The 72,089-nt window shown below is 33.3% G+C and overlaps 5 protein-coding genes and 2 non-coding genes across 7 annotated transcripts; 4 read left to right on the forward strand and 3 right to left on the reverse strand.

The window, feature by feature from the left end:
• The first annotated feature begins 4,229 nt into the window (after nucleotides 1-4,229).
• On the forward strand, nucleotides 4,230-13,279 carry LOC110673765 (uncharacterized). Its single transcript, XM_058131801.1, has 4 exons — nucleotides 4,230-4,497; nucleotides 4,970-5,065; nucleotides 7,645-7,732; nucleotides 9,712-13,279. The coding sequence occupies exon 4, from the start codon at nucleotides 9,823-9,825 to the stop codon at nucleotides 12,826-12,828; it is 3,006 nt and encodes a 1,001-aa protein (XP_057987784.1). The 5' UTR covers nucleotides 4,230-4,497; nucleotides 4,970-5,065; nucleotides 7,645-7,732; nucleotides 9,712-9,822; the 3' UTR covers nucleotides 12,829-13,279.
• A 10,629-nt stretch (nucleotides 13,280-23,908) lies between these two features.
• LOC110673788 (E3 ubiquitin-protein ligase CIP8) lies at nucleotides 23,909-25,375 on the reverse strand. The gene has a single exon (XM_021836988.2). It carries the CDS (start codon nucleotides 25,209-25,211, stop codon nucleotides 24,105-24,107), a length of 1,107 nt encoding a protein of 368 aa, XP_021692680.2. The 5' UTR covers nucleotides 25,212-25,375; the 3' UTR covers nucleotides 23,909-24,104.
• A 2,427-nt stretch (nucleotides 25,376-27,802) lies between these two features.
• On the reverse strand, nucleotides 27,803-28,631 carry LOC110673834 (uncharacterized). Its single transcript, XM_021837049.2, has one exon. It carries the CDS (start codon nucleotides 28,361-28,363, stop codon nucleotides 28,028-28,030), a length of 336 nt encoding a protein of 111 aa, XP_021692741.2. The 5' UTR covers nucleotides 28,364-28,631; the 3' UTR covers nucleotides 27,803-28,027.
• Nucleotides 28,632-37,003: 8,372 nt separating this feature from the next.
• Nucleotides 37,004-42,633, forward strand: LOC110673779 (endoplasmin homolog). The gene is made up of 15 exons (XM_021836975.2): nucleotides 37,004-37,170; nucleotides 37,370-37,490; nucleotides 37,587-37,740; nucleotides 37,836-37,916; nucleotides 38,025-38,136; nucleotides 38,226-38,352; nucleotides 38,434-38,572; nucleotides 39,124-39,241; nucleotides 39,358-39,551; nucleotides 39,667-39,882; nucleotides 39,983-40,148; nucleotides 40,358-40,496; nucleotides 40,623-40,773; nucleotides 40,944-41,348; nucleotides 42,162-42,633. Exons 1-15 carry the CDS (start codon nucleotides 37,104-37,106, stop codon nucleotides 42,420-42,422), a joined length of 2,451 nt encoding a protein of 816 aa, XP_021692667.2. The 5' UTR covers nucleotides 37,004-37,103; the 3' UTR covers nucleotides 42,423-42,633.
• A 6,961-nt stretch (nucleotides 42,634-49,594) lies between these two features.
• LOC131178063 (small nucleolar RNA R71) lies at nucleotides 49,595-49,701 on the forward strand. The gene has a single exon (XR_009147193.1). It is a non-coding gene; the product is annotated as a small nucleolar RNA R71 (small nucleolar RNA).
• Nucleotides 49,702-55,972: 6,271 nt separating this feature from the next.
• Nucleotides 55,973-57,329, reverse strand: LOC110673770 (thaumatin-like protein 1). Its single transcript, XM_021836964.2, has 2 exons — nucleotides 56,449-57,329; nucleotides 55,973-56,352 (listed from the first exon to the last, which is right to left on the reverse strand). Exons 1-2 carry the CDS (start codon nucleotides 57,201-57,203, stop codon nucleotides 56,145-56,147), a joined length of 963 nt encoding a protein of 320 aa, XP_021692656.2. The 5' UTR covers nucleotides 57,204-57,329; the 3' UTR covers nucleotides 55,973-56,144.
• A 3,582-nt stretch (nucleotides 57,330-60,911) lies between these two features.
• Nucleotides 60,912-60,995, forward strand: TRNAL-CAA (transfer RNA leucine (anticodon CAA)). The gene has a single exon. It is a non-coding gene; the product is annotated as a tRNA-Leu (tRNA).
• Nucleotides 60,996-72,089: the final 11,094 nt, after the last annotated feature.

Here is a 72,089-nt window from a genome sequence, read left to right on the forward strand (position 1 = left end):
AACTTTTCATCCCTTAACTGTGCTTCTTGTATTTGCTGTAACAAACTTGGCTTTACACACAACTCAGCCAAAAGTACCCCATCCTGTGCTAAAGACAACCGAGCATTCAATGCTCTCAAAGCCATCATGGACTTCCTGCTTAGGGCATCAGCCACTAAATTTGCCTTCCCATGATGGTAGTCGATCACATAGTCATAGTCTTTAAAGAATTCAATCCATCTCCACTGTCTCAGATTGAGTTCCTTCTGAGTTGGCAAGTACTTTAGACTCTTGTGATCAGTGTAGATGTAACACTTCTCACCATATAGGTAATGCCTCTATATCTTCAATGCAAATATTTTTGCCGCCAATTCTAGATCATGAGTTGGGTAGTTCTTTTCATGTGGCATTAGCTGTTTAGAAGCATAGCCAACTACTTTCCCTTCCTGCATCAAAACACACCCAAGCCCATTGTGAGAGGCATCACTGTAGATCACATAGTCTTTCTCTGACTCTGGCTGTGTCAACACTGGAGCTTTTGTAAGCATAGCCTTCAGTTTCTTAAAGCTGGTTTGACATTTATCATTCCAGTCAAACTTTGCATTCTTATGCAGTAACTTAGTCAGTGGGGCTGCTATAAGGGAAAATCCCTTCACAAATCTCCTGTAGTATCCAGCTAACCCCAAAAAGCTTTTGACTTCTGTTACATTTCTGGGAGGCTTCCATTCAACTATTGCTTTAATCTTCTTTGGATCTACCCTGATTCCATCTGCTGATACAATGTGTCCAAGGAAGGATATCTCATCCAACCAGAAGTTACACTTGGACAACTTGGCATACAACTACTTTTCTCGCAGTGTCTGTAGTACTACTCTCAAGTGTTCATCATGCTCACAATCTCAACTCAATAGGTCAATTTCAATATTTACACCAAGTCCTTAAGCATTTACACAAACCTTAGTTTTCGAAGTTTTAAATTTTCACAAACACTACACAATCAAACACCCAAACATTTCAATTCATTACACATTCTCATGAAACCGTTTTTCATCACTTAAAAGCAACAAACTTCAAGTTCCATGGCTGTCAAAAATTCAAGGGTTCTTTCCTCAAGATTTTCTTTTTATTTCATGCACATTTTCACTTGATCTAGCATGATATTCATGCTTAAAGAAGAGATTAAAAGTTTAAAGCACTAACATTTTTAGGTGTCTTGCAAAACTTCAATTTTCTTGTTTCTTTTTTGTATCTATAGCTTCCTTAGGGTATGGGGAGTATTTTTTGTGAAGTGGGCTATGGGTTTTGATGTGTGGAAGCTTAGGAAATCAAGCTTGGAAGCTTGATAACAATAGAGGAAATGGGAGACAATGGTGGATGGCAAAGAGAGAGGGAAGAGATGGAGAAGATGACTTTAGTTGGTGAGTTTTGTCTCTTATGCTTTATATTTATATATTTATATGTGTACTCTATTTTTTTTTTAAAATTTCCCTAAGCCATTTTCTTTTCCTTTCTTTTCTTTTCTTTTCTTTTCTCTTCTCATTTTCCTAATTTATTTCATAAATTTTAATTTATGTAAATTATTTTATTCTCTAAATTAGCCGACCCCAAATTTTTGGGATAAAGGCTTAGTTGAGTTGAGTTGTATTTTATTCTCTAAATTTTAATTTGACATTTAGATCAAAATTCACCTCTGGGGGTGAAATAACCAGAATGCCATTCATATTACATATCGGGTCATTTTTATTATTTTATACAAATTAATAAATTCTCTAAATTTTTTTTCTATATTTTCTTTACATTTATTTCTTTAATTTATGCCTCCTCACAATAGTCCAGGTATAGTTTCAGACATTTTGACTATTCGAACAGACATGAGTTGTCGGAAAAGTAAAATGTACGGACTACCTATGGTGAGGGTGTTACACAGCCTATGTCTAGGTCAGAATTCGTAGGTTCAAGATCTTGATTTTCTAATATTAATATTCACCTTTCAGTCCTTCAATTAACATCTATAATCATGGCTAAGTGGGTACCAACACATAGCATGCATTAAGATCACAAGAAATTAAATCAAGAAACGAATCTCAAATTCAATAAATAAAACTTAATGTTCATCCATAATAATAATTATAAGCACTACTCTCCCAAATCTAGAATAAGAAAACTACTCACTCATGGCGAGTTCAGCAAACATCAATGATAAAAGGTAAAAACAGTAAAAAGAAAATCATGTAAAAGAAATAAAACAATAAAAATCTGTCTAGGGAGATAAAACGAAGGAACCGAAGAGAGTTTGCAGCTTTGATCTTGTGAAGCTTCAGCTGAAAAATTTATTTTGGTACTGTTGTTTCTCTCCTCGAGACGGCTGGAGAGTGTGCAGAGTGTGGATTTCTCTCCTTTAAATTGCTGTCAAAAGATAAAAGAGAGAGCGAGCCGGCCAGCAGCAGCCTGTCTGATCGTCTATCCATTCCCTCTTAGTCTGATGTTTTCTCTTCTATTTATAGTGGTTGCTCTAGAATTAGGTCATTTTTGAGTTCAAAAGACTTTAGGAGTCTCATTAGAATCAGAAAACAGGAGGGGAATTCGAGTTATAAAACTGGCTGCCACATAGTACACAGCCTGTGTGTCACTACACGGGTCCCGGCATGTAGGGCCGTGTAACTTGCTGAAGGAGAATTGCGGAATCTTGCATTGGCACTGAGAGTTACACGGGTCTGCGCCAACTACACGGGCCTAGTTACACGGGCTGTGTACTATTGTTCCTATAATGTTTTTCAAGCTTGTCCCCGGCAGAGACTTACACGGGTCCCTGCAGATTACACGGGTCTACTTACACGACCTGTGTACTTGTGTTTCTCCATTGATTCTCTTGGTTTTCTTTTGGCAGAGAGTTACACGGGTCTGGGGCTTGGTTTACACGACCCGTGTACTTTGAATCAGCAGCAATTCTCTGTCTCTTGACTTCTCCAAGCTTTTCTTTGCACTCCCATACTCTGGGACTTTACCCAAACACCTGAAATGATGCAGAAAATATGAAATTAAGGGCTTGACAATAAAAATTACAAAAATTAATGAAATCAACTACTATGTATGAAAATGCTTGCCTAATGCTATGAAATAGTATACAAATGTGCTTAAAAATATCTATACAATTCAAGTGTATCAATGGTCACCTATCGCTGTGATCCCGGCTCATTTAACCGAGTTGCACTTTGCTTGTTTTATTTTTCCTTGATTTTTCTTAGTCTTTATTCAGTCAATTTATGCCTCCTCACTCTGGTTTGAGTGTAATTCCACACATCCTAACTGTCCAAACAAATATTAGTCATCAAAATAGTAGAATGTACGGACTATCTAAAGTGAGGGCGTTACACTTAAAACACGTGTCAACATCTCGTATAACTATCGACCCTTAAGTTATCACTAGACAATGGCCAATCTAAGGTTATGGAATGCTATATATGTTATTCTCATAGGCATTCACCTCTCCATCACCTGTCTATTTTGGAGTATAAAATGTTAGCTTCCAAACTTCAGCTTACATGGTACATACCGCTAGAGTACATGGAACTGGCAAGGTCCTCTACCCTATTTCACCGTACTCGCAAAAACAAAGACAATGTGATGATCAGCGGTGCATAAAAAAACTCAAGGCAACAAAGTGATACGATCCCACATTACTAAAAGAAAAGTTTAATAAAAACTTAATAAGTCTTAAATACTCTACATTTGTAAATTAATTTTTCAGAGTGAATTCTATTCAAATAGCCTATCTTTACCTAATTCAATCTTAGCGACCTAAATACTACACAATTCATATGACAAAAAGTGAAGCCAGTGTTACTAACTAAAAAAATTAAATGATGAATATATAAATGATTTTTAAATAAAATAAAATCCGACATAAGACATGTGCAGCGCGCGTGTCTTTACAAAGGGAAAGGGATTGAAAGCAAAGGACTAGGAAAACGATGTGCTCCTATCCTTTTCAGGTTGGACCTTGTCCATCCTCTCCTGTCAGCGAAGCTCATTATGCAAAGACCCACATCAAAAGCATACCCGAAATTGACACTTTTCTTTGTTTTTACTTGTTAAAATTTTTAAATATCCATTGTTACCGATTCACCGGACAAGCAGGTCTCTCTTCTAAGCCGGCTTCAAGCCAACGGCTCTTGCACGCGTGGCACGTGCTTTTACCCAATTGCGAACTAAATCACACCAGAAAATTGAAATATAAAAATTCAAAATTAGAAAAAAAATTAAAAAAAAAAAAAATTGCACGAAGATGAAACGTTGCTCTCTCTCTCTCTCTGTGGTTCCTAAAAAAAGGCTTCACAGAGAACAAAGCGAGGGTTTTGAGAACTGAGAGAAAAGTAAACACTGAGGAGAGAATTTCTCTAGAGATTGAAAGTTCTTGATTGAGATAATCACGCAGAAACTGGAGTCTTCTTCTCTGTTTTAGCTGTGTCGCTTATCTGCTAGGGTTTCATTTGATTTTTTGTGTATTAATTTATCAAGGTAAATTCAATTACACGCTTTCAGTTACGCCTTTTCCATATATTTTTTATTTATTTATTTCCCTGTTAATTTATTTCCATTTCTGGTGTTTAGAGCTGTTAATTATATGTCTCTGCATTAATTGTGATAATCTAAATTAAGTTCTCAAATCTCCTTTAATTTACATTACACACCCATAAAGCTAGGGTTCCTCTGGTTTTATTTTCATGGCTTTTGAATTCTAGGGTTCGATCTTCTCTGCTTCTGGTAATTGCTATTATTTTGTCTGGTGTGGTTTTCTCTTTCGTTTTTTTAGAGGAAATTAAAGGAGCCACAACCTTTTTTTTTGTTCTCTATTTTAAGCTGATTGGTTTTGTAATTTTCATGTGAACGTGTGGTTTCAATTCACTTATGTTTTTTATTCAATTTAGTCTTTGTGTGCTTTGATTTTATTGTTATTTTCCCTAATCACGACTCTTGTGTGCATTTTCAGGATTGAAATGGTATTTAATTGGTGAAACTAATAATTTTGATCTTTGGATTATTGCTGCTCTGCAAAACTGAGATTTATCCTTCACTCCTGCAAGTGGTAACTGTCATAATCTTTGTTCATTGGATTTTCTCTTGGGTGTTCAATCTTTATAACTATTATGTTTGTGTGATTAGATTTGTTTGATGGTTGCCTCATTGAATAAGTTGTTGGACTGGTTTCTATATTCAGAACTGAAGCTTAATTTAAGTATATGGGTTGGTGAAGGGTTTTTGAAATCTGTTGAATAAATGTTGCCTGTGTGGTTTATGAATGTGAGGAGAAGTGTGCATTTTTTTCCCTATATATGTGTGGCAGCATGGCAGCAGTGTTTGTGGTTCTAAGACTTTAAAATGCCATAGTTATGCATTATCAAATGCTTATATAGAGTTTATGTAGTAGTCAAGTTCATGGTGCCATGCATGATTTATACAATGCAACATGTGCCATTATGCATGCTAGTAAGATATCTATTTAGAATTTATTAAGCTTTGGATTTTGTAGTATATTTTCCTTCTGTTTTAATTGATGCTTTATTTAGCCTTCAATTAAATTTTTTTTCTTTTTTTTTCTTCATCAGTTATGCACAATGATTCTGTTATTTTCTAGTGCAAATCCTTGTCCAAAATCCAAATTGTGCTTACTATACTGAAAACAATTCAATTAGGGCTTGAACTCTAAAATTAAATGATGAATATATAAATAACTTTTAAATAATATATCATCCGACATCACACGTGCACCACGCATGAGTCGTGACTTTACAAAGGAAAAGGTAATTGATATTCACTGATATGGGGGGTATCGTAGATGAGCGACACGTTGAAGGTGTCTAGGAAGGGTATGAATACGGTGATGGAGGTGATTATTTAGGTTCAGCATGGTTGTCCAAGTGGTAAGGACCTTGGTCCAACCGGGTGAGATTGATAGGAGATGATCTGTACTTGCTCCTGCAAGATCACAAGGTGTTGGAGAACCAAAGGGAGCTGTTCCCAGGTGGCACTCTAATGATTAAGTTAGTGAAGGTTTGAAAAGATAATGGACATTTGTGAAGAGAATAAGAGAGCTAAGTATGGGTTCGAATGTTTTACCTTGATGCCATAAAGCTTACTGGTTGTTGGATTAATGGTTGAGTGCCAGATGTTATTACAGGATGTAGACTAGGTAGTAGTATTCAGCTTTAACGGCGTGGAATGCAGAATTTGTCTAATGTGTTAGGAGCTTGCTATCATTGAGCGCTGATTATACTGTCAGTGATAGTGACATTGATCGTGCTTTACGATGTTTTATGGTGCGGCTCATTAATGCACTTTTTAGGTTTTCACTCTTCGATTTCTTGTTCAGTCCTTATTTAGGAGCTACCTTAAGTGATCGGTCTTAATAGGATTCGGGTAATCTTTTCGAGTGATCTAACGACCGGTTGATAAAATGGAGTCCGACGAACTCCATATCCACTCGGGTAAGAATCACTATCTTTCATATACAAGCATGGCATTCTGTATATACGAAAGTGGCAGTTACCATAGGCCCATGTGTCATCAATCCATCTGGTGAATATTTTTATATGTATCATCAATCAAGCTATTGACATGGAATAGAAGCAAAGGACAAGGAAAACAATGTGCTTCTTTCCTTTTCAACTTGGACCTTTTCCATCTACTTTTAGTGAAACTCATTATATAAAGACCCACATCAAAAGGATACCCAAAATTGACTCTTTTTTTTTTTTATCTATTTAATAATTTAAAATTTTGAATATCCATCATTACTGATTCACCTGACAAGCAGGTCTCTTCCTAGCTGGCTTCAAGCAATGGCTCTTGCACGCGTGGCACGTGCTTCTACCCAATTGCTAACTAAAACACACCAGAAAATCGAAATATAAAAATTCAAAATTAGGAAAAAAATTATATATATATATATTTTTGCACAAAGATGAAACATCTCTCTCTCTCTCTCTCTCTCTCTCTCTCTCTCTCTCTCTCTGGTTCCCAAGAAAGGTTCACAGAGAAACAAAGCGAGGGTTTTGTGAACTGAGAGAAAAGAAGAAAACACCGAAGAGAGAATTTCTTCAGGGATAGAAAGTTCTAGATTGAGATAATCACGCAGAAACTGGAGTCTTCTCTGTTGCTGTATCGCTTCTCTGCTAGGGTTTCATTTGATTTTTTGTGTATTAATTTATCAAGGTAAATTTCATGCCACGCTAGCAATTACTCTTTTTTTCCATTTTTTTGATTTATTTTTTTTCCCTGTTAATTCATTTCCATTTCTGGTGTTTAGAGCTTTTAATTTTATCTAATTTAAATTCTCAATTCTCCTTTAATTTTCAATACACAACCATAAAGCTAGGGCTTCCTCGGGTTTCATCTTCACGGCTTTTGAATTCTAGGGTTCGATCTTCTCTGCTTCTGTTAATTGCTATTATTTTGTCTAGGGTGGTTTTCTATTTCCTTTTTTAAGAGGAAACTGGAGGAGCAACAGTCTTTTAATTTTGTTATCTGTTTTAAGCAGATTGGTTTTGTAATTTTTGTGTGATCGTGTGGTTTCAAATCACTTATATTTTTTATTCAATTTAGTCTTTATATGATTTGATTTTGTTGTTATTTTTCCCTAATCATGTCTCTTGTGTGCACTTTCAGGATTGAAACGGTCTTTAATTGGTGAAACTATCAATAATTGTGATCTTGGGATAATTGCTGCTCCATGAAACTGAGATTTATGTGCCTGGTAATTCTTATAGTATACCTTTAGCCTTAGATTCTACCATTTCATTCACTCCTGCAAGTAGTAACTGTCACTCCTGTGTGATTTGTGAATATGATGAAAAGTGTGCATTTTTTTTAGCCCTATATATGTATGGAAGCAGTGTTTCTGGATCTAAGACTTTAAAATTGCCAAAGTTATGCTTTATCAAATTCTTATATAGAGTTTACATAGCAGTCAAGTTCATAGTGCCATGCATGATTTAAATATTGTAACATGTGCCATTATGCATTCTAGTAAGTTAATGTATTTAGAATTTTGTAGGATCCTCCTTTCCTTTCCTTGGTAAAAGTTCCAGATCTTCTGTTGGAGATTCCCATGAATTTCACAAATTTTAGCCTCATACAAATAGAAATCACTTGATTAGTCCAAGTTGAGAATCTCAAATTGATTGTATCAGTTAGCCATTTATTTAAGCACTGCTTAGGAGACTGTTTACTCCCTTTTAAGTGTTTTGCCCAAGTTACCATAGTACCATACTTGGTCCAGAAATCTGAGAACAATAAGTGGGAAAAATTTATCTTGAGAAAAAGTTGTCCCATCTTCTTGTTAGGGTGCATCTGAAAAGAAAACGACAAAAGCACAGAAGAATATCAATGGGGAGCTAGTTTAGTTCCTCAAATACTAGGCATTTGTCCTTCCTTTCTGTTTGTAATTTTCATAAAAGGCATATTCATAGAAAAAGGGTTTAAGATTCAGAAGCCAAAGAACAATATAAAATGTCCGGCAGAAGGATATGATTAAGTTTGCAACTTTTACTGAAAATTTTAATTCTCCTCAGAAAGTCCATAAGAGCGACATGTAGAAAACTGTCATCAGGCCCCATTGCACTAGAAATAACAGAATCATTGTGCATAACTGATTGAAAAAAAAAAAGCCATAAAATTTAAGTGAAGGCTCAATAGAGCATCATTTAAAATACAACATGCATGATCTAGTTACCTTGTGATCAGCGGAAAGGAGAGGATCCCTCATGAAGTCTGAATAAAGAAATTAATCTGAAAGTTTGTCTTGCTGCTGCAAATTTTGTTTTGCATAGTTTGTTTGTTATTAAAGAGCACCAGCTTTCATGAGCGTTATGGTCCTTTAATTGGAAAAAATAATAAATGAGGCTAGATTGGCAATTGTTATAGTTTAATGAAAATTCATAAATGATCATTACTTATTCCTCTTTGAGTTTTGTCTTCCTTTTTTTTTTTTTGGTCCAAGTTTAAATATATGCTGATGAATGTTCTTATACATAAGTACTGTAACAAAACCATGGACTTTGTGACATCAATAGAAGTGTTGTAGAATATGTGCCTCCACTTTCTTTGTATTGTAAAAACCTGACACCAAGGGAGAAACCATTCCTTAATTTTTGAGGTGGTTCAACTTGTGCCACATGTAATGGCATATATTATGTGGATGTAGTTGCCTAGTTGGTGATAGTTAAGTATACGAGTAAATTTTTGTGATATTTTAAATATATAATATTTATTCTACTGCATTTTCAGTGTTTGGTGAATTTGGGTTCACCTTTCGAAAGTCTTTAGTTGCAGTTTTCAGCTGCATGGCAAGTGTTTCATCTGCTTGTTGGTCCATAAATCACTAGGAAGTATGATCATTTGATGTGCTTTTCTAGATGATTACATTTGCGATTTCTATGGCATTGTGCCGGCCCAATACCACCCACCACACCCCTCTCCCCACCACCCAAAAAAAAAAAAAAAAAAAGAGGAGTCGTATCCTGCTGGGCTTTTATTGTCAGCTAGAACCCCCCCCACCCCCCCCCCCCCCACCAATGCAATTTCTTTGACAACAGCATGTACTTGGTCAAAGTTTTGTTCAATTTGCTGCTTTTTCTTATTATTTTTTCGCATAGCTGAATTTTTTAGGCATCAACCAGCTACTGCATACATTCTGGAGCTGTTTCTTAGAATTTTTTTTTGTTCCATTTGCAGGTTAGCCTGTAATAATATTGCTGACGAAGGTAACTGTTCTCAATGGAAAAAATGGGATCAGTATACCACAAGGACTTATTTAATACTTGGAGTTGTGGAATGTGAAGCACTATGACACTTGAAGATTTCTTTACCTTGACTGAGATGAAAGATGGGCTCACAGCCCTTTCTCGTGTGCACGAGCTGGTTGCTGTAATGCAGAAAGAGAAAGATTGTATTGTGAAGAACATTGGTGATGCAACCAGGCAGTGGGCTGCTGTTGCAAGCACAATTGCTGCTACAGAGAATAAAGAATGTCTTGATCTTTTTATTCAATTAGATGGGCTTTGGTTTATAGATAGATGGTTAAAGGATGCTCTAAGGTTTGTTAGTGACACAGCTGATGGCTTTGTAGAAGAGTCTATTACTGCACTGTTAAGAGCACTGGAAAAACTGAAAATAGACAAGGAGAGGTGTGTTTCTTCTGGTATCTGGATCACTATCAATAATCTTCTTGACCACAGTAGCTCTCGTGTTCAGGATAGAGCAAGAGCACTGTTTGATAGCTGGAATCAAGGTAGGGTAACTGATGCAATTCATCATGATAACAAGAGTGCGGGGGCATTTTGTGATGCCATTGTGCTCACCAGTGAGAACAAGGGAGCAGAATATGCTGCTGTTCTTCCAAAAGGAAATGCTGATGTGGAAAATAATGCAGCTGAACCTGTTGCGGATGAAAATTTGCAATCAAGAAGTCCAAATCGTCTTCAATCAGAAAGGGTTGAAGATGTACAGATTCAAACTCATGGAAACTTGGAAGATAGACCCCCAGATCCTCTTAGCACGCCTATAATGTCAAATTCTGTTCAGGAGAGTCCTCAATTAAAGGATAAGTCCTTGGGTAATGGTGAAGGAACTACTGCAACTGAGACTCATAGTTTTGCAATTCCAAAGGAACAAAATACTGAACTGGAGTTAGATGCTTCAAAGAAGCTTGGCAGTTTCACTGACAACTCGGGTATGGTAGCTTCTCCCTCTGTTAAGGTGGAACCTGGAGCTAGTTCTTCTAGTGCTGATGCCACCTGTGCTAAAGAGGTATTGGCAGAACCTGCATATCAAAACAATGTTGATGCCAAAGAGGATGATTCTGCTCCAAACAGTACTGCAATTGTTGATGCAGGAACATCTGTATCTCCACCAAAAGCTGGGACAGAAGATGTGTTCAAGTCTATGGCTAAAGATGATTGTTCTCCTGACAATCTGCAGGATTCATCTGACAGTGACAGAAAATTAGTAAAAACTGAGTATTTAGGGACTCCTTTTTCGCGGATGGCAGACATTGGAGCAGTGGATGATGATCGGCAGCATAGCAGTGATGGAGCTGAAGATTTAAGAGATGATTCTGATTTTTCTAAGGCAGACGTGGACACCCAGAGCCCCGATCCAATTGACAGGAGGAGATCTGATATTGAACTTGAATATGGAATAGTTGATGCTCTCGAAGTTGCTCGACAAGTTGCACAAGAAGTGGAAAGAGAGGTGGTAGATTACAGAGAACCATCTTGCAGCTCATCTTCAGAGAAAATAATGGAAAGTGGTGTTAGGAAGCCAGGTAGCCCAGATTCTATAAATGCGAAGCAGGACTCACGTGTGGAGGTCCCTCTAGAAGACATTCCAACCGGACAAAATCAGCCTGCTGAGGCATATCCTGGGGAAGAGGGGCACTTAATTAGTTCCAATAATATGGAAACTGAAGCAAAAAATGGCACACATGATTTGGAGTCCTCGCAGGTGACTGAAGTGGCTCCAGAGCCAGAAGTTAAAACAGAGAAAGAGTTATGTACGTTTGATCTGAATCTAGAAGTCTGTTCTGATGATATGGATCGTCCAGTGAATCCCATCTCAACTCCAATTTCAGTTGTTTCAGCTTCAAGGCCAGCAGCAGCATCTGGATGTCCTTCAGCACCTTTGCAGTTTGAGGGCATTCTTGGATGGAAAGGATCTGCAGCTACTAGTGCTTTTCGACCAGCTTCACCACGCAAGACTTTTGATGGTGACAAGAATCTAGAGGCTGGGGGAACCAGCAGTAGTTCAAAACAGAGACAGGACAGCCTTGATATTGATCTCAATGTGGCTGAAGATGGTGATGAGAAGGTGATGGACTTTATTTCAGGAAGACAAATTCCAGTCTCATCTGGCCTGCATTCTGGGGAATCTTCACTAGAAGTGGGTCTAAGAAGGTCAGAAAGGCCCAACTTGGATTTAAATTGTATTAGCAATGATGCTGATGGTCCGCCTTCAGGTTTGAGGATGGAGGGACAGCTGTTCTACCCCCGGAATGGCCATCGCAGCCCATCTCCTGCATCTTCGTCATCGTCTATGCAGCCTTCACTGAGGAATTTTGATTTGAATGATAGGCCTCTTTTCCACAATGATTCTTTGGATCAAGGTCTCCATCTTGGCAACCAAAATGTAAGTGCTTTTGGAGGTTCTAAATTGGGTGATCCTGTTATTTCTATCATGGGTACCAGAGTTGAAGTGGGTAGTAGAGCGGAAGCCAGGAGAGCAGATTTTGTTCCTCAAAATCCATCCTTGCCAAATGGCAAGCCTCTGGATCCTACAGTGGAAGCAAATGTGTCCAGAATGGGGGGTGTTCTTGGGATTCCAACAGCTTCATACACACATTCTCCTATTTTTGGGTACAATGGACTGACCACAGCGCCTTCCATGTCCATCTCCTCGGCGGTGTATGGATCTGGTGCCTCCATACCTTACATGGTAGATTCAAGGGGAACCCCTGTGGTGCCTCAAATTTTGGGTTCTACATCTGCTGTTCCTCCTGCTTATTCCCAACCCTCTTTCATGATGAGTATGACCAGTGCACTACCTCTAAGTTTAAATGGTGCAGGGCCCTCACGGCCTAACTTTGATCTAAATTCTGGTTTTGCAATTGAAGGAGGTCCTGGGGGTTTGAGGCAACTTTTCATGACTGGTCAAAGCAGATCAATGGAGGAGCATCTGAGGGGCAACTTGCAACCCTCCTCGAGCTCTGGAGTGGGTGGGAAAAGGAGGGAACCAGATGGTGGTTGGGAGCCTTTCTCGTTACAATATAAACATCCACAGCCTCCATGGAGATAGACACATCCAAATAGCCGAAGTTCCTCTCTTGGTATAAAGTTCATAAATCCAATCGAGCTGATTGAAGTTTGGATTGCCAAGATAATTTTAACGAGTATGCAAGCCCATTGGCTTCAGCGAGGTGGAGGAACTGAATAAAAATGGGGGAATTTATGAATGTAATATGATTCATGAGATTAATTGCCGAAGAAAAAAAATTTTAGGTTTTATTTGTTTTAGTTTCTTATTTTCATTTCTGTGTTTCATAGATCATCGCAGTTATAGAAGCTTGGTACATGTAGCTGTAATATGTTTTTTCTCATATAGCACAGAAAATTAAAGGAACTAATAGCCTCTATGGCCTAGTTTTTGCAACATTTCTAGGATTGAAGGTAGTCGGCTAATTCTGATCGCTTCTTTTTCATTGTAGTTCTCTTGAATGCAATCGAGTGATCCAATACGTTTTTTTTCCCCTTCTCTCTCTCCTTTTAGGTTAGAAATGGGAAGTCAAAGCTCGAGAAAAAATTATTTTATTATTTTAATATTTATATAATTAAAATTTATTAAATTTAATTTTAAATTATTTTTAATACTTTTAAAAAGTGTAGCTTTTACGGACATATGAGTTTGAATTTCAATTATATATATATATATATATATAGAGCAGTTTTAACAATTATGCTAAACATGCCATACAAGACATCACTTGTGTCATGAAGCAACCGATAGAGAAGAGCCCGAAGAGGATTCAACTAGCAAGCAGATCTGGCAGAACTTGCACGTTTAGAGATGGTGCTTTTGTTGTCTTGATGGAGAATCTGTACTGGAATCAATTCTCACTCTTAACTATTAGCAAAATTTAATGATAATACAACGGAATGAGGTCACTAGAGCTTAGAGTATTCACTAGTTTCTTACCTATTTTGTGAAGATTGCAGAGAGCAAAATGGGAGAAACTAAGTTGAGTAATAAAGAACTGAACAAGGCCATTACAGTATGGTAGAGAAAGAGAAGAATTAGTAGAAGTAAACATTAAAAAAGAAAATAATTAGTAAATATTTTCTTGTTGCTTATATTAAGAACTTGAAGACCGCTTGACGAAGAAAGTATAACATAAAGTGCAAAATAGTGCATTTTATTTATATTCACAAAATTTTATTGTTCTTTAACATAAATAAAGCAATGTGAAATATGGCTGGTGGGTCAAAGCTTTGTGGGCCAAGCAAACCACCGAAAAAATGAAATGAACTGTGTTAGTGTCGAGCCCCCATTTGGTCAAGACTCGAGAGAGCCACTATAGCATAGAAACCAGCCTAGTGGGCCCCAAGGCTTTTGAATCTATCATTATCAACTACTATAATAAAATCGTTATATGAATTTATCATTATAAACGATTATAATAAAATCGTTATATAACATCAATCTCATTAAATAAAAATTTCTCTTAGTGGGATTATCAGTAACTAAGCCATAGGCATTTCGATTGATATAATTACGTTAAGAAATTGATTCAACCATATTCTATAAGAAATTACATGTGTAATTGTTTGATACAGCACCAGATGGTGATAGCACCTCCTTATCCTTGAGGTATTATCTATCATCTGCCTTTGGATCTCTCTGCAGTAACTGCCTCTTCCTCTTTAGATATGGAATCATGGTATGGAGCTTGCATGTACAAACTGAGGTAGATAAAAATTTGTCAAGCCGAGACTTCACAGTGGACAGTGCAACCTGCGCTTATAGTTAACAATATTGACATAGATGATAAAAGGAAAGGAACAAAGATAAGCATCTCGTCTTAATCTTTATAGGAAAGTAATCTATGACATTTATCATGATAGTAAAGCTAAGGTAGCTACTTGTGACAAAAATAGAGATACAAACATCTTCTCACTCGCATCAAAAATTGGCGTACTACCTCCAATATCCAGTTAATCTGGAGACTGCTATCATATGATAGTGTGGATATCAACTATAACAACAATCATCATTTTTTATGCTTAAAATATCCGCAAACCAGGTTCGACCATGAGTAATTAGCAGATCCTGGCACAAGAAGTGAATTAGAAAATAAAGAACCTTCCAATGTTATCTTACACTTCCCAGTGAGCTTATATTTGAGGTTTGGGGGTTTGAAGATAATCTTAGCCATGGGGACTGAAGACTAACTAGGGCAGGTTTAACTGCATTAATGAAGTTCTGGTTTTCTATATTTTTCGGAAACTCGTTATATCAAAAACCATATTTCCATCTGAACCCCATGATCATGAACATCACATAATAAATTGTTCGTGGAGATTTAAGTAATAGCTTAACTATCAAACTTGGTTTTTTTAACCTATTCTTCAAGAAACAGCATAGAATAACTTGGAACGCAACATCATAACCAGAAAGGGAGAAATTTTAGTTTTGATTCATACCGAGATTTGCTCTTAAATGAATTCTTGGACTTTTTGCCTCCCATTCCACCATTGCTCTCTTCCTCTTTTTATCAGTGACGTCACTTTGGAATCTTTCCCGCAACTCTTCAGTCCTTGATTGGGTTCTTTCAGGACGCTTTGATTTCTTGCCAGCAATTTGCACAATCTTGCCGGCATCTAGTGCCCTCATCACAATCACAGCCTTCGCTACTTTAGCCCGTCAGTAACCCAGGTCAACCACTGACATCCCTGTCTTCTCTTTCTTATTTTTTCCACTATCCTGCAGTATTTTATATGTAAGTACGAAATGTCACAAGGCAAAGAAGTGAACCTGAACATTGAAAAAAGCTGTTTAAGGCATTTAGCTTGATGATCTATGAAAAGTTGAAAGAACACATGCGAAGACAACCGTGCACCAGTTCTTTTATCAATATGGATATACACTTTTATCTATAATTTGATATATTCCATTAATAATGATGATGATGAACAGTGGTAACAGAAGACTCACAAATTATGTGCACGGAAGCAGAGAACACATACTTCTGATTTCTCAATTTGATCTTCATTCTCCAGTACTATGGAAAGTGCAGGGCAACTGTGCTGATGTCTTATTGATACAGATAGGCAGCAACCTGAACCGAAGGGGAGAACAAAAAGGAGCTGGATCACTTATTCTAGAAGGCACTAGAAAGGTTCTAGAAGGTTCCCAAGCAGCTATGAGTGTTCCAGAAGGTTCTCCGGAAGTTATCCTGCTAAAAGCACATCAGGTGGAGCCAAATCCAGAAGCCCATGTGACCACATCAACTGTTCATATAAAGAGAGAATACAAACAGGAAGAGGATGGGAATTGGTATTGAGTACGTAATTTCCAGCTAGTATAGCTTGGGGGCAGTAGGTTTTTACTGCTGGGGTGTGAGGGAGATAATTTTATCTTGTTCCACTGGACCCTTTTCGGGTTTTGTTGGATTTGATGAGCTTTTGGGAATATTTGGTGGAAAATTATGTGTGCAAGGAAAGGAAATATTTTGATGCGACGTGTTTTTGTTGAAAAGGAGAGGTTCTCCATATTTGGAGCATCTTTGCCTATAAAATGGAGAGTGATGTGTAGAGAAAGTGAGGGAGTAGAGCGTGTGGAGTGTTGAGAGAAAATGAAGAAGAAAACAAAATCTGTGTTTGAAGTTCATGTTTTCTCTCCATCTTTAATCTCTATTTTGTTATAGTTGTTTATCTTTGATGAAAAATATTTTGTGCTCTCCCTCTTTGATTTTCAACATGGCATTGAGCCTCCATTTTCCAACAGTTTTGCTGAATAAAATTCTCTTCTTCTCTTGCTGCCATTTCTGCTCTGTTTTCCTTTGTTTTCTTACTTTAATTGCTGCACTGTGAATTGTGATTCCATACTCTATCATCCACCATCTAATCTGGCTGCTTGTCTTTTCCTTTTCTTCAGCCTGTTGGGCACTCAACCTCATTCCCAAAACCTTTTTCTCTGTCACATTAATTAGTTGGTGAAGTTAATATCATATTCCAATTACTAAATTTAACCATCTTCAAAACTGAATCAGAGTTAATTCAACAGTTGAAATAACATGGGTATGTGCTCCAACCAAGAATAATGACAGACTAGCATGCCACTTAGAAAGATTTCTTCCCATAGAATGAAGCACCACCTTCACTATAACTCCACTCCTCTAGTTGAAAAACCGCTTTCAACCAGAAAATAAACCTTATTTGCCATACAAGATTCTCTGCCATAAAATTATACAATGGATTAAATAGAATAAATATTTCAGTTGCAATTTTCACAGAATAAAAAGTCATCCTTTTATGTTCAGAATATTTTTAGATTATTGTTTCCACTTCGATCAAATAACAACCTATCAATCAGATTGAAATTTGTATTACAGTATCAGCAGAAAAATCAGAAATATATCATCCCCAAAAACCTAAATGATTTCCAAATGGCTAAGTTTATTAATTTTAATTATCATAAATAATCATCACTAGCATCCCTGATAATCAAATATAAGCCAAAACCAAAAACAGAAAAGAACGGAAAAATCAGAAATATATCACCCCCAATAACCTAAATGATTTGCAAATGGCTAAGTTTAACTTAAATTTTAATGGTCTGAAATAATCAACATTTAGCATTTTCATTCCAAATTGTTTACTTTGGGGACTGCCTGATAATCGAATATAAACCAAAAACGAAAACAGAAGTGCTTTTGCTACAAGTTTCTTCTCTTTCTCCGTTACAAAACACGTTCTTTTGGGGCGGGCAAAAATTTCATCCTTATGTGTAATAATATTTTCTGCCTGTGCAAGTGCATTATGTTCACTGCTTTTTACTAATAACAGTGTTCATGGCTGCAAAATACTTAAACTAGGCAGCAGAGACGATCTACAGATACTAGTGATCCCTCACACAATGCCAATGCAGGAAAAACTTAATATTTTAAAAATAATAATAATAAAGCCATGACCATTGAATATGAGCATTATATTATGGAAGACATCACAAGTAAAAGCAGTCCAGACAGAAGAGCATGGGCAAGTACCTTTGTTGCTTCCATTTCAGCTTTTCTAAAAGCTATCTCTTCCCTGCAGCAATTCAACATCTATAACTTCAGTCCAAATAAAGAATATCAATGTTTGGCTTAAAGAGCTTTGATAATGAATCCCAATCAAAACCTCTCCTCTTGAAGAACGCCAGCTACTTGATCTTCCATTTGCTCAATTATCTGAGACCACTTAGCAATTGATTGCTATGCAACAATACGGCTCTTCAACTTTGAACCAGCTTTCTTTGCCTAATACACTGATAGAGCCTCCAAGTGAGTCATATCAGGCTCAATTGATGATGCAGATGAAAGGAAAGAAAATTTGGAAATTGTTTCTATTCAGTCATCCTTTCATAATTTCTATGTTAAAATCTTCAGCTAATTTCTAATATGGGATCTGCATTTAGACTATTAACATAGCTGAACCCAGAAATCCATACAAGCTAAAAAAAGAAGTTTAAATTTGTAAACTTCACCATTGACAGATTGGTCATGGTCCACGGTAACAAAATCAATTAAATGAAGAAGTAGAAGAAGAACAATATGTGTCATTGCCAAAATCAGATAACAGTATCCTAGGGAGATCCAGATCCTTATGCAGCTAGAAAGCTACAAAGAAAAGTACAAATTCAATGAATTTCTCAAAAGCTAATAATACGCCTAGCTTTTATTAGCTTCTTCTTCTTCAGGATGTGATAATTCGGGCTCCTTGTCGCTAGGAGTTTCGAATATGAAGCTTTTAGCCATGGCAGGGATTTTTAAAAAGAAGAAGAAGAAGACGAAAAAGTGGTGTTTTATGCTCTTACGATAAAAGGCACTGAGCGAGAGTTTAGTCAGAGTTCAAGCGGAGGAGATGGATGTTACGACGTCGTTTGTGAATCATTTAAGGTTTGTCCGTTACAATTTTTTTTTTTAACAGTTGTCCGTTACAAATTGACAAACATTATGCGATTTTTTTTTCTATTTTATTAAGCTGTTGATTAAAATGAATCCCACCGGTTGGCTTTGTTATTAATAGAACAAAATGGAACTTAATTTATTTTCAAAGATTGAAAAAATTTTATTTAAATTATATATTAAATATTTTTTTAATGTCTAACCAACTCCCTCACACTTAACGTATAATAAAATGATATTTGCAACATAAAATGTGAAATTTACAAAATTGAAACGGCCAATACAAGATTAAAACCTAATCTTTTAGGGTTGAGAGTGGACAACCAATTCATTAATAGCTTCTGGCTTTATTGTTTTTATTACATATATAGAGAGGACATACACATGATTATTACATTACAGTTTAACGATGAAACATTTACCTCGAGATGTAAGAGTTTGGATTCAAACACTCGCATTCCCTTTTGTAGGATGCCCTGGTTATGTCATTCATCGATATTGATTTCAAAGTTCATAACAGACTACAACGCGCCCTCCCATGGTGCTGCCAACACTGCAGTGTTGAAGGACCTGAAGATCCAGATACGAAGCTTCGATGGTTTGACTTCTTCAAATTCTTCACTTGATTCATCGGGGTTGATTCAAATTTGTGATTGTGATTGTGATTGTGTGAAATTTCTTTGATTTGTCCTCAGTTCACTACCGCCATCCAAATGTAGCACTACCGTCATGCGTTGGAGCAAGTGAGCTCGCTATTAAGCACCCTGTAATCCCTACTCTTCATCCAAACCATTTCATATATAGACGCTAGACGGGAATAGATGATGTGCCTTTGAACTCTTCAGGAATAATGAATTACAGGCATACTCAAAATGAAGGCATTTGCCAGGTTCCTTCTCCCTCGATTAGATGAATGTTGACCGGAAGTTGTGGCACAATTATATAACTGGCAGGCTGTATACATTTTTACTAAGGAGAAAACCAAGTACCCCAACCAACTTAGTCGAGACAATAAAATAACCAGAGTGAATGAGACACCACCATAAGGAAGCATTGGCAGCGTGCAGTGCATGGATATTGAAAGCCCTAACAAGTCCAGTTGAAAAAGCAACAGCTTTCAAATCCATTTCACTTTCACAGTATAAGATCAACCGAAAACATTAAGGGTTTAGTTTTTGCTGGTGCCATAATATTGAAAACACAAGTAGGTTCCTACAGCGCTATACCCGGGCCTGGACAGGCAGTGAAAACTTCCCACACAAAGCACGGTAGGGGCAGAGGGAATGAGCTGCTCAATGCAGGAGGAAGCCATATAGATTAAAGTGTAGTTGAATGGAACATCAACAAAAAGTAGTTCAAATTCAGTAGGATGGAACAACTAATTTGCTGGTTTCATTCCCTGAAAAATCTTATTCACAACTCAAATTCTCACTTTAAAAACAAAACTCAAATCGATATCTTCCATAAGAGCACCTTTGGGAAGACTACTCTCAATTTGAAGCAAATGAACAATATGCAATAGAATCCTCTGCAGCAAAAGGGAATATTTTGCTTGATTGCTTGAAGCAAATAGCAGCAGCAGAACTAGAAAATAGAGCCCGAGATTACTCAGGAACCCAACCGTGCTTATCTTTGCCCCAATCATGGAGTTGTTTTTAACTTTTCAATTCACTCGCTTCAATCCAATCCAAAAAGAGAAGAGGACAAAGAAATAGGAAACCAACAGTCCAGATAAAATTTAAAATATTAATATAGGCGAGCACATATGCACTTGCAAACAATCCAAAAACCAAGACAGATGAGAACCAGCGGTCATATTTTATTTTTACACAAATCTGTACAGTGAAAATCAGAATTTGCCACATTTCATGACACATAAAAATAGAAACACCACATTTTTACTTCCAAACACAACATGGTTTAATATATGATTAACTACTCACTTGAGTAATGATACCGAATTTCAGATGCATCCAGCTAACCCCTAAATAATAATCCAATTTTAGGAGATTAGGGCCAAATAGATTATGAGGACATGATTTCTATCAAAAGAAGGCAAAGTACATTGGGAAAATAACAACAAAATATACATGAAATTGAGACCAATGAAGCACTTCTATACAAGAAACTGGGTTCACCAATGAAAGCCACAAGTTGCAGCCATATGAATCAGATCATAAGTCCCAAAAAAAACATGAAACAATTGGTTCTATTGTCTTTTGCTTCAAGTCCAGGTGCAAAAAGATAACTGGGGAAAAAATAAATGACATGCTCTGATTCCCTCCATAAACCATTCAATTAATAAAATTCAATGTCAAAATAAGAAAATTTTCTTTTGCATGAGCTTAAAAATAATCAAATGCCGGATATGCCATGCTAACTAATAACTCACGTTTAGGTGGGCTTATAATATGTTGACACGTGTTTGGGTCAATGAAGACGACCAATTAAGTTGGACTTAACTTGGCTACTCATCCGTCACATGACATGTGGTGGGTTTTGGGGATGATTCTATTGAAGCATAGCCTGGTCTCAAAAAGGGATGATCTCCCAGTGAAAAGTCAATCTCTATTAATAGAACAAGGGAACCAATGCTCACCCGACACGTGTTAGGTTCCCGTAAGTGGGCCGTCTAAATCATTGATATTCGCTTCAACATCAAATCAGGTGTCTCCGTAATACTAACAACCTTGGCAGACTTGGTCGATGGTGTCTAGGTAATCCGTCTGGTCAGCGTATTGGTCTATCCGGCCTATCCATGCAATAGGCATATCCGATGACTCATCATTATTATTGAGGCCCCAAACTGATCGGAGGGTCGGTGAATTAGGTACTAGGTTACTCTCTGCTTCCAGTTATATCTTTGGGGTCATTATTAGTCATCGGGGACTTGATGATTTAGGGAGTCATACGGCATAAAGTTCAAGCAGAATGATATTTCGACCTCTTCGCATCCTACAACCTTGTTCAAGCCTATCTCAGGCACATTTTCAGTGTTCCCGACCTCTTTAGCTAAGGCCTAGACTCTTCTACTCCCTTTTCTCCTATACCGGGTTCCTCTTTTAATTTATCATTTAGGACACATGCGTGTCATCCAATTACAGGCTCTTTATATTTTAGTGTATCACTAACAGTGTTATAGTAAGCAGGGATGTTTAAAGTTTGGATAAATCCGACCAATTCAACCAAACCAATTCAATCCAACCCATATTTTCAGTTTACATCACATTATTGGATCGAGTTGACTTATTTAATTTAAATATCTTTTTTTTTGGGTATTCAGTGATTACCTGAAATACTTGCCTTTCGCCATGGCCAACACTGAAATGAAATACTCCAAAACTGTCAACTCCTCTAGGCACTGAATCTCCACACAATCTTCTTCTAATAGACCATCATCCACAACACCCATATGCTCCCTTCTACATATGATCCTTTCTATTTGCTAGAAAGTAATATTCTTTCATCTTGCTACTATTCAGTCTCTCGACTTGAATTGAACCCCAAAACGAACAGATTCAGCAATCTTGATCCTGTTATTGATAACAAACTTGGAAAATCCCAGCCCAAGATCGAAGTTGTAAAGAATTAAAGAGATACCATTAGGAAGAAGCTTACAGTTAGGACCAAAGAGGGGACTATCGATATTGTAAGGTTCCGACGCGAGTGAGGTGGAGGCAGGGCCAGCTTGTTTGATGAGGTCAGACATTGTCCGTATACTGTTGATGATGATGCAAGGTTAATTGGTCATCGCAAAAGAAATTTGATCTTTTGGCTTCCTTCACCAATTTACATTTTAGATGTTTTTGTAAGAAATGAAGGTAGAAGAGCTGATGAAGAGAGGAGCGTGGGTATGGCTTGGCATCACGGGATGCTGCGACGTTGACCAAAGCAATCTTTTTTTTTTTATTGTTCACCAATATGAACTTTAATTATAAAATAAACATATTCTAGATACCAAAGCAAAGTGGCAGTCAGTTGGTTGTTTTGACCAATTAATTCATCAAATGCTTTTGTATCGGGTTGGTTGGTTCTAAGTTGGTTTGCATTGTAAGCTTATATAATTGTGGGTTGGGTTGGATTGGATTGGATATAAAATATACTCAAACCGACTTATGAACACTCCTAACAGTAAAGCCAGTCTTAAACCTTACAACCAAAGTTTTCCAACTCACAAGACGGGTCAAACATTCACTTCAATGCCCAATCTTTAATCCACAACCAACCACCAGAACCTTATAACAGTATCATTTTGCAACATAAAAGTCCACCCTCCACCATCACATAATAATAAATGAGGTAAAATGCAAAATGTGTTCCCAAACCCCACATATCCTGTCATCTACAACTGCAATGACACAAACTACTGAAGAAAAAGGTAGAATAGGGTGGAAACTGCTGCCAATTCCACATAAACAATTAATGAAGTCGGCAGATTCTTATCTAGAGGAACTCTCATCAAAACAATATTGAATTTTCCTTAGTCTAGAATTTGTTAAGCAAAACCAAGCTAAAGAGAACATATACATGGATCTCTTTGGAAGATGAGTAAATGACATATGGTGATGTTTTTACCCTTCCGAACTACATTGCAAATCACTAATGGGTTCAAACAATACCTAATTCAGACGCCTTTGGTTGCAGTCTGACTACCCTAGCATGCAACAAAGAATTGGATGGCACACAAACTGGCAACATCCACAAATTGAGTCATAATATTACCATTCAAATAAAACTTACAAATCTATCTTCGTTTATTTGACAAGCAGCAAGAAACAAAGTTAAATAGCATGCACAACACGCATGATGAAAGAAAAGAGAAAAATAGAACATAACAATTAATGATCACTTTTCACCTTCTACTCTCTCCAAGGACTGTAATTTTGATAATGGTTCCATCACAACCAACTGTTGGCATGGAACTTAGAAAGAAGTGGGAGGGGGAAAACTCCTTGATACCTCTAACTTTTTCCATCTCAAGTGTATAGATATAAAAATAGGTGCATAAACCAACAATAGCTATGTCATAGCCTCGTAGGTGTCATAGCTGTTTCATTTGTCTGAAACTATATTCAGAAAATTAATATATCCTACCCTACCAACTAAACTGCAGAAGAACTCTTAAGAGACAATCTCTAAAGTCCAATCCATAGAAAGCAACAAACCTCACCTATCTATTCACTAAAATGTAAACGCTTTCAGCTCACGTGCCTGTTTCAACTGAAAAAGATTGGATTATACATGACAGAAAAGAAAACCAAACTGAGTAAATATTATTTACATTCAGATGCAAATGAAAGCAAATCCAGCTTTATCTACTCCACAAAAGTAAATAAACAACCAAAGGTTCATGAAACATTTAAACTACACGAGAGTAAAACTTTTAAATTGACTTGCATACCAGTTCCAATCAAGTGGAACCCAAACTACCATCGCCAGAACTTGAAGCTCCGCCTGCAGTGCCTGCCGCTTCCTTCTTTCTGTCCTCCTCATACTCTGAATCATCCGTTGGCAACTCAAACCTACAAACAGGACAAGAATTCCTAGAACCCAACCACGGCACAATGCAGTCCCTATGGTACCCATGTCCACAAGGCAATTTCGTCTCCGTTTCACCAACATTAACCATATCCTTGCATATGGCACATACCAGAGTCTCCGCCTCTGACGTGATCTCAATCGTTGGCAACGCTGACACTGCAGATTTTGCCGCAGGTGGAGCCCCTCTCCTTCCACCATCACTCTCAGCCAAGTTCTGCAGCAGCGCCTCGTATCCAGCGGCATCCACGTAATCCTCCGGATTGCCTATGTATCTATCGGTTTCCGGGACTTCAAGGCGAAATTCAATCGAGTTGTCTTCCAGTCCCATCAGAATCTCAGCCCAGTCAAGGATCCGGTTACGCCCACTCCTCGCTCGGGTGGCAAAGTCCCGGATCCGGAGACGGAGAATATCGCGCTGCCTTGACCTCAGATCTTCAAAATCTTCCTCTCTGTTCTCTTCATTCTCGTTATCAGATCGATCCTCCCCTTCTTCATCGTCATGCTCTCCTTCATCTCTGTTCCCTTCGTTTTCGTTTTCGTTTTCGTTTTCGTTCTCGTTCTCGTTCTCGTTCTCGTTCGCATCATCGTCATCCTCGTCTTCATCTTCGTCATTGTCCCATTCATTAAGCTCGATCCTGAGAAAATCGTCCTCGGATTGGTGGTCCTGCGGGAGAGGAGGAGGCGCGTCCTCATCACGCGCCGCCTGCGCAATTATGCGAAGCATTTGAAGGAACTGGGATCCGAAAGTCGAATCATCGGCCTGGTCTGAGATTAAGGAAGGCGTGGCGGAGGGCGAAGTTGACGGGGCGGGAATTGATTCAACGAAACCATTCTTGCACTCAAGGCAGATAACATCTGGTCGATTGGCTAGGGTTTCGATGGAGACACGTTTGTTGCAGTTGTAGCACCAATAGTGAGATGTATCGGTTTCCGATACGGAGGCGGGTGTCGGGGACTGAGACGGGCTTTCAGCCATAACGTTTCGGTGTTGATACGGCCGAGGAAATGCCCGCTGAAGACTTGGGTGATGAGAGGAAGGTGCGGAGAAAGTGAGAGGGGAGAGAGTCGAATGATACGCTTAGTGTCCTTATGTAATAAAAAGATTTTTTGTAACGTTGATATGGTTGTATGCCCTTGGATCATAGCCGCCAGATGAGATTAACAGTTTGACAGACGTGATTTGTAGGACAATCCAACGGTCGATGGATAATTGTAATCGTTCTGTGCACCTAACCACAGTAGAGACTAGATTTTTTTTTTTTTTAAAACAAGAGTAGATTTGTTTTAATCCATGCGATGCGACCAGCTACTCCCTTTTTTTTTTTTTATATTGGAAAGAAAAGCGACCTATTACTTTAGGACGACTTATAACCTATACTAACAAGCCATTTGAAGGTTACTGACCATGTCCTGCAACTGTGCCGCTACTGCTAGTCTGCTGAAGTAAATACTTAATAAACAAATAAAAAAAAAAAAAAATATATATATATATATATATATATATATATATATATATATATATTAGCAGTTTGCTTAGTTTATTTATTTAATTTTAATTAAAATTTAAAATTTAAACGATTCTAATATGATGAAACTTTATTGAAACGTTCAGGATCTTAACGAAACGGCTTGGATATCTGAACGCTTGGCCCAATAAAAATTGGCAGTAAGATCCAGCAAGTTTATGAAAATAAGTTCAGATTTTTCTTAGAGTTGATTTTTGGTGCCACAAAGCCCAGAACTCATTAGTGAGAAGTTTCCTCATTCGATACTGATAATGCCTATCGTGAAATCATTTGGTGTGACTGAAGCAGGCTTTCTAGTTCTGCCATGGCATTCCATCAACCAACCTAAGCGAATTGAAGTGGATAGCAATGTTTCATCTGAACTCCAAACACAGCTATCTTCCGAATGCACCTTATTAAGCACAAAGTTGCCTTCTCGGGTAAGAAGTAACTGTCAATATTAACTGATTTAGTGGACCTGTTCCTTAACTGAGTGGTTTACCACATTTTTATATGATTTTTAAGGTCAAGCCAAATATGAAAGCAATGGAATGGATTGGACATGACCAAGAAACAGCAATGCATTTTCATCCATTATAATAAGGTTCATTTGAAAGTTGAGAGTCTAAAAAGTTGATTTCTAAAAAATCAGCATTTAAATCATTTTAAATACTGTAAAATAACAGGTCGAAAGAAAAATTATTTTGTTGTTTTAATGTTTTTTATTATTTGAACATGTCAAATTTAGCTTTAACAAGTATTTTTTTAATAGCAATTCCAATAATAATGCTAGGCAGACCTTGAAACGGACATAAACTGAGCACCTTCTATGTGTAGCTGGTTGATTTTCGCTCAAAGCTCAGTAACTTGCAGCACCAGCATTTCTTTCCTTGTTATGTTCAGCACTTTCTGACACTGCAATGGATATTCCAGTCATAACAGAGAAATACCGACAGAGAAAACAAAAACACATATGACTCAAGCCACAGAAAATTCAGCATTGATGGATGATACATACTTCTTTTCAATCCAGTCCACAGGTTAAAAGAATGTAGAAACCAACCAGGAGATGAATTTAACAACAAGATCCCATCAGAGCCACAGTTCACTCAGACCAAACAAGGAAAAACTATCCAGGAAGCGAAAGGTGCTGCATTTAATACCCGACTTGCATTGTTCTCACCCTGCCAAGTTGCCAACAACCTACAAGTGCAACGGATGGTATCAGAATAAAAATCACCTACTTCCAACACAATAAAATAAATTCTGCAAAATATCTTCTCTAATAGTACAATTTCTTTCTATCTCATTGAAATTTACATTGCCATACCGTTGCCTCTAGGAAAGATGCACCTTCAAGATAATTCAGTCTCCCCGAAGAGCAATCATGAGTCAGAAAGACTTGGCTTAGTTGGTTCAGAAGAAGTAAATTGCATTATCTTCCAATATCAGCAACCCTTCTTAGGCTAGAAGATGGACAAAGGATGATGAAGACGGTCTTCAAAAGCTGCCAATTTCGTAGCACGTTTCAAGTTTGAACTTACAATACCACCGTTCTTAATCTAATTAAAATTATTAGATTGTCATTTACTTCAATACTCTGTTTGCTGCAGTATATCAAAACCTTCTCATCCATTTCCAAAAACCTTAACATTCATACAAAACCTTACTGCCAAAAGTCATCTATGGAAGCATTACTTTAAAAACTCATACTCTACCTTCAAAAACTTCCCCTCAGGTGTAAAAATCAAAAGGGCAATTGAAAATTGTAAGTCATCTTATTATTTTATAATTTATTCAATCAATTAATGAATAACCTAAGATTCAAAATGATCAGAAGTTAGCTATTGGACCTGATCCCTTCTTCAAGAAATAGATAATAGAAATTCAGGCTTCAGCCCCATCTTTGTGCTTGAAAATTCAGTCCAAAATTGCATGCAAATAAATTTGGCATCCAGATTTGATGAAACTGCAGAGACCATCACCCATCTCACCTCTACGACTTGAAAGATCAACTGGACACAGCACAGTCTAAATGATTAACCAAACGCCTGGGACATAATTTATGCACAAACATCATTCTCTTTTTATTATTTACATACATTATCAAATTTCTATTCCTCTCAAACAAAAAAGCAAACACCTCATGGGTGATGCCTTTTCCAACGTAAAGGCATCGTAAGCCCCAGCTACAAACGTGAAACACCAACAACCAAAAAGAGATTTTCTATCTTACAGTTCTACAACCATTATTCTTATTCATCATTTTCTTTTTGAGCTTGAGTTTTTACGCTGGACCGTCGTGATGTTGCTGATGCTGAGGGAGCCTGAAGCAAACCTGGGAAGCCGGAGACCGAACCGCAACGCCATGCCAACAAATACCACCCTTGCACATTTCGTGGACATGAATGTGATCTCGCGATATTGCGTGCGTAACTTTTCGAGACAAGTCCCAAGTGAGCGACGCAATCAAGATTAAACCCACCAGGGTGGTGGACACAACCAATACAAATCCCCCGCTGAAGCTCCTCCCAATGACTAACCCATACGCCTTAATCCCGGCGATAATTGCGACATAGATCATCGTTAAATTCCCTATCACTGCATCAGAAACCGCCATCATCCTCCCTCCCTCTAATCTATAAAAGCCCAGCTCACCAATCTGTGGGGAAAAGCGATTAAAGAACGAAGTGTTTATGGGTGCTCACAGAAGCAGTAACCTTAAATCTGGAGGGAGGGATTTATTGCGCCTTAGTAGGAATGTCGGGTATCTTCATTACACAGAGCAAATCACAGGAGTGGGCAGTGGGGCGGTCTGGCGTCTGGACTTCTATTCCTTATTATATCGAGCTTATGCTTATCCTCAGTATTGGAAGGGAAAGTGGAAGGTAATATTTTCTTTTGGTCGTACATATGCAGGTGTAGGTGATCCAAACAGATAATAGCACGTGTCCACGATATAGTATCACTGCACGGGTGGCAGTGCGAGTGTGGTTCACCAATCAGCGGTTAACCTTTTCCTTTTAAAAACGACGTCGTTATAGATCAAAAACCAAAGGTAGATCGGTTGTTGCTATCAACGCAATGGTGCCGCACCTTGACTTGATAAAAATCACACAATACATGGGCCACCTCTTGTTTGATATGTTTTTTGGCCATCGGATTCAATTTTAAAGTGAATTGAAATAATTAAAAAATCAAATTGAATTAAAATATTAGTTAAAACGAATGAAAATAGTTTATTTTTTATTTTTAAATAAATAAAGCTTAATTAATTAACTAATTAATAATTAAATTGAAAATCAGCTTAGCTTACATTGGTGGCTAAATCCAAAGGGTTTTGCTGTTGCGTAAAGTTAATTTCCTCCCATGCGCGTATAATTAAGATGTTGATTAGGTTGAGAGGATGATGGGAACCATTAGTGCGGTGCTATGTTTCCAAATAAGGTAACGCCATTATTCTAAGCGTTTCAATTAAGGTTTTATTTATGTCTAATCAAATGCGATTAGAGTCTCAAACATTTTACTAATAATAATTTGCTTTCGTTACCTGGCTATGGCTATGACGTCTACCATTACCATTCGCCAGAATACTTTTGGCAATGAACTCCTTGTGCAAGGAATCAAGGGCCCCAATTCAAAGAAAATGAATCTGCATCTTCCTCGAATGCCTACTGGCTTTCATCATTCAGAGAAGTTTAAAAGGAAGGACAAGTTGTTTTGGAATTTTATGCTACATTTATTACATGAAAAATAATTTAAATATAAAAATATTTTCATAAAAATTAAAAAAAATAATTTTTATAAAAATAATTTTTATTTTTTAATTATAATATTAAATTAATATATATATATTTATATCATATATATATATATAAATATTTTTATATTTTAATAAAATTATTAAAATTTAAAAAATAAAAATTATTTTTCTTAAAATTGACTTTATTTTTCTTTTGACCTAATTAATAATTTTTTTTAGTATCTCATATGCTAAAAAATATAAAAATATATGTTTTATAAAATAAATGGATTCGGATAAACTCTCATCATTTAAAGAGTTTTACAAGTGATGTTCCATTTTTTAAAGATTAAGACTTTATTTGTTTGAGGTTAAATTAGTAAAAATAAATAAATTTTAAAAATATTAAAATATAATTTTATTTGATTAGCTATATTTACCATTTATTAAGAATCCAATTATTTTACTTACTTATCATACAATAATTAAATTATTAAGCTTAGCTCAATTAAGTAAACTTTAAAAAAAAAAATTCTATTTCCTATTTTATCCTTACTCTGATTTTTTTTCATTTCTCTATATTTTTATTATTTTATTATTATAATTAAGTCTTTATATAATTTTTATTGTGACTTTCTATCTTTACGGTTTTATTTTTTTAAAATTTAATATAATAATTAAATAAATTCATACCACATTTTCTAGAAAGTGATTTTTTATAAGTATATTCTTGAGAAGTAAATTTATTATGAAATATGCCATTATGAACCAAATGAATCCTTACGCTTTTATGCTTTTTGTTTGTAGGGATATAAATGGATACAAATCATCATTCTTTTTAATTTATATTGTTATAATAAGTACGTAAATCTAAATCTAATGCACACACAAATCATATAATCACACAATATAGAAAATAAAAAAATAATAACACGGAATTTAACATGTTTTAACCGTAAGGTCTACATCCACAAGTAATATGAGATAAAAAAGTTTCACTATGATAAAAAAGAATAAAATACGATCACTCAGAACTTTTAAACACTAACACCAGTATGTTTCTCAAATATCTCACAATTCTATCGATTCGTGCTCTTGGCTACCACCACAAATCTTATTTTTGATCCCAATTGAGTCGTAACGTAAAACTTTCAAGTCGAATTATAATTCGGGTCCATGAAAAAATATTCAAAATATAACCCGTTTAAAATTTATTTTAAATTATTTATATGTATTTTAAATTTTATTATTATTTAAATATTGTTTAAATTTAATTAATTTTATATTTTTAATTAATAAATTATATTTTAAAAATTTAATAATTTTATAAAATATTTAATAATATTATAATAATTTTTAAAATAATAAAATTTTGAATTCAACCCTCAGTTAAATCTAATTATATAAAAAAAATAAATTACATTATATAAATATAATATTAAAAAAATAAATATTTTTATAAAATATATGTTATATTTAATTAATTATTTATATAAAATAATTAAAATAATCGATACTCAATAAATAAAAGTCAATTTCACGGTATTTATTGTCCTGCGGTCCAATAAAATGCATTGAAGGGAGGTTGGGTCTTGCGTGGAAATTGAATTTAACGAAGAACGTGGACCACGAGAAAAAAGCCATTTCATACTCTCTTATGTTGGAGGATATTTAATTTCACTTATGAAAATTATTTTATAAATTAATTTTAAATTTATAAATATTTAAAATTTTAAATAATTATATATTTAATTAAAATATTTATAGTGATTAATAAAGAGTTAATATATTTAATAAAAAATAATTTATAAATATATATATTATTAAAATGATAAAAAAATTAAATGAAATTTATAATAAAATTTTTAAAATTAAATAAAAATAATATAAAATTAATTTATAAGTATAAAATTTATAAAAATTAAAATAAAAATTTAAATATTTTAATTTATTTTTTTAACTTATGAATATAAACAAATAAATTAATTATTATACAAACACCCGAGTAATCTCCTTTTTTTTTTTTTTTTTTTAACTGCGAGTAATCTCAGTACTTCTAACATATGTTTTTAAGTGCAAGAGATAATTTTCGTTTTGGATCTACCCAAACTTTGCCCAACGTAACGATTACGTGGGGAACTTTGAATTGAAAGTCAATTTGCACCATTAAAAGTATGGAGAAAAGACTGCCCCGGCCCCACTCCTTATAATGAAGTCCTTGCCCATGCTTGGCCCGCAAGTTGTCAAGAGCCCATTAATTGTTAATTGCAAATTTTTAGTAATAATCGGTAAGTTTATCTCAGTCGTTATGCAGCTTTATCTTGGTTTACTCATTCGTCTTTTATCTGTTCGGTTAAAATTTATAATATAAAGAAAAATTCAAGAATTTTACAAAAGATAAAGTGGTCAACTAACTGAATTAGTGGAGTTGATAATTTTAATTTAAAATTTAGAAGAATTGAAATGGTAAGACTTCATAATTTCAGTTTTGATTTTTAATTAAAGTTTAATTTTGATTTGATTTTAATTTAATTAAGTTTTATTAGTGAATATTTTTTTAAACAAAATTTCAATGAATCAAACCATTCATTTTAAAATTAATTTTAATTGATTTGATTTTATCTGGTGTTGATTATGATTTTAATCTGATTTTGAATCTGCATCATCTTAAAATTATATATATCTGTTTGGTATTGCATTTGAAAGTTTAAAATTATTTTTCTAAATAAAAGTATATTTTAGATGCTTTTAAAAAATAATTTTTTTATTATTTTAATATTTTTATTATTAAAATTTATTAAATTTAATTTTAAATTACTTTTAAATATTAATATATATATATATATAAATAATTTTTTTGATAACAATTTCAATAATAATTCCAAAAGACCCTACATGTATCTAGAGAGAGCAATTTTCGGTTTAAACTGAAAAATTAAATCGAACCGATTCAATTCGATTCAATCAGTTCGGTTTTAAAATTCAATCGGTTTAGTTCGATTTATAATTTTGATAATTTCGGTTAATCGGCTAGGTTCGGTTATTTTCATAAAAAAATAAAAAAATCGAACAAAACTGAAATTATTAATATATATAGGAAATCAAAGAAAATCAAACCGAATTGAATCAAACCGAACTGAAATTAAAAGAAAACCGAACCGAACCTTAAGATTTTTGAGTTTTGATTTCTAATTTTTTTTATTTTATGTTTTTATTATTTATATTTAATGTTAAAAATATGAAATTTTATAAATTTATGTTTGATCGGTTTAAAACTGAACCAAACCGATATTTATCGGTTCGATTCGATTCGGTTTTCTCTCATTAATCTATTTGGTTCGATTTTTAAAATTTTTTATTTTTAATTTTTGATTTTATTGATTCGATTCGATTCGAAACCGAACCGACCGTTTGCACACCCCTACATGTATCAGGCAGTTTTCTGTTAGTGGCTGCAATAGAACCAGTGAGGAAAAAGCATAAAGCAAGATGGCGATTGCGAGCTCTTCGGCTTGCTCTTTAGACTGCGTTGAGCTGGGCTTCACTTCTTGAAGAGCCCATGAACCCACGGTATTGCATTGACAAAATTGATGGGGGAAAAGTAATGGTAATGTTTGTATGCTTCAATTGCCTTCTTTTTTTTTTTTTAATTTACATATCATATTGTATTGAAAGCCCACGAGGATTAAGAGTACAACTTAGGTCTAAAAATACTTGCATAGAAAGGGGAGTTAATATTGAATGATAGCAAGCAGCCCAATAAATCAATCGAATCGAACACAACCCAACTAAAACTTAAACCTAAAATCTTAGGTGAATCAGGAAGATCTATGAACAGAGAAGTATACCGACCACCACCTATAGTTGCCACCACCACAAATGCTAAGCAAACTGAAGCCAACAACATAAATCAGTAACACAAGGAGCAAAATAAAGTCGTCCATCCACTCATAACCCCTTAAAGGAATAGTGTTTGTCTCCCAACTTCCATAATAGGATATTAAAAAACTGATATACATCATGCAATGAGGAGAGTCATCGCAGAGCTTTGACACATTATGCCAACAGGATGATCTTTCCAATCATGGTATATGAGTAGATCTTGGAGATGCAGAACGGTTTGAGCAAATGAAACCTTCTCAACATGCGTTGCAACTCAACTGAAAAAAAAAAATGATGGACAATTATCAGCAGAAAATGATTCTTTCTCCAAAAGACCAACCGCCATCACCTCTTCGTCGAACACAAAGGCATGGGTGATTATATTATATATAGTGACTAAACCAATTAAATTTAGAGTTTGAATTTTGTAATATTTTTTTAAATTATTTGTAAATTTTAATGTGATTTTTTAATAAGAATTGTGATATATTTTTTACCTCACTTAAATTTTTAAAAACTAAAAAAAGAATAATTTCCTTATTTTTAAATACACAATTCAAAATGCTAAATTTTAATATTTTTTATATTTGTATAAACATAGACTATTAAAATTTTTATAAATAATGAAAAGTATTGTAAAATATCCCTAAGCAGATTAAGAACTTGTATGATTTAATTGTCAGATGAAACTGATTGCTATTACTGTTAGTTGATAGTTGATAATTAGTAGTTGATGATAACTGATTTATGTTAAGTGTTTAATAAAATTATGTTTAAGAGATACTGTTAATAAGGGAATATATCATATAATTTATTTTATTATTAAAATAAATATATAATTATTAATTAATTTATTATATCATATTATTTATTTTATTATTAAAATAAGAACATATTTAAATTTCTTAACAAATAATTAAATAACTTTAAAAATGTGGTTATAAAGTAATAAAATAATAATTATTATTATTATTAAAGAAAAAAAATCTTATAACTAAAAATTTTTAGATGTAGAAAAATATATAGATGTAGAAATTTTTTTTTATAATAAATAAATATTTTATATTTTATGTTATTAATAAAAAATATTTTAACAAAATTAAAATTTAAATAAAAAATAGAAATAAACAGTATTAATAGTATTAATTTTCAAGTACATGAAAAAAGAATAATATATTTTAAATAAGAAATAAAATAAAATCAATTATATTAATCGATAAATAACTCTAAAAATAGAATTGATATAAACTACAGTTGATAATTATCATATCAATTTTTATTTTTTAAAGAGGAATGCTAGCTAAAATGACTAGAAAAAGTGATCGTACAATAATCTATTTTTTTTAAGTTGGAAGAGTATTTAATAAATTTTAGATAACTTATTATCCATAGGTAACCTATTACATATTATCAAGAGTCTAAGTCATACTTTACCTGCATTTTATTTCCAGGCAAATTAATATTCTTGATAAAAAAAATAATTAATTTTTAATAGGCAATTAAATTTTAGCCTTTATTTTATAATATTAAATTATTATGATATTTTTAGAAATCTCAATTTTCCCCCTCCTTTCCACTTTTATATAATTAAAATAAATTTTATTTATTTCACATTATAAATTTATAAATATTTAAAACAATTAAAAAAAATAAATTAGTGAAAGTAAAATTCGATATTTAAGGTATTTATTTATTTTATTTTATTAAATTAAATAATTTTTAATAATTTAATAATACTTATGTGGTTGAGATGATAAAACTATTATATTAGAAATTATAATATGATTTTTTGGTATAAATAGAATTAATATTAAAATTTAAGTTTATATTAAATATAATAATATTTGGGATTGAAATTACTTATAGATTTAGCAATAAATTTACCGTTGTTAAAAATTATTACCGATAAAATAGCACAGATTGTCTCTTTCTTGCAAAATGAATTAGTGATAAAAATGCTCTCGCTAAAGCTATTTGTGACGCTGTAACGTGAATTAGCGACATTAGCGGCAACTCTTATATATGTCACAGTAAATACATTTTTATTAGCTAAACTTACATTTTAAAGTAATTAATTAATGTCGTTTATATATAAAAAATTAGTTGTTGAATAGAATTCAACTTAATTAAGAATTTATATTCAATTAATTAATTAATATTATTTACAAAATTTTTCATTATGTTTATATAAAAAATTAATTGTTAAATAGAATTCAACTTAGTTAAGAATTTATATTCCAATTAAGTTATGATAATATATTTTTTTTATTTTAATGTTGCCTTTTTTTAATTATTAACTTAATTGTATTTAGATTAGGATTTATTGATAAGAATCTTAAATTTACATAAACTCTAAATTACTTTAAATAATAAATTATTTTATATTAATATAGATATATAGATATTATTATAGATCAATTATAAATTCATTATATATTTTTTTTTCACTTATTACTTTTTTAACTAATTATTTTTTATAAAATTTTATATTTAATTAAAGTTGCAATATAAGTATGACTAATAATTTTGAATTTATATAAATTTTAAAATTAATAATTTTAAATTTACTTAAATATTAAAATTAATTTAAATAATAAAAATATAATTATAATTAATTTAATGGATGGAAAGCATTTTTTTGACAAACTCAATATTTCTCCTTCTCACATTTATATAAATAATATAAAAAAAAATAAAAAAAATAAACCACAGTTAACAAACATTTGACATTCAGTTTTAGAAGCTCGAAAAACATTTTTAGGAAAAATAATATTTAGATATTAAAAAGTGTTTAAAAAATATTTTAATATTTTAATATTTTTATTATTAAAATATATTAAATTTAATTTTAAATTAATTTTTAATATTATATTATTAATGTATTTAAAATTTTATTTTTTTAAAGCAATTCCATCAATAATATTAAATATATTCAAACTACCAAAGTGATAATGTGAATTGTGAACAAACATGCGTCACCTAAATAAGGATTTGGAGAGTGAATAAATTAGAGATTAATATAATGTTTGGATATAGAGAAAGAAGAGAGAAAAGAAAATAAATAAAAAAAAAATTATGATTGTCACTTTTTATTATTTGGAACGAAGGTAGAACAAGAGAAAGAAGAAAAATAAAAATTATTTTATTATTAATATTTTTTTCTCTAAATTAAAGAGAAAATAAAGTAGTTAAAGGAAAAAAAATTATTAAACTAACATTCTTTTTTGAAATTATTTATCAATTACCAAATATATCCAATAAGTGTCAGTAAGCAATTACATACCTGTAGAGTGGGTTAGGGTTTAAATCTCTCCACGTCAATTAAAATCGTAGGTCCAATGACATTACGCCACGTTTAACTGACAACTCCACCGTTGGTTTGATTATCCAGCGTGGCAACATTGAGCCAATCAGTGTGGTCGACCTGACTCGCGTTTTGAAGTCTTCTGTGGGCCCGTCCAGACTCCAGACCACTTTTTTATCCACGTCGATTACCGATTTCACTACCAATAACATATTGCCACGTTTGAATGGGGAACTATCAGCCGTGCGATCATCCACGCTGGCAGTACGCAGCCAATCCAAACAGTTTTAGCTCGCTGAGGTCCTGTCTCGGGAGACCTAAAACCCCACCCATTCTTAAAACCACCCTATATAAACACAGCCAATTAATTGCAGATTAGAAATCCTAACGAGGAAATCTATTGAACGGGAGAAGCTACTAGAAACCGAAGTTACGATGAGGAAGTGGACGATCCCTTTCGCCTTGCTTCTGTTATGCCTTCTATCTCTCATCTCAGATCAAGGTAGCTGCTAGATTATGCAGTCTCAGTATTATGAATTTTTTCTGGAACATTTTTCATAGTGATTCTTGTAAATCTGTCATTTCCTTTAGAAGCTTATTGTTATTTGAATCTATTTTGTATTTTGAATGTTCTTAGATTGATCATTTCCTGTTTTAAGGTCTCATTTGATGAGTTTCGGTTGGGATCTGTGGTTTTATAGGACGGAATTTGCAAGCAAATGCAGAGAGTGATCCACAGAATCCTGTAGATCCTCCAAAGGTTGAGGAGAAACTCGGAGCCGTTCCTAATGGTTTATCTACTGATTCTGATGTAGCAAAGAGGTGCGTGCGTTTGTTTTACCACGATCTGGTATAACGCTTGTCACTTGTCAGTCTCTAGTGCACGGGATTGAAATTTATGTATTGATATTGATTCAGGGAAGCGGAGTCGATTTCAAAGAGATCACTTCGCAGTAATGCGCAGAAATATGAGTTCCAGGCCGAGGTGTCTCGGCTCATGGACATCATTATCAATTCTCTTTACAGTAATAAAGACATTTTCCTCAGGGAGTTGATCTCCAATGCATCTGATGTAAGCGTATAGTCATATATTTGTATACACATACATGTTGCACTTAATTGATTGTGCATTAACTGTTTGCACACAAAAACTGGTGTAAATTTCAGGCCTTAGACAAGATTAGATTCCTTGCCCTTACGGACAAAGAGGTTTTGGGTGAAGGGGATAACACAAAGCTTGACATTCAGGTGAGTTATGTATTCAATTGTATTCATGTTGGAGAATAATGGCGTTAGTATAAATTGTTGACAATGATTAAGAATTTATAATATGTGCCGTTTCATGGCTTAATGCAGATAAAGCTGGACAAACAAAACAAAATTCTTTCAATTCGTGATAGAGGTATAGGTATGACAAAGGAGGATTTGATCAAGAACTTGGGAACCATAGCAAAATCTGGAACTTCAGGTAGACAATAATGTGTATTTTCAGCTTCTAATTTCTAATTGTGCATGAGTGTAAAATAAATTCTAATCCTGTTATTTTTCTTGGTCCAGCATTTGTGGAGAAAATGCAGACAAGTGGAGACCTCAATCTAATCGGACAATTTGGTGTCGGATTCTATTCGGTGTATCTGGTTGCTGACTATGTTGAAGTCATCAGTAAACATAACGATGACAAACAGTAAGCTTCTTTTAATTAATTAATTGGGGTAAGCATTTTTTTTTAGACTATAAATTTGGTTACCGTTATTTTTGCTTTTAGGCATGTATGGGAATCAAACGCTGATGGAGCATTTGCAATCTCCGAGGATACATGGAATGAACCATTGGGACGTGGAACCGAGATTAGACTGCATCTTAGAGAAGAAGCTGGGGAATACTTGGAGGAGAGCAAATTGAAGGTCAGTATCTTTAACATTTTTCTATTAATGTTTTGAGAGATTTTGGATACTTGGTCTGCCTCCCTTCTCTCTCTCTCTCTCTCTTAGCGTGTGTGTTTTTCCTGCTCATTTAACAACTAAGGATGTTTGGCTGCTAGGCAATGATTCATTTCTTTGTTATAAGTTAATGATATGTCCAATCTATACCAAGGGTACAGAATCAATCAACTTATATCAGTGACAATACTTGTTGATGAATTTTTCTTGCCTAAACCCATTGACGAAACTAACTCAAGGTTTCCTTTTATGAGAAAAGAGTTGCTTAATTAAAGCAACCAGGACAATCATGACATTCTAAATTGGAAAACAATAAATTAGGTTTTGGTGAATACAGTAATTGCACATGTATTAATTGGCAAATTTCAAATTTGGTTGAGACTGCATTTACTGGAAGCTGATGGGACTTGACTTCTTGTTTTGTGCTTGTTTGATTTAAAATGATCCTTAATGGATTGTGACATTGTGTTTGGATCAGGTTAGATCAATTCCTCAAAAATTGTTTTTCTTTGCAGGAGCTGGTGAAGAAATATTCTGAATTCATCAACTTCCCTATCTATTTATGGGCAAGTAAAGAAGTTGATGTGGAAGTTCCTGCTGATGAAGATGAGTCTAGTGATGAAGAGGAAAAACGTAAGCATCATTTAGGTGACAGTGTTTATTGGTGAATTTGATGGAGTTGATGTGTAAATTTCTATGTTGTTTAACGTCATCTTGTGATTTTCTTTTTATATCATTGTCATTAACAGCTGAAAGCTCTGAAGAGGAAGAGGAAACTGAGAAAGGTGAAGATGAGGATGCAGAGGACAAACCAAAGACAAAAAAAGTGAAGGAAACTACTTATGATTGGGAACTTTTGAATGACGTCAAGGCGATATGGCTGCGAAATCCAAAGGAGGTGACAGATGAAGAGTACACAAAATTCTATCATTCTCTAGCAAAGGTACTTTACCATATCGTGATGGCTGTACTTCAATTAAAACTGCTGTAGAAAAATTTATTAATCTTCTGAATGTATAGTTTTCTTCAACAGTAGTACATCTTGTTTTGCTCTACAGGATTTTGGTGATGAGAAGCCTTTAGCTTGGAGTCATTTTACAGCAGAAGGGGATGTTGAATTCAAGGCTGTTTTGTTTGTGCCTCCAAAGGCTCCTCATGATCTTTATGAGAGTTATTACAACGCTAACAAATCCAACTTGAAGTTGTATGTTAGACGTGTCTTCATCTCGGATGAATTTGATGAGCTTTTGCCTAAGTATTTGAACTTTTTGAAGGTATTGCTATTGAAGTAATGCTAAAAAATTCTCCTGATAGGCTATCTACAATTAAAATTACTGGAGATATTGATTCATATACTGGTGACATTTTGAGCAGGGTCTTGTTGATTCCGATACTTTACCACTCAATGTTTCACGAGAAATGCTCCAACAACACAGTAGCTTGAAAACAATTAAGAAGAAACTTATTCGAAAGGCCCTTGATATGATCCGTAGAATTGCTGATGAGGATCCTGATGAGGCAAAGGACAAAGACAAGAAAGGTATCATTGTAACTGGATTGTTTCTTTAGTTTCTACTTAGTGGTGTATTTCAGTCCAATTGTGATTGCCAAGTCACCCATCTGTTAGTACTTAATTAGTGCAGCCTGGACATGCACTTCCTTTCTATGGTCCACATTCTGTTTATTTGTTCATTATTTATTGTGATAATAAGTCTGGAATGATTGATAGCTATCTTACTGAATGCACAGATGTTGAGGATTCCAGTGATGATGAGAAGAAAGGTCAATATGCAAAATTCTGGAATGAGTTCGGCAAGTCTATCAAACTTGGCATAATTGAGGATGCAGCTAACAGAAATCGCTTGGCAAAACTTCTCAGATTTGAGAGGTAGCTTTCTTATTTTTATAATTGTTTTCATATTCTTTTCCCAACTGGTGCCATCTTATGGTTCCATGGTGATTCATCTTATGGTTCCATTGTGATTGCTTATGGTTGTTTAATCTCCTCATGCAGCACTAAGTCAGATGGTAAATTGACTTCACTTGATCAATACATCTCAAGAATGAAGTCAGGGCAGAAGGATATCTTCTACATAACTGGACCAAACAAGGAACAACTGGAGAAATCTCCATTCCTAGAAAGACTCAAGAAGAAAGGTTACGAGGTATGATTATTAAACATTTGTCTTTTAGGAGAAGACATCAGATTCGAAGTTTTTTCTGCAAACAATTGTTTTCTACTTCTTACTTTTGTTTTCTTCAAGCTGGAATGTCTTTGCCGTTTTGCTTACTGATTTGCTTGTTTTTTTATTTTTGGGCCTGACATTATTATCAGGTCATTTTCTTCACAGATCCAGTTGATGAATACTTGATGCAATATTTGATGGATTATGAAGACAAAAAATTCCAGAATGTTTCTAAGGAAGGCCTAAAACTTGGGAAAGACTCTAAAGACAAGGAACTGAAGGAGTCATTCAAGGAGCTTACCAAGTGGTGGAAGGGTGCTCTTGCCAGTGAGAATGTGGATGATGTGAAGATAAGCAATCGTTTGGATAACACACCTTGTGTGGTTGTGACATCTAAGTACGGATGGAGTGCAAATATGGAAAGGATAATGCAGTCTCAGACCTTAACAGATGCTAACAAGCAAGCATACATGCGTGGGAAGAGGGTGCTGGAGATTAACCCAAGACACCCAATCATCAAGGAGCTCCGTGAGAGAGTAGTCAAGGACCCTGAGGTACATTTTATAGAATTTTTGGTTGACATTGTGTGGATGTGGATGCATGGGACTATACATTTATAAGAATGATTTGGATGCCGGAATCATGTTAGCGGGTTTGCCATCTTGGCAGAACTTAAGTCTGATCTACGTATAATGGTATATGCCTTTTAAAACATTCTTTAGGGCATGATAGTTGTGTGCCTTGTATATCGAAACTCATTTATCGGAGTGTGTACAAGAGTCTTATCAGTGAGTGCAGCCTGCAATGAGGTTTGGCTTAGTGGCTAGGAACTGGCTGCTAGGTGCCAGAGAAGCTAGTGTGGTATTGCAATTCACAAGAAGTTTTTACTGTAAGTGCTATGCAGTGATGAGTGGGGTAAGGGGTTCATATGGTCAGATTTGAGGATAACCAAGTCGCTAGTTTGGCTTAGTGGCTAGGAACTGGCCGCTAGGTGCCAGAGAAACTAGTATGGTAATGCAATTCACAAGAAGCTTTTTCTGCAAGTGCTATGCAGTGATGAGTGGAATTAGGGTCATATGGTCAGATTTGAGGAAAACTGAGTCGCTATTGTCATGGAATTTGTGAAATTTTAATTCTGCACGCTCATAATCCCCTGTATGTGTTTTTTTTCATATGCAAGCAGTCAATGGGCAGAATCCATTAATTTGATTTTATTTTGCTACTCTGGGTATATGTTTGAGTGAAATGAAGGGCCTTTGCTGTTTGCTGCATCTCTGCAAAGTATTTTCATGTGCATTAAAAATTTCAGTTTTTGGTCAATTATATGTAGGTTCTGTTATTAATTAGTAATGTATTATGCTCTTCAGGACGAGAATGTAAAGCAAACAGCACAGCTCATTTACCAAACGGCACTTATGGAGAGTGGCTTCATGCTGCAAGATCCCAAAGATTTTGCTTCCCGTATCTACAGCTCTGTGAAATCGAGCCTAAACATCAGCCCAGATGCAAATGTTGAAGAGGAAGATGATGTGGATGAAAATGAAGCTGAATCTGAAACAAAAGAAGCTGTAGATACCTCCAAAGATGATGTGGATACCGAATCTTCTGCTGTCAAGGATGAGTTGTAGACTGTCGGCATTTTGTATCACACTTCCATCTATTTAAAGCAGTCCTTTCTTCCTCCAGCACCGTCTCTTGAGAGGAGCTGAAAACAACAATTAATCATGCATTTTTCAGTTTGTCAAATATTGAAAAAACTTGGCCCTTAGTGCTAATGTAATCGGACAATCAGGAATTTTGCTTTAGTATCTAGTTGTTGATGACTGTATTTTCTGTGCAGTGTCTCTCGACTCTCGACTCTCCTTCACTCATTCACAGAAATGTTGGGTCTGCCCAAGCCATCATATCATGTAGGATTAAGACACGGAGCCCAAAATTCTCTAGCCTTTGAAAGTGAGAAGTTCGTGATATTATTGAGGGTTTGTTCTTCCACATGGATTAGAGAAGAGAAGTTTTATTATTTAGTAACTCAATACTTGAGTTAAGAACAAAGTCAAAATCATAACATGCGTGCAAGTCACACGATCTCTAAATCTCAGTCGTGTGCCTGCTCAGATTGCAAGGGTTATAGACTCAAAAACTATATTAGTTTCCTCTGATTGTCTTCTCTCAACAAGGTCTTCTGTTGGTAGAGCACGCACGTACTCCCAAGGACTAATCAAATCCAGCAGCATCAATAAGCCATTCTTTTCATTGCAGGCTATCTAATTGCTTATAGATAGCTGCTGCCTATGGTTACTAATCTCAGCCACCTTCCCATGTTGTCGCACAACAGTTCCACTCGCGTAAAAGGTGAAGAAAATTACAGCAGTCTTCTATCGGTTCTAAGAACCCCGCAATTACTATGAATGCGAAGGGTACTCGTAATGATCTGTCGTTTGCTTTATCAACACACAATCAACTTTATCAAATGAAAGATTATTCGGCAGCTCACAAGCAATTAATGCTTATAAGCTAATTTGAACTTATAAGTACTTAAAATTTTAAGGAGTTAGTTACAATATTTTGTTAAAGTTTTTATAAATGACTTATAAATAATTAATATATTTGGTAAAAATATACCTTATAAGCATATTATTTACTATTAAAATGATTAAAAATATTTATTAAATAAAATTTGTGTTAAAATTTTTAAATTAAAATGAGAATAATAATGTAATATATTTGGCCAAATTAATTTATGAATACTAAAATAAAAAGCCTAAAAAATATTATAAACAAGCAGGTAAATTTACTTTTAGAGCTTAATAAAATTCTAAAACATCATAACACTTTGGCATAAATAGATGCAGTAACATTCCTCCATTTATTCAGAGCCTATTGATCTGCATTTTCAGTTTGATCCCAAAACCACATATATCATCATATGCTTGATTGAACAATATTTTACTTGAAAGTTCAAACTGTTTGATGGTACCCTTGCCACTTGAGTAACATTTCCAAATGGTGATCACTTTTGATGTTAGCTGTGAAATAGCTTTTGTAAGTGTACTGGTCACAGTAGTATAGTTTTAAAAATATCGTTCCTACAGAGAATTGTGCTTAAATTAAAAATAAAAGAATGAGCTAATTAGAATGCTGAAATTTAAAGATATTGATAATGAAATTCAAAATTAAAATTGGTACTTGAGGAATTTAAGCCAAATCAAACAATTAATTAAACTAATTAAACTAGATTATTAAAATTTGAATTGAAATTACTAATTATTAAATTGGGAGGAATAAAATTTAACTTCAATAAAAAATTAAAGTGATTCTAGAGATAGAGTTTTCAATATTGTTTGCATGTGATTTATCCCCAATTTAGCCAAACACATGAGAATTGCAATTTTGAGGGAAACCAATTCTTAGTTTTTTGAAACCTTTCTCAAGCATTTCAAAGTTGGTATTCATCAAATCAAACCCTGTTTTCATGGTATTTCAAACTTGACAAAAACCAAATTAAAGCTTTAATTGATTTTGAAAGTCTCCTTAATCCTCTTAGCTTATCTCTAACACCAAGAAAACTAAGTTTATTACAAGATTATCTATCCCAAACATTCACTTTTCAGTCCATCTGTCAAGGATTAAAACTTAACTTAATGAGGGTCCTTTCATCAATCAAGGCAACAAGCTCACAAGTACTAAATCAAAATGTAGCAAATCTCATTTAAATGACTAAATCAGTTCAAAAACCACAATACAAAGCAATATTTATAGACTCATATCTAGAATATCAAAGATCTACTCACAAACCATGATTTCAAAATAAACCCAAGTAGAGAAATGAAGAAATAATGAAAATCTAAGCTAAAGAAAAGAAAAACCCAGTAAAATAATGAAGAATCTGTTGTTGTGACGTTGTAGAAGTCACAGTAGCAGATGTCCTCTGCTGTTGCAAAACTTTATCTCACGTGCTCCTCTTCCTTTTTCTCTCTCTTGCAAAATCTCCCTATTTTTCTCCTTGTGGAAAGAAAGAGAAAAAGGTGTTTATATATGGTTCAGAGGTCTGCCCTAGAATGGGTTAAAAGACAGAAGATTCTGGAGAAAATGATGTATTAAATCATAGGAGCGAAAGTACCATGTCAGCAATTTTCATTAAAATGTCACAAGCTGAATCGGTTGTGTTGCACCTTGTGTTGCAAGTTGTGTAACTTTCTGTCTGAGAAAAACTTCATATCTGACAATGACACAACCTGTGACATAAGCTGTGTCATAGGTTGTGCAACTTTCTGTTTCTTTAAAACTCAATTTTAAATTTTCTTTTTGAACTTTTGCAATTCAACTCTAATTTCCTCCAAATAGCTGCTCTGATCAAAATATCACCAAAATTCTCCAAATTTAACCTATAAAACAAATAATTCTAAGAATTAAACTAAAAAGTGTAAAAAGGTAAAAATTAACTAAATATATGCTAATATCTACAGTAATAACTATAAACAAGGGTAAATTATGTGCAAAAATTATACCTAAATGATGATATAAAATGCATGCATCAAATTCTCCAATACTCAAACTCTTGCTTGTCCCCAAGCAAAATTTTATTAAAACTCATTTGAAAGGGAATAGAATCAGTATTTGAAAACACAAAAATCACTAATCCAAACCACTAACTTACCCCTAGCCACCAACATTCCAAATTCCCACCAACAAAGCACAAAGAATGAAGCAATCACTCTAAACAATTACAGAATAGCTAAGAATTAACCAATCAACCCAAGCAACAAATACCAACTAGCTATAAGCGTCAATTGTACTTAAACAAACCTAAAAGAAATAGATAGCCAATGTGTCTCAAATAGATGGTGAGTAATGTATGGAGGATTGTATTGCCAAACCCATATGCAAGCATAAAAGATCTAATTCCACTAATGTAACAAGCATTTTTCAAAGAATCATTAGGTCTTTTTAAGGGTTGTAATGGGGTCAAATAGGGTAAAATTGTGGTTAACAAAGAAAGGGAATAAGGAAAATAAAATATGAGAATAATACTAATCATGAAACTCAAAGTGCATCCAATATTCTCTTCTTCTTTTTTTTTTCTCTTTTCTTTTTTTTTTCTCTTTTTTTTATTTTCTTTTTTAATAATATTTTTTTTAACTCAAGAGGAAAGAAATTCACAATGAATCTCAAGTGCTATCACAGTGATTATATAAAGGGACTACTTTTTATACTCTTTTGATTTTGTACTTGTCCCTATTTCATGTTACACCCAAAATTACCTTTGGGATATTTTGGTGACTTTTTTTTTTTAATCAGCTTTTCACAATTACTCTAGCACTTTTCAAGATGTTTCAATCCTCCAAGTTTTTTTTTATCTTCAATTTTTTTTAAATGCACTTAATTGCTAAAATATTATTCTCATAAATGGGTGGTAGTGTTTAGGTTTATGGCTAGGTAAATGATTTGGGTTCCAAAGAAATTAGGAAATTAAGGTTCAAGGGGGTTTGCAAAAGTTGAAATGAAATTAAGGTAGGTTAAGGCTAAATATGAGGTTTAAAATATGAAGAAATGCCTAAATCATATTCTTATGCAAGTTAAAAATTTCGCTTTGAAAGATCTAAGATGCTTGTTCTAGGAATGGTGAGACAACAATGACCATTTTCTTCCTTAAAGGCTTATTCAGATACTCAAAAACTCAAGATAACTAATCAGAATCTGCACAACTAGATGAATATATTAATTTTCAGCTATTAAGTAAGAGAAAGAATAATGCTTAAGACTTTGTACCTAGCTGAAAACTTTTATTCCACTAACCATCTAGAGGCAAGTTAGATTGCTTGAATAAGCAACTTCTAGAATTCAAAGACTGGTTTAAATCCATTTTTTTTTTTAAATGAATAAATGAAATGCATGAATGTATGAATGTATAATGAACCTATATGCAACTAAGTATGTATGACTAAATATATGAAACTATAAGCAGTGAATATGTACAAGTATGAATTAATAAATGATTATGTAACTATATGCAAATGAAAAGGAAAAATAATTTTTGCAAAAAATTTACCCTCTCCCCTATACTCAAAATGGACATTATCCTCAATGCAAAAGAATGCAAGGAATGAGATAGTTTGGCCATAAAATAAATTCAAGAGGCTCACTCAAATAATGTGTAAGAAATATATGGCTAATATGTGCATAAAGAATGGATAGGTAAGCCTAATGAACTTAAAAGAAAGTGGATAAGGGGTACCCTGTTTCATAAGTAGTGGCAAATTGTTAACTCATTGAAGATGTAGCCAATTTAATTAAAGAAAATTTTTTGAGCTACTGCTATACTTTGTAAAAAGAAGAACAGGGTCCATGAAATCAATTAAGCACAAAATGAAATATGGAAGTAAGAATGTAATCAAGATATAGCCATTCAACAATAAAAATTCCAAATGAGCATATTAAAAATAAGTAAAGCATTAAAGAGTCAAAATAAAAAGAAAAATGTACTGGCAAATAACTAAAAATACTAAATAAGCAACTATCTCAAATAAAAACACAAACAAAATATTAACTAAACAAGCTAACAAGCTATGAGAAGATAAAACTAACTAAACAAGTAACTAAAAGAACTAACTAAATAAACACCTAAATAAAAACATGAAATATAAATGTTGCAACTAAAACTGTCTAGCTAAGAATTACAACTCCTTTGCCCTTGCCATCTGGTGGAGGTGGTGGTGGTGGTAGTTTTAGCTCAAGGAAAATCTTATGCATACAAAGTGTTGGGCTAATTCCCTTTATATCATCAATTGTAAATCCCAAAACTCTACTATATTCTATCAAAACTTTCAATAATTTGTCAATTTCAATATCAGTCAAAGATGCATTAATTATAACAGGATATGTTCCATTGGGTCCAAGAAAAGTATACCTGAGGTTGGAAGGAAGAGGTTTAAAATCTATCTTTGGGGCATCCTCTACCTTTAATGATGGTGGTTTAATCTCCAAGTTTGTACTTCTTCAAGCTGAAAAATTGTAGCTTCAGGATGTGGTGGAGAGCTCTCCAAGTGTTGTGCAAAAGCAGCTATGTGTGGGTTGTCATCATCAATGCTCCCACCATGGACTAAGCAATTTTCAAGTGGATCTTGTGGATAGCTTCTTCTGAAATGCTCTTGAACAATCTCATCAATAATATCTACCCACAAACAAGACTCAACTTCTTCATGTTTTCTCTTCATGGCTGGATTGATGTTGAATATCATTTGATCATCTCCCACTCTAAGTGTCAATTTCTCACCCTCTACATTAATTAAAACACCAGTTGTTGCTAAAAAGGGTATTCTCAACAAGATAGGAATTTTTGTGTCTTCTTCCATATCTAAAATGACAAAGTCTATCGGAATGTAGAATTTTTCAACCTTGATAGGCACATTTTCTAGAATGCCTTCTGGATATTTAATTGAACGGTCAGCCAATGAAAGATACATGTTTGTGGGCTTCAACTCTGCCATATTTAGCTTCTCATATATTGAAACAAGCATTAGGTTGACGCTAGCTCCAAGGTCACATAAGGCATTTGCCACACAATTATCACCTATATGACAAAGAATGGAAAACACACCCGGATCCTTAAGTTTGAGAGGTAACTTATTCTGAATTATAGCACTATATTGCTCTCCCAAGTTGATGGTATTATAATCATCTAGCCTTCTCTTATTGGTAAGAATCTCCTTCAAGAACTTGGCATAACTTGGCATTTGGGATAGTGCCTCTGTGAATGGTACATTGATATACAACTTCAAGGAATTTGCCAAATTGTTTGTCTAGTTTATGCTTGATGAATTTTTGAGGGTAGGGAAGGGTGGACTTATAAGGCTCAGGTGGGATGTATGGCTTCTCTCCCTCATCTTGCTCACTTTTGCTTTCTTCTTCTTTTTCATTCTTCTTGCTCTTAACTAATTTTTCTTCTTTTGTGCTCTCTTTTTCTTCTTTCTTGTTTCACTCTCTTGACCAACTTTCTTACCACTTCTCAAGGTCACAACCTTACATTGTTCATGAGGGTTCTATGGCTGGCTAGGTAGTTTGCCATAGGATTTACTTCCTGATGAGCTTGCTTGTTGAGCCAATTGAGTCTCCAACCAATTTGCCATTCATCTTGCTTTGTTCAGCAAAAAATTTCTCCATCATGCTTTCCAAGGTTGGCTTTGGTTCAGATGGTGGAAGAGGTTGTTGTGCTCTTGGTTGATATCCAGGTTGTGGCTGCCTTGTGGGATGAAATTGAGGCTGAAACTGAGGCCTATTATGCTGCATATACTGCTGGTTATGAGCATAGTTTGAGCTTTGACCTTGTTGACCAAAAGTTGCTTGTGGTCTCCATGTTGAGTTGTTGACATTAGAATAAGAATTTCCCATAGGTTTCTGTTGATAACCTCCTGCATAAGCAGCTTGTTCTTGCAAATAATCATCACCATAAGAAGAGTAATCAACTCCACAACTTTGGGTTCCATCTGTGTAGGCAACTTGTTGCATAGTTATAGGAGTTAAGACTGTTGCCTTTGTGCAAAAATCACTAAGAAGCTGAGTCAACTGATCAAATCTTGCATTCATGTAGCTAAGTGAGTTAAGTTCATAGATCCCAGTGTTCTTTGGCTCAATTGCTCTAGGATTTCCCCATAAATGGGTATTATGAGCAATCTTCCCTAACAGATCATAGCATTCTTCACTTGTCATTCTCATGAAATCTCCTCCTGCTTGTGAATCAATTGTATTTCTTATGGCTGGAGTAACTCTAGTGTAGAAATTCTGAACAATCATCCATTTGGGTATTTCATGATGAGGACATTGCCTTTCAAGCTCCTTAAATCTCATCCAAGATTCATACAAAGTTTCATCATCCCTTAGTTTAAAAGCTACCATCAAATTTCTCAAATGAGTGGTCTTCCCAGGTGGGAAAAACTGAAATAGAAAAGCTTGAGATAGCTGCTCTCAAATAGCTATAGTAGCTTGTGGAAGTGAGTCATACCACTCTAATGCTGAATCTCTAAGAGAGAATGAGAATAAGGTCAGTCTAATCACTTCATCTAAAACTACAGTCTGTCTTTGTGTGCCACATGTCATCAGAAATTTCTTCAAATGAGAATGGGGATTTTCAAGTGGACTACCTCCAAATTGTGAATTCTGGACCATTTGAATGAGACCAGTCTTTAACTCAAATTGATTATCTCCAATGATAGGTCTGTTATCTCTCACATCTGCACATCTAGGAAAAGCATAATCTAACATGCATCTTCTCTGAGGATCATTTTAGTTAACAACTTCATTCTGCCTATTCTGCTCATTTCCTCTATTATTTCCATCAATAACTCTATTTTGATTCTCCATATTTTCAATTTTCTCCTCTTGCTCAAACCTTTGTTGTTCTTCTTTTTCTGCTTCCTTTCTCCTCTTAGATTCCTTTTTGTTGGCTCGACAGAATTTTTCAATTTCAGGGTTGAACAACAATTGAGTATCACTTGTGCTTTTCGATCGTCTCATAAACAAGAAAAGTACCTGAAAAACACAAGGAACAGCAGTGAAAATAAAAGAAAATAAAAGTTCTAATCAGCTTAAAACAATTAAAATCCAACTTAAAACAAACAATTATAGACCCTTATTTTGTGATGAGTATGTGCATTGAAGCAGTGGGAAACCCGATGATGAAAAATTGTATGACTGTAAGATATAATTGAAAACATAGAATTGAATTATTAATTCCGTGGCATGATCTTGAAAAAAAATAATAATATGCTTTTTGGGAAATTAATTTAATTTAAATAAAATTTTGTTTTGTTTAAATTTAATATGGGTAGTTCTTAAATGGACCTAATTGAGTTTAATTGGGCGCTATGGGCCTAAGAAAACCTAGTTAGGAATTTTAAATAGGACCCATTTAATTTATTTTTTAAAAATTAAAATAAAAAAAAATCTTTTTCTCTATCACTCTCCTATACAAACTCTCTCTCCCCCATTGGCCCCACTCTTTTCCTCACTCCCTATTGGTGCCACCCCCTTTTCCTCTCTTACTATTGGTTGGAACACCTCACCCATATCTCAGTCTCACCCAATTTCCTCAATCCCAGTTATTTAAGTTATCTGAATCTTATCACTCTAGGACTCCAAACCCTACCACACATCTTCCTCACTTTTTATTGGTGCCTTCCCCTTCCTCTCTCTTCCTATTGGTTGAAATACCTCATCCATATCTCAGTCTCACCCAAATTCTGCAATCCTAGTTGTTTAAATTATCTGAACTTTATCACCCTAGGACTCCAAATTTTATCACACATCTCTCCCAAAACCCTATAAATACCCCACTGATAAAAAATAAAAAAAGGCAGAGGAGGAGAAAAAAAAAGGTGGAGGAGAAGACAAAAAAAAGAAAAAAAAAATTAAAAAGAGGAATAACAAAAATTCTTTCAGTTTTTTTTTTCTAGCGATATTTCTTAAAGGTTAGTTCTTTTATTTTCTTTTCAAGATCTATGTAATGTTTAATTCTATGTTCCTTGTTTTTAATTTATTTTATATGTTCATATAGATCATGTAATCATGTTTAATTTGAGGAGATACATAACTCTACACATGTTCAGTTTTCTGTCTCTTGTATTTTTATTATTTTTCATTATTTTCTGAATCTGTAAAAAAATTTGTAAAAATTATATTCATATTTTACACGAAATTCTGTTAATTTTAGGCTCAAGAATCACTAAAAAAGCTTTAATACTTTATAAGTTATGGCTGTTTGAAGTTATGATTCATGTAAAATCCGATTTGCAGGATACCCGATTTGTGGAGCCCATATATCTCTTGTTTCTTAATATTTTTGTGTAAATCTAGTATCTAAAATTAATTTCAGAATCTTATGAATCTTTTCCAATTAGTTTTGCATTCATATCTATTGTGATTAATGAGTTATGAATTTTACAAAAAAGTAGTATGATTCTATCACTTAGAAAAGTTACGATTTATGTAGACCATTTAGTTAGGGTTTTGTTTGATTTATAAATTTTATGATCTTGTATGATATATAAGCTATCTTCTGTAAAATTTTTTTATGATTTTTAGGCATGTCTAACTATTTTAAAAAATCAGATTTCTTGCTACCGTTAATCTGTCAGAATTTGAAAATTGTATATTTATGCATGTTCTTGTATTTTCTTGGCTTTTAATTGATATTTGATCTATTTTCTGTGTTCTTTTAATTCAAGAAGTGTTATGAAGTGTTTGGATCATGTTAGGTAGTTATAACTAATTAGGAATCTTAACCTTTTAGGAGACTAGAGTTAGAATCAAGTGTAAATTGTTATTAATATTTTCTTTATTTCTTTTAATTTTTTTAGTTTCTTTATTTTTTATTACAAACAAAATTGGTAAGTAGCCCTAAGTTAAGCACCAAAGAGGGCATTTGCGTGGAGCTTATGTGGAGCTAAACAAGAGTAAGCTAGGGATATCATTGCCATACTAGAAGAAAAGACCATTTTTTAAGGGTAACTTGCCTCAATAGCAACTGCATTTATCAACAGGTAAGTAGCTCTAAACTCCTCGAATAACCATTGGCATGAAATTATAGTAATAATAGGATTTTTATTTGATAAATTAAAATTAACTTTGTTTTTAATTTAACTGACGTTTGCATGTAATTAATTTAAATAAATACTTCGTAAATTAAAATTAATCTTGTTTATAAATTAAACTAACATTAACATGTAAAATAAATTTAATTTAATACTTGATAATTGTAAAATAAATTTGCATGTTAGAAGTCTTTATTAGGTTGTGATTATTTTGGGCCTTATGTGATATTAGAATAAATTACATACGTACATAATTAACTTAGTTCAATTATCCTTAAGGTAACTTGGTGAAAATTAATTAATTAAGTCAAATAGAAACGTAGAGTTATTTGAAATTAAATTTGTTTGTAAATTAAATTCTCAATAATAAATTAATTTTAGTCATCTGGTAAATATCATTTAAATAATTAGTAACCCCATAGATAGGAATTACTTGTGCATGAAAATTATTTGTAAACAATAACCCTTTTGTGAATTACTGGCGTGTGTAGGATTAGAATTGCATTTTTTTAGGATGAAATTTAATAAAGAAATAATAAACAAGACTTTTAGAAACATTAGTAAAGGACTGGCATTCGAATTAACGAGGTTAGACCAGACGTAAGGGGTGCCTAACACCTTCCCCTTACGTACCCACTATCCCGAACCTAGACATTGGGCTATGGTAATGACGGTTGTGGAAACTCTGCAAGGAGTAAGTTACCATCCATGACCCTTGGAAGAAACACTGAATATCTCCCGGTTATTACCCGGGTGGCAACTCCAGTCTATCTATGCCTTCGTGGCATAAATCTTTAGTATCATTGTAATGTTATGGGAAGACGATACTTACCAGTGGTTTGATTTTATTAGGATTATATGAAGTGCATGTCTAGAAAATGCTGTCTAAGGAGGTGGTACTTAAGTGAGACCATTATGACTCCACCATCTTTCCTAGGTATTACCTGGTACATTTTATATAATTCTAGTGGATGATATTTTGCCTCACGCCCCCCTCCTACAACAATTCCCCGGCAACGGCACCAAAAACTTGATGTTAGCTGTGAAATAGCTTCCGCAAGTGTACGGGTCACAGTAGTATAGTTTTAAAAATATGGTTCTCACAGGGAATTGTGCTTAAATTGAAAATAAAAGAATAAGCTAATTAGAATGCTGAAATTTAAAGATATTGATAATGAAATTTAAAATTAAAATTGGTACTTGAGGAATTTAAGCCAAATCAAACAATTAATTAAATTAATAAAACTAGATGATTAAAATTTGAATTGAAATTACTAATTATTAAATTGGGAGGAATAAAATCTAATTTCAATAAAAAATTAAAGTGATTCTAGAGATAGAGTTTTCAATATTGTTTGCATGTGATTTACCCTCAATTTAGTCAAACACATGAGAATTGCAATTTTGAGGAAAACCAATTCTTAGTTCTTTGAAACCTTTCTCAAGCATTTCAAAGTTGGTATTCATCAAATCAAACCCTATTTTCACGGTATTTCAAACTTGACAAAAACCCAATTAAAGCTCTAATTGATTTTGAAAGTCCTCTTAATCCTCTTAGCTTATCTCTAACACCAAGAAAACTAAGTTCATTATGAGATTATCTATCCCAAATATTCACTTTTCAGTCCATCTGTCAAGGATTAAAACTTAACTTAATGAGGGCCCTTTCATCAAGCAAGGCAACAAGCTCACAAACAATAAATAAAAATACAGCAAATCCTATTTAAATGACTAAATCAGTTCAAAAACCACAATACAAAGCAATATTTACAGATCCACATCTAGAATCTCAAAGATCTACTCACAAACCATGATTTCAAAACAAACCCAAGTAGAGAAATGAAGAAATAATGAAAATCTAAGCTAAGGAAAAGAAAAACCCAGTAAAATGATGAAGAATCTGCTGCTGTGACGTTGCAGAAGATGTCCTCTGCTGCTGCAAAACTTGATCTCACGTGCTCCTCTTCCTTTTTCTCTCTATTGCAAAATCTCCCTATTTTTCTCCTTGTGGAAAGAAAGAGAAAAATGTGTTTATATATGGTTCAGAGGTCTTCCCTAGAATGGGTTAAAAGACAAAAAATTTTGGAGAAAATGATGTAATAAATCAAAGGGACGAAAGTGCCACGTCAGCAATTTTCATTAAAACGTCACAAGCTGAGTCGGTTGTGTTGCGCCTTGTGTTGCAAGTTGTGTAACTTTCTGTCTGAGAAAAACTTCATATCTGACAACGACACAACCTGTGACATAAGCTGTGTCATAGGTTGTGCAACTTTCTGTTTCTTTAAAACTCAATTTTAAATTTTCTTTTTGAAATTTTACAATTCAACTCTAATTTCCTCCAAATAGCTGCTCTGATATCACCAAAATTCTCCAAATTTAACCTATAAAACAAATAAATTCTAAGAATTAAACTAAAAAGTGTAAAAAGGTAAAAATTAAATAAATATATGCTAATATCTACAGTAATAACTATAAAAAATGATAAATTATGTACAAAAATTATACTTAAATGATGATATAAAATGTATGCATAAACTTTTTGTTGAACTTATGAGGAAAGCATGATATTCCTTATTTGATGAAATCCTTTTCCGCATGGGGGACCAAACTCATTAAATTTTCATGCTAGTTTGATTACAAGCTGTAGCAGTCCAAGTTGATTATGAATTCTTGCTACTTTGATGTCTAGTTGACAAGCAGTGGAACCTGGAAGATGATGCCTTTTGAGGATTCTCCAATGCCATTTCTAAATTTGATGGATAAATTGTTGCCCATGCTGCTGTGTCTGTGGTGGTGGACAAGATTCTCTATTGCAAATTTTATGTAGTAATGAAGGGGCCAAATTCTAATTCTCCTTAGCCTTTGAAACTTGGATTTGGGACCATCCTCCTTTCTCATATATGAAATTGCACACCCTGCTAAAATATAAAGCCTCTTCCATTCCATTAAACCTCAAGGAAGAGAACCTTTTATTTATTTATGTTAAAGTTTTCTGCAAGACCAAGTAAGCTGATGTTGAGATTATAGCACGAATCCCTCTAGTGTTAAAGATCCAAGCAACAGATCCACCTTTAACGTCTAAAATTGCACAAAGCAAGGAAAAGATATGTTTAGTCCCATCTTCTATCAAATTATTAAAGTTCCAATTACTTAAGCACTTGTTGACTGTGTTTTTTTAAAAGAAATAATTGATAATTGTGCGTCTTATACGTCAATATTAATCTTATTATTAAAGGAAGGCAGATTCAGGCCATTCTTGCTACACAAACAATGAAAATAAATGATGGGCGCATGGCTATTTCTCGCGGAGAACCATCATTACATTTGCTCCTTGGAGCCAACATCAAATCATGAATCTACAAATCTTGCAATTCCAGCAAAGTGGGGTGGTTCCTTTAATCACCACTCACCCACCTACAAATCTTGCACTTGTTGACAGTGTTTTTTACAATTAACTTTAACACGTTGGAGTTGTTTCTAAAATTGCAAGCTTTCGATCTAAATTTTGTCGCCTGAGTTAAATTATATTAAAAAAAATTAAAGAAAACACAATTTTTTTACTTGGAATTTCGTCTAAATCAATAATTAAAATCATTTCCAACAAATCCTTCAGACTCCAAATTCCTGAAACAACAGTTAAAAATTTTGTATATACATGTGTGTGGCCTGGAAAATTGGCTTTACAATCTGGGGAATTTCATCATCAGCTGGTCAACTGAAAAATGTAAAAGTCACCTCTTAAGTTGCACATGCAGAAAGAGAAATCTATAAATAAAGGAAAAAGAGAAATAGAGAGGAAATTGCAGAAACAATGTATGTCAAGGTCCAAGCTGAAGAAGAAAGAGTTGTGGATGAATCTCCAGTGAAAATGTTTGACAACCATGAACTGTTGAGCCCATCTCCTGATCCATCTTGGGACCCATTTGTTGTGCTTGTGCTTGTAGTTTGAGACGGGTCTGTAGCAGATTTCTGACTGCAGAAATACAAATGGATTAGGAAGAACTCAAGACTTCAGAGTCTTGTCCTAGAAACTCTGATAATGCATTTAATAACTATTTATTATCCTTACCTTGTTAATGAAGGGCAGAATGTGATCACATAGTCTGCTCCTGTACATGTAAATGTGCTCGTCGCATCATCATAGGCATAACTATAAGATCTCGGACAAGCAGCTTTAAACATCTGCGAATATACAGATGGCTTGCACGTGTCTGGTGTACCATATGCCCCGCTACAACAGTACTCGGGGTTTCCGAAAGCCTCACAAGCACTCTTACAAGCCTCACCAGACCCCACTCGGAGCTCTGCAGGGCACTGCTGATTCAAATCGGTTACACATCCGGTTGACAAACAAGTACCCGAACCGCCATTGGGTTCCACAATCATTTGTAAGTTGTAGCCGTCAACTAAGCTAACGTCGTAAAAGTCCTGGGAGTTCCATCCGCCGATTGTGAATTCTGCTAGAGTAGCTGGTGGGTTTGCATTTTTACCGTTACATTCAATTTGGTTGGTGCTGCAATCACCAGTTATGCAACTACCCTGACCAGTGGTTGGATCGAATGTGCAACCGGTTCTGCCCCAGAATCGACCCGACCAATTTGGTGGTGATTGAAAGGAACGAGACCCACCAGATGGAAGCTCAAAACCAGTGCTGTCTAATGCAGGGCTTCCAGCATTGGCAAGAATACCAGGCCACACTGTGTAACCACATCTGTTGATTAGCGTAAAGGTAGCTCCTGAGACTCCTCCAATAAAGGAACTGGAGATTGTAATAAACAATGTGAGGGTAATGTATATGGCAGAACTGAAGAAGATTGAATCCATTTGCAGAGGCTCAGAGGTGAAAGAAAATGGTATACGCAAGGATGAATAAAGAATTGAGGTGTTCCTCTAACGAGAGAGAATTCAAGAAAGGGCAGCCTGAGATTTTGGTGATAGAAAAGTTTATGACAAGACAAACGATAAGAGGAAGTAAAATTAATAAATAAGAAAAGATTAAAGAAAACAAAACTATCTTTTTAAAAAATTATGAGATTAATCAAAATTTTTTAAAATTGTGAAGTCTAGAATTTAAAATTTTTTTTATATTTATAAAATATTTGACGACTTATTAATATTTTATTAATTGAAAATGAAGAAAAGAGGGAATTTACTTTGAGTTCATTTAATTAATTTTATCCAATTGCCACCCTTCTTTTTAATCTTTTGATTGAGATAGATTTAATATCTATCGTTTCGTTTGGTTCTCGAAGTGACCTCACTTTGTCTACATTTAAGAGTTCTGTGGGCTACAACATGGACATTTCCCTTTTTATTTTTTCTATCTGCCTTTTTATAGGTTAATTTAGGCTGAGATAATCAGGTAATTTGACTGATCCAGTGATTACTTGAACCCTATTTTTAAATTTGTAGATGATCTAATATTAGCTTGAATTGGATCGGACTGGGGTTTCAAATATCGGTTTCAATCCGATTTCCATTCCAATTTCTTGAGAGGGGCCCTATAGCCAATTCAAACCTTGATTCAGGTCTAATATCATTGATTTGAATCGATTTTAAATTTAATTTGAACCAATTTCAATTCGATTCAAGACCTAAACCGGCCCTGGCGGCCCCTACCTCAAGCCCATGCCTAATTACTACCAATCTGATCAGCTCTTTACCAACTAATAGCTTTAACATTAAATAAGTAGATCTTTGATATAGATAAATCCATATCAAGACAAGCTTTTATCAGCAAACTCTCCACTGCCGGCTCTTACAAATGCACCATTATAAAAGGATGTAATTAAGCATGCTGGTCAAATAGTTGATAGCTTTGATTACGAATCATAAACAACTTGGGTAATTTTTATATCTAGTACAACCAGGTGTGGATAGACTCAGCCCCGTTTAAGACTAGAATTGGACTGTTTCAATTTGGAATCAAAACCTAGCAAAATTAAATTAACCAAAATCGACCTTGAATTGGACCGTTGAAACCTATTTATTTGGTTCAGTCTAATTTTTAGACAAAATGATTTTTTTTTTTATTAGAATCATTTGGATCCTAACCAAAACCTAAATTGAGGGGACCTAACAGTTTGATTTGAGCCCTAAACCTTGAACCGAAACAACTTGTTTCAACCCAAAACTAACATAGTTGCTACCCTTAGAAGTTCCTTAGATGTAGAGTAGGTCAAAGGCCAGTTCAAAATCAAAATTGGATTGCTTTAGAATTAGATTGAAAACGATCAAAATCAAATTGATGAAAACCGGCTTTGAACGGGAAGAAAACATGCCAATTTAGTTGTAAGTCAAGATTAAATAAAAAAAAAATTGACAAAATTTGATCAAAACAGAAATCAAGTCATGTTTGATTATAAACTTTAAATCTGAATCATTGATTCTCAAAGTAATATTAAAGTTTATTAGGTATTATTATTAAAATTGTAGTCGAAAAAAAACATTTTTTTAAATATATTAATTAGAAAAGCATTAAAATATGATATTTAAAAATTAAAATTAATAAATTTTAATTATTAAAATATTTAAATAATAAAATAAATTTTTTAAATTACTTTTTTTAATAACATCTAAAATAATAATATTTCTAAAAAAAATAATTTTAATCTTGAAATCTCAATAGCAAATCAATACTTAATCGACTCTTTGGCCAAGTCTACAAAGATGGATCACTTGAAGCTCTTTCCTGTATGGAAATATTTCACAAAATAAAACCAAGAGATTGAAACGTGAGATTTATAATAATGTGTAGGATACTCGTGAAAATTACCCTACTTGAATCTGAACCCAATTAACATTATTAAAACCTAAATCTGTCTTAAATCCGATAAAATTTATTCTCAATTATCTAAATCTGTCTCAAATTCGATTATTATTATCTGAAAAAAAAAAACTGAATCCGTTTAATTTTATATATTTTAATTAATATTTTACACAAAAAATTATTTTAATTAATAATTTATATTTTAAAAATGTAATAATTTCATAAAATATTTACATTCCATTTTATATAAAATAAAATATATAAAAATTTATAAATATTATTATAAAAAATATATATTTTATATTTAATTAAGTATTTATATAAATGGATTCGGGTAACGGATACCCAATATGTAAAACCCGAATCCGATCCTAACCCGTTACGAGTATTATTTTTTAAAACCGAACCTGTCCTAAACCCGATCATATAATATTCAAACTTGTCATATTAAGGTTCGATCGGATCGGATACCTATAAAAATCTGATATGTTACCATCCCTAGCCACAAAATTAAGCAAAATACAAGCATTACCAAGAATATATATATATATATATATAATTCAATTACAGACCAAAATACGCATTAGGATTCATTACATTTAATTTAGAAAATTAAGCAATAAACGATGAAATTCATATATCTTTAATAGGATATGATCTCAAAAGCAACTTTAAATTTGATTTGCAACCAACTTATTATTCTTTCTAGCTAACGTGTTTCATTCAATAATATATGTGGAATTAGATTCCTAATAATCTGATTATTTATGTTTTTAAACTTATTTTATTTCAAGGATTCCTATGCCCACTTCACATTGCGAGAAAATGACTTTTTTTATAAAAAAAAAAGCCATTATCTAGAACAATAATTTTAATAATAAATGTATATTTTCCATGTTAATAAGTTGTATTTATAATTAAAATTGTAATTCTCCATATTAATAGCATGCATTAAATGAATTATTATGATTATATAATTTATATCCATTAAAAAAATTATTAAAATAGTTATTATATTGACAGAATTATTACCAACAACTAAGTTAAGACCTCACATTAATTTAGAATAGGGTAATGTACTATTAATTATATATTTTTATTTTAAATTATTATATAAATAATTTATTATTAATATTTAATTATTTAATAAAATAATTTGTAATTATTAAATTAAAATAGCTAATATTGGAGAAATTTGGCTTTGATCTGTTTGCATAGAGGTTCTAATCGAGTGCAAGAGAATTTGACAGGTGCATGGACAGATGGGACTTGGATCGTGGGGCGGTGCCCTCATAAATGGCTGTGCATCCTCGTTTGCCACGTGTTTGCCCAACACGCTATAATAATCATCAGACACTGTACCGTGGGTCACGCCGTCAACTGCCACCAGCCAGCGATGGTGCCGCTTACCAGCAAAGATCCGTGGACCTCGCTCAACCTCTTATGATCACACAATTAATTTTCAGCCTCAGCTCACCTGAGCAAACAGAAAATACATGTAAATATTGCAATGAAAATGGGTTGAGTGGAAGCCCGGCGACCGGAACATGGGGGCCAGTAAGGAACCTTTAAAAGCAAAAGTTATAGGATATAGAAACCGACTTTGCTTTTGAAATTAGCAAAAGAGATACCCGATGCTAACATGTTAATGCTCATCCACGTCACCCACGTCACTCTGTACAAGGCGCCGTGGATGCCACTTGACTGTGGGACCCGTCCCTTCTCTAGCTATGTTAATATTGTTCCAGTGCTTAGAGCGTAAAGTCAGGATGGCCGAGTGGTCTAAGGCGCCAGACTCAAGTTCTGGTCCTCGTGAGAGGGCGTGGGTTCAAATCCCACTTCTGACAATATTTTTTTTAAAATATTCTCGACGTTATTAATATTTAAATTATTTTAACATATGAAAATTAAGTTAATAAGCAAAAACCTGCAAATAGTTTTAGAAATAGATGTGTGGAATATTCAGAGAGATCCCATCCACGTCAAGATCCCATCCACGTCAAGGTTATGATAAAAAGAGAGGTGTTTGCGTCCATATTGCATGTGGGAAAGTTGATGGCTTTTCAATTGGAGATTTGCATAGCTCAAAAAGCTTCGGACAAGGTTAGATGATCATGCTAGCTTTAATTATATAGTATAAAGTATTAATAAAAAAAAAAGAAATCAAACAAAAGCCATTTGCCATACAACACGCAAGCATTAAGATTCATGATACCAGTCTTTCTAGATCATGTTTTAAGTCAGATTACTTCCCCAAGTCAGAAGAAGAAGAAGAAGGAGAAGAAGAAGAAGAAAGAAGAGTCCAGAAACCTTTAACTTGCACTGTTAAAGCATGAAAGAAAGTTCATTGAAACTTCATCTCTATTTAATTAATTATTATTTATGTAATTAGGTTCAAAATATCAATTATTTATGTATACTTTATTAACAACTTTTTTCCTTATGCTCATCTCTTGTGGTTTATATACAAGGTGTGTTGAAAAGATTTTGTTTGTATGCGAACAAATTATAAAAGAAAAGCTATTATCATAATTAATTGAAGTTGCTCAAACGTTAATTAGTTGGTAGAGGATAAGATCGCGAGAGGAGATCGATACACTGTCTGCTGATGGAGTTTGTTGAAACCTTGGCACACCAACCGTAGTGGTTGACCATGCAAATTAAAGCTGGACGTGTATTAACATAAACAATGAAAGATGACATGCAAAAGTGGAATGTCTACGTTGCATACATAGCTTCAAATTAAAAGAATATTATTGCTGATCATTTCTTCTTTCATTCTGCAGACGTTAATTAATTAATTAATTGCAGGAATCAAGGAATGGTTATCATCTTAATTACGGCTGTGTCTTTTAGACAAAATCACCTTGAGATTATTAATCAATTACAGTCAGACAAATACTGGCATCAAAAGTCTCTTCAGCCGAGTAAACATGAGGCGGAAGCCATTAATTTTCACCACCTCACTTCACTTGGCAGTCGCCCTTGAAGAATCAGCAAAGCAACTTGCATGCACGCACTGGTATCTTCAAGCCATTGCTCTATTAACACTTAATTGTCAAGGTTTTGAGCCCAAAAGATCAATTTGATTTTGTTTTACATGATAAGAAAGGTGACCAATATACGAAATATTTCACACTTGTAGGCTTTTATCAAGGGATTGATCATATACCATCTTACCCCTGCTTTGTAGAGAGATTGTTTATGTTATTCGAACTTGTGGCCTTCAAATCACAAATGCAGTAACTTTACTCTATTTGATGGCCGGTACGGACAAAATTGAAGTTGATTTCAAACTTTTCTTGTGCTGACATAGCACATAGACTTGTAAAATGATACACCAAAATGGGTTATCGATCAACTTATATCATGTTGACACAACAGTGTCAATCTAGATAACGTGGGTAAAAAGGTGCCTGAATTCTTGAAAGCAGAAACATGGGGGGGTGTCACATGTCCAAAAACAAATTGACTATTCCTAGCTAGCCACCTACTTGTTTTTACAAGTGGTAGTCGCTCTACAGTTTCAACATCTGCGAATGGTTGAATGCTCTTTGACATGTAATTATCTGTCGTGTAAAGTATACTATATGGATAATTGTTGCTGTAATGTATTGCTTTTCCAATTAACTTTGCTTTCTTTTTAAAAGATTTGAGTCACAATAACATTACATATCTACATTTCAAGACTAGCAGCTAGCTAGCTACGAAGGACTGCTTGCTTTTCTGAAACTTCCGCTTCTTCTATATTTTCAGTTATACGACCGATCATAATAATCCAACTTTGCTTCTGCTCCTTCAACTTCCCTACGCAATATCGCTTGGTTTTGAATTAAAAAAACATCGAATGATAGAGACAGTCGACATACTTTAACCGAGCTGCATGCATGCATGCCAACTTTAAATTGCAGAAGGTTTCTCTCAAACTTACTAGCTTAATTAATGCTGGTTGGAGGTCAAAAAGCAAAGTGATCACTGATCAGATAGGTGTCTGTATGACATCAAAAGTGAAGGTGGAGGAATTGTTAATTTATTTGCGCATTCCATTCCATCCTCTTCTTTATCCCTCAGAACAGCACTAGCAAGTGGTGTAGAACACAATAGAACACTTAAGGGATAAGAAATTAATAATTCTCAAAATTTTTATTAATTCTCAAAATGAATTCTATAATTTTCAACAATAAATACTTATGACAATATTCGACTAGTGATAAATATATAACACAATGATAATTCTTTTTTTTTTTCTTAAAAAACTAGTAATTATAAAAATAATTAATAATTTTAAAAATATTACGACGCAACTATCAAGAGTCTCGTGTCGAAAGATTACAAGAAATTTAAAGAACTTGTAAAGGTAAAAAGCTAGTTACTTGATTAGCTAATTTTAATCTTTTTACAATGATTAGCCTTAGATTGAGTAAATTTATCTCGCTGATCACGGACTCTTACCTCGATCCATTCAGTCTCCTCGTTCAATTAAGTTTGTAATAGCAAACATTTTCCCATTCTTTTTAGCAAAATTCCTTAGAAAAATATTTTAAAAAATTTGAGAGGACTAAGCTTCAGCATAAAGGCATTTATATTTACATAGAAGCTGGAGAGAATTGAACGGCAACAGTGAGGGAGGGCCTGGTCTACGCAATGAAAACTTGAAACCTCAAGCCCAGTTAAAGCCTAAAATTAAGTTTCATATATTATATTTTTTAAAATATTAAAATTAAAATATATTAAATTATATATAACTCTAGACTATGCACTCACGAATTCTACTTTTCCCTTTACTTAATGGTGGATAAGACTGCACGAAATTAAACAATATTTATGAAACGAAAAAGTCTTGATTATAGATAATAACGTTTGACTAATTAAGATTTGAAGCAAGCAATTGCGTAAAGAGTTGTATATTTGTGAAGATTTTTCTTTTTTTTTTTTTCTGAAAATTTGTGAAGAACTTAAAGTGGACAAAACAGAACATAATGAAGGAAATTTCTTAAGATGTATGAACACTTGATGAATATATATATATATGTGTGTGTGTGTGAGGCCTATTATAATCTTAACTAAAATGATTGATTATGTGTATACACCAAATATAGATAAAATTATGAAAAAATGGGTGAAGGTTCATATGATAGCTGGGTAATTATCATTCAAAATTGCTAAATTTTATAAATTATTTCATAAAAGTCATTCAATTTTAATTTAATTTGTTTCTTAAAATTCATTCGACTTCAATTTGAGCATTATTAAAGTCATTATAATTAGTTATTGTAGTTTTTCAAGTTAACATGGATTAATTTTTTACTCTATTACTCAATTTTAAGTATTTTTTCAGTATCATTACTTAACTCAAAACTCATTCAATTTTAATTTGAGTAAATCTAAAATCTCTATTTTTGAATATTTCTCTATTTTCAAATATTTATACGAACAACAATATATTCACACTAATCACATCATATAGTACACTAGAAATTTCATTAAGAATTATATAATTTATTAAGTTGATTTTTTAAATATTTTTTAGTAGATTTTAAGATTAATTTAAAGTTTTAAATTTAAAAATTTTATTATCAAATTTGAGTATATTTAGTGTAATATTATTTATTTATAATTTTAAGAAATAAATTGAAATAATTATATTTTTTACAAACTACCACCAATTATTATATATATATATATAACTCCGCCTAAGTAGTTTGCGCTTAGCCGGTCCCAAGCCCGGATAAAGGAGGAGGGTTGCGGTAGGTAGGTGACAACCAGCGTAAAATTTTGTCACATCTTATGATATGGATTCAAATGATATAAACGTTGAGGTGTCCTCTACTAACGACGCGCTACATCGGAGCCCGGGTGTAGTGAGAAATATGCAAGGGTGAAGGGCGTTAACCGAAAGCGACGCGCCATGCCGGCGCCCGGGTGTGGTGTTAAGTGAGCAAGGGTTCCCACATCATGGACGGGTGTGGGTAAAGAAGTTAGTCCATAGGATAGACAGTATAACAGATAGTGGAATAGAACACAAGATAGACATAGAAAACAATAGAAGATATCATGAAAAGAGACTAATTAGGAAGGAACAGGATAGGAGGAGGATCAGGGTTGGTACTTGGAATGTTGGATCACTTACAGGAAAATTAATGGAGCTTGTGGATACCTTGGAAAGGAGAAGGGTGAATACTGCTTGCATTCAGGAGACTAAATGGGTAGGAGAGAAAAGCAAAGAAGTGGGTAATTCAGGGTACAAACTGTGATTTACCGGAAAGGAGATAAATAAGAACGGAGTGGGCATAATCATAGACAGGACATCGAAAGACGCTGTAATAGCTGTGAAAAGAGTAGGAGATAGAATTATACTAGTAAAGCTAGTACTAGAAGGAAAAACAATAAATGTAGTTAGTGCTTATGCCCCACAAATAGGACTAGATAGTGAGAGTAAACAAAGGTTTTGGGAAGATATGGATGATTTAATGCAAAACATACCAAATGAAGAGAATATTTTCATTGGTGGATATTTGAATGGACATGTAGGAAGTGATAGGCAAGGCTATGAGAATGTTCATGGAGGTTTTGGCTTTGGCAGTCGAAATGAGGAGGGAAAAAACATCATGGATTTTGCTATGGCATACGACCTAATACTAGCAAATACCTACTTTATAAAAAGAGAGTCACATTTAGTGACTTTCAAAAGTGGGCAACATAGAAGCCAAATCGACTTCCTCTTAACCAGGAAGACAAATAGAGCTCTATGCAAGGATTGCAAGGTCATTCCAGGAGAGACTTTAACAAGTCAACATCGGTTAGTGGTCTTGGATGTCAAGTTTAGGAACAATTCAAGTAAGGTCAGAAAAAATAGTGTAGCTCGAACAAAGTGGTAGGAGTTCAAAGGAGTAAAGCAAGTGAAGTTCAAAAATGACCTTCTCGAGTCTGAAGCATGGAAGCTGAATATGGAGGCCAATGATATGTGGATACAGATGGCATCAAAAATTAGAGAAGTAGCTAGAAAAGTACTTGGAGAGTCTAAAGGACATGGACCACCCTTAAAAGAGAGATGGTGGTGGAATGAGGAAGTACAAAAGGCAGTGAAGAGAAAAGGAGAATGGTATAAGAAATTACCTAAATGTGATAATAATGAGGCATATGAACAGTACAAGATAGCAAAGAAAGAGGCAAAAAAAGGCAGTTAGTCAAGCAAGAGCACAGACCTTTAAAAAGTTATATGAGAAACTTGGAACTAAAGAAGGGGAGAAAGATATTTATAGATTAGCAAGGAGGAGAGAAAGGAAATGTAAAGATCTCAATCAAGTTAGGTGCATTAAGGATAAAGAAGGAAAAGTGTTGGTGAAAGATGAGGACATTAAAGAAAGACAGAGAAATTATTTTAATGATCTCTTTAATAATAGTCAAAATGGTAATAGCGTGAATATAGACTATAGAACGATAGAAAAGAATGTGAATTATACTAGAAGGATTAGATCTTTAGAAGTAAAGGAAGCACTTAAGAGAATGAAAGTGGGTAAAGCCTGTGGACCCGATGGAATACCAATTGAAGTGTGGAAGTATTTGGGAGATATGGGAGTGGCATGGTTAACTAAATTATTTAATAAGATTCTAAACTCAAAAAAAATGCCTGATGAATGGAGGAGGAGTATTTTAGTACCTATTTTTAAAAATAAGGAAGACATACAGAGTTGCTCGAACTATAGGGGAATTAAACTTATGAGCCATACTATGAAGTTGTGGGAGAGAGTTGTGGAGCATCGATTACGTCGTGATACTTCTATCTCTCTCAATCAATTTGGCTTCATGCTCGGTCGTTCAACTATGGAAGCTATCTTTCTCATTAGAAGCTTGATGGAGAAATATAGAGATGTGAAGAAAGATCTACACATGATTTTTATTGATTTGGAGAAGGCTTATGATAGTGTTCCAAGAGATGTCCTATGGAGTGTGTTAGAACAAAAGAGGGTATCTATTAGGTACATACAAGTGTTGAAAGATATGTATGAAGGAGCAAGTACTATTGTGCGCTCAGTGGGAGGGGACACAAGAGATTTTCCGATCTCAATTGGATTACACCAAGGATCAGCTATAAGCCTTTACCTTTTTACATTAGTTTTAGATGAATTGACGAAACATATACAAGAGAGTATTCCTTGGTGCATGATGTTTGCGGATGATATTATTCTGATAGATGAGACGCGAGAAGGAGTCAATAGAAAGCTAGAGCTTTGAAGAAGTACTCTAGAGTCAAAGGGCTTTAAGTTAAGTAGAACGAAGACAGAATACATGCATTGCAAGTTTAGTGAAGGCTAAACTAGCGATAGGGAAGGAGTTAGTTTGGATGGAGTGGTACTGTCCCAAAGTAATCACTTTAAATATCTTGGCTCAGTCCTTCAAGTAGATGGGGGATGTGAGGAGGATGTTAGTCATAAGATTAAAGCCGTATAGTTGAAGTGGAGACGTGCCACGGGAGTTTTATGTGATCGCAAGATTTTTAATAAGTTAAAAGGAAAATTTTACCGTACAGCCATACGACCGGCTATGTTATATGGTAGTGAGTGTTAGGCATTGAAGGAGTCGTATGCGTCTAAGATAAGAGTTGCAGAGATGAGAATGTTAAGGTGGATGAGTGGCCATACTAGACTAGATAAAGTCCGTAATGAGATTATTAGAGAAAAGATAGGAGTGGTATCAATTGAGGATAAGTTGAGAAAAGGAAGATTGAGGTGGTTTGGTCATGTGAAGCGTAGACATACGGAGGCTCTAGTTAGACAAGTAGAGCACATTAGGTTAGAGGATAGAAAAAGAAAAAGGGGTAGACCTAAATTGACTTAGAGGAGAGTAGTACAACATGACCTATAAGTATTACAAATTTTTGAGAATTTAACCCAAAATCGTTTAGAGTGGAGAAAGCGAATCCATATAGCCGACTCCAAATTTTTGGGATAAAGGCTTAGTTGAGTTGTATATATATATATATATATATATATATATATATATATATATATATATATATATATATATATATATATATATATATTATTTTGTTATTATTATAAATATTTGAAATTTATTAAAAAATGTAAAGTTGAGAGATATAATTTTCCTTTTTAAATTTATGATAACTTGTAAACTTCCAACATAGATAATAAGAAATTTTAGGTTTACTAAAATATAAGTTAATGTTGTTAAATTTTAAGGGAAAAAAAATTGAAATTGAGTGACAATAACGAAAAAAACACTTAAAATTGAGTTATTATAAGTAAAAAATTAATTTATATTAATATAAAAATTTATAATTATTCATTACAGTGATTTTAATAATATTTAAATTGAAATTAAATAATTTTTTAAAAAAAAAAATTAAAGTTAAGTACTCTCTCCATTCACAAATAAGTATCATTTTAGGAAAAAAAAATTATTCACAAATAAATAACATTATAGAAAATTAAGATAACACTTTAATTTTTATTCTAACTCTATTCTTACTCCAATAAATGACTTTTACAAAGAATTAATGGATTAATAAATGTGTATTATTTTTTTCTAAAGGGTGTTTTAATTAAATATTATAAATTTATACTATTAATTTTTTTTTTAATTTTAATATTAAAATTTTAAATGACACTTTTTTTATAAACAGAGAGAATAATAATTACGAGTGAACTTAATGATAATTAATCTGTAATAGCGACATAAATCTGTCTTTTCCTTCCTACAAGGATACGCTGTGTTTAATGTGTTCCTCCCGTGAAAAACAATGTCTGTTGTCTTAATGTCTAGTCATAATATTTTTTTTTTTTGTCTTATATTGAATAACCACGTCGGACGTTTGACTATTGAAAATTTCTTATTGACATTTCACAATATTTTTCCACCTTTCTATTAATTAATTTTTCAGACGGCTCATGCCTGACTTTATATAAAAATTAATTTAATAATTTTTAATTAAATATTAATATCAAAATTCATGCAAAATTATTTAAAATATAAAATTAAATTAATAAATACACAAATTTGAATTAAATTGATATTGATATTTAATTTAATAAATTTCATTTTTATGTGAAATCTAATTTGTAGTAATATATCTTTTTATGTTTACTGTCTGTGATTTACTATTAACGTAATTACAATTAATTATTAAATTCCAATATTTGTCTCAACCACATTCAGTTTATAAAAATTAAAAAAAATTATTGTTTTGTTGATTAAAATAAAAGCATTTTAAAAAATATATAAAAATACTTAATTTTAATATATGAAAATTAATTCAAAAATACCCTCTAACAGCAGTATTCGCCTGTGGACTAGGGGTGGTCACGGTCCAATTTTGAATCGGAATCGAACTGAAACTGATTCGGTCAAAACTGGATCAAAACCTTTCAAAACCGGAATCGGCTTCAAACCAGACCAAAACTATCCTTCTGTGATTTGGTTTAAGTTTATATTTTTTAAGAATCGTAAACCGGTAGTTTCAAATCGGATTGAACCGACGATTTCAAATAGAATTTAATCGGTGATTTAAATATAAAAAAATTTAATAAATATGTTATGTCACTCATAATTCATTTATATATATCATTAATTCTCTACATAATTATTCTCTGTATTTTCTTCAATTCTTAATATTTTTTCAATTTTTTTCAAATTCTCTAAATAATTATTTTCTATACTTATTTTAATTTTCAATACTCTCTCAATTTTTCTATTTTATTATTTTATATACTTACCGAAATTTTTAATACTATCTCAATTACTTTATTATTACTTTAAATCCTCAATAAAATTTTCAATACCCTCTATTTTAATTTTTTTTCTCTTTTATAATTTTTAATTATTAATTATTATATAATTTTTAAAAAAGGTAAGTAATAGAACTACAAATTTTTATTTCTCTAAATTCTAAAGGGATATATAGGTAAAATTAAGTTCATACATTTTTTGCTAATTTCTTTAAAAAAAATTAATTTCATCTCTAATTTTTAATCAGGGTCAAGTCTTTATTTATTAATTTTTTTTTTAAAATAAATTATTTTCTTTATTATTTTATTTTGATTGAAAAATTTCTAAGAAAAATTAAAATATTTTTACAAATATAACTTAAATTTTGAATCAATAAAATTTTTCTCTATTTTTTTTATCTAAACTACTCTTAAACTATCTCTAAACTCCTTTCAAACCGTACTCCAAATTGTTTTGAACCGTTTTTTTTCGAATCGCCCTTCAAACTGTTTTAAACTGGAGCTCAAATCGGAATCGACGGTTTATGAACTGTCTTTCAAACCGTTTCCTAACAATTTGGTTCATGTTCATAATTTTATTGAATCTAAATCGATATCCAGAAATCGTAATCAGTGATTCTTGAATCGTGGTAATTTCTACTGTAGGTTATATATATATATATATATATATATATATATATATATATAGATAGATGAGCTTTGCGAGTTGCGAAAGGGATTGTCCAGGCGTGGTGCGGTAGTGGACATGCTTCCCAGTCTCCATTAATGGGCAAGTACGCAACTTGCCACGTTCCTCTCGTTTTCAACAGCGAACACCTAAGCGTCCAAACAAAGCTGCCATGTGCTTCGCATTGTTCTCTTAAAAAAGAAAAATTAATCCATTTAAATCAACTTCAATAAATAATTTAAAAAATATATAATTATTTAAATCTTTATATTTAATATAAATTTTTTTATTTTAAAATAATATAAAAAATATATATAATTATATTTTTTAATATTTCCGACATGTACTATAATTTTTCAAGAATCTCTGCTTTACTTCTTTTGTTATTGGATGAGTTGCAAAGTGAATTAACTCTTTCAAGACTCCAATTTCAAATCCCATGCAACTTGAAACTCAATTGCTCAAACCGATTGGTAATGTCCTTTGCAAAAGAGAATTCAATTCTCCTAAGAAAGGAATCGATGGAAAGAGAGTGACAAACGATAATTGAGGAAAACCAAAAAAAGAAACGATTGAAAGAGAGAGGGAAACAATAGAGGGAGAATTTTTTTTCATTTTTTTTACTTATATTTAATTTATATTCTGTTATTAACAAAAATTGAATAAACTTGTTTAAAGAAATTAAGAATTTGAGCCAATTAAAATGAATGGGATAATATTTTGTTTTTAGATTTAGAGCCTATTTGATTTAACTATTAGATATAACTGATAATTGATAGTTGATGACTGTTACTATTACCTAATAACAATAGTTGATAATTAATTACAGTTGATTTATATTAGGTATTTGATAAATTATGTAATAACTCAAATTTTTAAATAATTATTTTATATGTAAATTATAATATTTTACTTTATTAAATATTATGAAAGTTAAATTTAAAATTTATGGATTTTTAAAATTGGGTTTAATTTTCTTAAGACAATAAATTTCATCTATTTTTAAAAACAAAAATGCTACACAGCTCAAATTGAGCTAGCTCAAAATGACATATTGATAATTAAATTGAAATTCATTACCATTTTATCCTTTTAATATATGAGTCATTTATGGTGACTTGTATACCATTTACCTCATTTATAAGCCACTTGACTATAAAATCTCTTCATTTAATATCTACTCACCAAACAAAATTTTTCAATGTCAAATTAAGATATTAACAGCTGTTGGAACTTTAAAAATTAATACTATGGGAAACATACAAATTTAGAGATATTGTATACTATAAATTATTACATATAATATATTTGTTATAAGATAAGATATATTGATTTTTAATGATAAGTTATACTATAAGTTATATTTATTTTTTTTAACTTGAAATATGATATAAATTTGATATATATTAATTGAAATGAAGTAAATAGCATTTCAAAAATCAAATTAAATATTATAACAATAGATATTAATATTAAAATAAGTATCAATTTTAAAATTGGTTTGAAATTTGATAGTGGTATGAGAG

The sequence above is a fragment of the Hevea brasiliensis genome, chromosome 2, assembly GCF_030052815.1.
Source record: "Hevea brasiliensis isolate MT/VB/25A 57/8 chromosome 2, ASM3005281v1, whole genome shotgun sequence".
NCBI classification, from domain to species: Eukaryota; Viridiplantae; Streptophyta; class Magnoliopsida; order Malpighiales; family Euphorbiaceae; genus Hevea; species Hevea brasiliensis.

Coding starts and splice junctions, on each gene's coding strand:
- LOC110673765 (XM_058131801.1), top strand. CDS start 9,823: ATGACACTTGAAGATTTCTTTACCTTGACTGAGATGAAAGATGGGCTC.
- LOC110673788 (XM_021836988.2), bottom strand. CDS start 25,211: ATGGCTGAAAGCCCGTCTCAGTCCCCGACACCCGCCTCCGTATCGGAA.
- LOC110673834 (XM_021837049.2), bottom strand. CDS start 28,363: ATGATGGCGGTTTCTGATGCAGTGATAGGGAATTTAACGATGATCTAT.
- LOC110673779 (XM_021836975.2), top strand. CDS start 37,104: ATGAGGAAGTGGACGATCCCTTTCGCCTTGCTTCTGTTATGCCTTCTA. Junction 37,491..37,586: donor GATTCTGATGTAGCAAAGAG/GTGCGTGCGTTT, acceptor ATATTGATTCAG/GGAAGCGGAGTCGATTTCAA. Junction 38,573..39,123: donor TGGAGGAGAGCAAATTGAAG/GTCAGTATCTTT, acceptor TTTTCTTTGCAG/GAGCTGGTGAAGAAATATTC.
- LOC110673770 (XM_021836964.2), bottom strand. CDS start 57,203: ATGGATTCAATCTTCTTCAGTTCTGCCATATACATTACCCTCACATTG. Junction 56,353..56,448: donor TTCTGCCCTTCATTAACAAG/GTAAGGATAATA, acceptor GTATTTCTGCAG/TCAGAAATCTGCTACAGACC.